We start from the raw sequence: 69,302 nt of genomic DNA, 5'->3' as shown, positions 1-69,302 counted from the left end.
GGGAGCATCCTCACCTCTCACAGTGCTTCCTCAGCCTCTCTTCTATTTTTAATATTTTTATTTATTTTATTTATTTGATATTTAAATTTAAAATTTTATTTATTTTATATTAAGCAGCTGAGTCTTTGTACAGACCACACGTGCTACCAAGTTTCCAGTCCTGAGCTCTCCAAAACAACCCTCTGTGTCAGCAGCCATGACTCCCTCCAAGACCCCAACCTGCAGCCCAAGGGGTAGGGTGGGAAGGGACATGGATGGAGGGAAAGATGGGGGCAAGGATGCTGAGAGTGTGTGTGTGTAGGGCTGGGATGTCTGTGAGAGGAGGGTCTGCATGTATGTGGGGAGGGGGGTGGGGGTGCCGTACAGAGGAAGGGGACATAGCACTAGAACCTCCCCAAAGGCATGGGGGATGAGCACGTGGGGCTCAGGGGCTCTGACTGCGTCATGTGCCAGCAGGAAAAGCAGTGGTTGGAGTGGAAGAGGAGGAGCAGTATTCTGTGAAACAAGATCAGGTCCCCAAGGTGCCCAGAGGGTCCAATGCCCTGGGATGGCAGACCAGAAGGGCTGCTTTGCCCCGTCCCTGTGCCTTGCAGGGTTGTGGCCTCTCCAAAAGGAGTCTGCCCAGTTTGGCAGACAGGTGGCAAAGAAGAGCCTGGGGAGGGCAGGAGGGTGTTCCAGGGCTGTGGAATTGTTCTGGTCCATCTGGGCACATTGAAGCTGCTGGTTCTCATGGGAATGGGACAGTGGGGGACACACTGGATTTTGAGGAGCCCCGGGCATGGAAGGAGGCTGTCATGCTGCAAAACCCATCACGGGGGCATTCTGTCGATCCCATGCAGGTCAGGTCTCCTGACCTGACCCAAATATGACCTCTCCTGATCCCAACCCACCTGTTCCGGCTTTGATGATAATTATGCCCTGCAGACTGTTCAGTCTCTCTGCCACACCTTGTAGGCGGGGGCAAAGTCAGCTGCTCCCTCCATTCGTGTCTTGTGGCTGTACCACAGTGGCTGGTGCTGACTCCCTCCTGAGTCCCCCTTTCCTGGAGCTCCTATAGAAAGGAGAGGGGGCTGCACCCTCCCTGCTGGCCAAGCCCTCCTACCCCCAACCCCTACCATCACCCTGTTCGTGCCCTGGGCTCTGCAGACCTTGAATAACCTGTTTCCCCTCCTCCTCTTGCCTCATGACAAAGCACCTGGCATGCGGTTCGGGAGGGTAACCGCAGCGGGATGAGCTCATCGCCACGCCGGGGGCAGTGTGGGACAGTCACAGGGCCATGGGAGCTGCAGCCCATGGCCCTTTCCCCATCCAGCTTTCCCTGTGGCACACCCCTTGTTGTGCCTGTTTCCTCAGGATAAATGGGATTTGCTCACTGTTTGGGGACAAGGGGGGGGGGAGGGGGACCAAGCTAAAGACTGCTGTAGACTCTGCACTGAGATTCCCAGTATGCTGTTGTAGGCCCAAGAGGAAGAACTGATCTCCCCAGAGCCCTGTGCACCAGGAGTTCTGCCCTGTGCCAAGTCACCCCTTGCTGTGCTGCACCCTCAGCCCTCTTCCCCTCCCTCAGTTGGCAGAAGTTTGCTTTGAACCCTGGCCAACATGTCTGCCTCATGGAGACCTCACTGCTGCTTTCATCCCACTGGGCTCCATCACCCTACCCCTGTGTTCTGAGACTCATGTCCTCCACACCCCACAGCCTCAGGGATGCTTGGTGGCTTTTGCCTGGACAAACTGAGATAGATACCAGTCACTTGGCTGGTGTGTGTGACCCACTGGTTGGCTTGCCAGGGCCCACCTACCTCTGCATCTGGGTACTCTCACCCCTGCCTGGAGGAGAGAGGCACAGCCGAGACCTCAGCTTGGTTTGTGAGAGGGTTAAGATGTCTGCAGCACCTTTGCAAGACCTCAGGCAGTTTGGCTTGTTTGGAAGTGGCTGGGCAAGATGCTGCCACTTGTCACTCGGGGCTGGAGTGGCCCAGCCAGATGTGGGAGGGTGTTTGTGACTCAGTTAATGCTGAGGTGCTGTGAGTGCTGGAGGTCTCTAACCCCAGGTGAGCCTGTCCCTGCAGCTCTGAGGCCATCAGTCTGTGGGGACTGAAACTAGGAAAATATACAGTGTGGGGTCACATAGCCCTTGGACACTGCCCAGCTGTGCCCCAAACGGGCCCTCACAGCCCCTGCTGGGGACACACTTCGGAGGATGGGTGCCAGAGCAACAGGGTGCTGACTAGCAGGTATAAGCCTGTCTTCTCCATCTCCTGATAAAATGACAGGGATGGGAAAGAGTCCACCCATGGTCTGCTTGCACCTTCACCAGGGAAGGCTGGGGGTCAGCTCCTGACACCTAGGGGTTCTGCTGCCACAAAACAGGGAGCACTTACCCTGTATCATCAGGTGCCTTTCCCTGTTGCCTCCAGTTGGGCTAGATCAGGGCATGACACACTACTGTGATTCCTTGGTCCCATCATCACCCCTCAGGGATTTCTGCCCATCCCAAAGCCCTTCTCAATCCAGGGAGCTGGAAGCAAAGAGACAGGCTGCTGTGTGTATGGACCTCTCCTCCTGAGGATGAGGAGACACCTGGGCATCTTCTGTGGGTGATGGAGGTGGGACATGTGTGTGGCTTGGGCCCCCACCATGTTTGGTGCAGCCTGCCTGAGGGAGTGTGTATACCCATGGGTGAGGAGTTGTGTGGGGACTTGTGTGAGTAACTGGATGTGAGTAATGCTGTTTGTAACTGCTGATAAACCTGGGTATTGCAGTGTGCACCTCTGTGTGTGTCTGTGTGCACACCTGCAGCTCCCACGCTGTGTGTGTACCTGTGTGCGTGCAGTGCACTGTGAGTGTCTGTGTGTGACTTTGTAACCCTCACATTCTGCCTGGATCAGCTGTGTCTCTGTCTTTGGGATGTTTCCAGTGTCACACGCTCTGGATGTGCCTGTGTCTTGGTTTAGGGCAAATCTGGGAGGAAACCTCTGAATGGGGTTTCTGTAGTAAGCAGATTTAAGTAGTTTCTTTTTTAACTGGTTCGGGAAAATATTTTCTTGGAGAGAAGTAGAAAAAACACCTGTTTATTTAACACGCAAAGCACTTGTCAGCACAAAAATGAAAAATACAAAATTGCAAAACTTCTCGCTGCTCTGAAGAGATGACAAATTTAGAAGAGTCTCTTTTGTGGGATATAGCCTGGCTTACTAAGTCTGTTCTCAGTTTTTCTGATGCTGGGAAATGCTGTGGTCCAGGCCAGGCCTGGTGGGTTACAGGTGTGAGCCCCCGGTGCTTTTCTGGGTTTTTAGTTTAGAGCAGGTTTGAATAATTTAAGAAAGAGAGGGAAAAAAATGACAGTCCAGGAAGCTTCTTTGCCTCAGCTCACCAGAAGAACTAACTAAAAGCAAAGGAGAGCTTTCTCCTGCTGTCCACTGCACACAACACAGTCTGTGTGAAGCATGTGGGGGAGCAAGTGCAGTCTCTGATAACAAACTCTACAGCTCTTCTCTCTCCGTTTACTCCTGGAACCAGTCTTAAAGCTGCAGAACTCAATATTCAACACTAACAGGACAGACAATTTGGGATACAAGCATCATAAAGTTACTCCAAGACAGCCTGTAACTGTGTGACTGCAGTGTCTGACCCTCCGTGACTCCCTGCATGTGTGGTGCAGCTGGGTGTGCGTGTGGGTGACAGGACATGGTGCAGGATCACAGAGGCACAGAATCACGGGAAGGCCTGGGTTGGAAGGGGCCTTGAGGTCATCCCATTCCACCCCTCTGCCAGGGGCAGGGACACCTTCCACTCTCCCAGGCTGCTCCAAGCCCCATCCAGCCTGGCCTTGGACACTTCCAGGGATCCAGGGGCAGCCACAGCTGCTCTGGGCAGCCTGTGCCAGGGCCTCACCACCCTCACAGGGAAGAATTGCTTCCTGATATCTAATCTAAGTCTCTCCTTTTTCAGTTTAAAACTCTTCCCCACTTATCTTGTCATTATTTTGCTGTGTAAAAACTGCTCACCCTCTTTTTTAAAGCCTCTTTTAGGCACTGGAAGGGGCTCTAAGGTCTCCCTGGAGCTTTCTCTTTTCCAGGATGAACAACCCCAGCTCCCTTTCTCAGGATATCCTCACCAAGCATTGCATCATCTCCTGGTTTCCCTGTGTGGTAGGGCAGAGCTGTCCCTGCACGGTGGGGCTGGGGCTAGGGGCACCACTCCTCCTGCTCCTGCAGCAGGTGAATCCTGGCAGGACCCTGGCAGGTTGGGACAGGCAGCGGGTGCCAGCCACTGCCCCCACCCTTGCTCTACCTGTCAGACAGGTGGAGCTGGCCACCTGCCACCGCCTGCCACCGTCACTTCTGGGAAGGGAGGATGCGGGAGGGATGGGTCTGCACAAAGGCTGAGGACCTGCCCACGGGTAAAGTGACCCTTGGGACCTGCTCCCTGGGATGGCTTAGGGAGGGCTCCCAGTACCAGAGGCCCTAGGAAGCTTCAGGGCTTCCCTACATGTGCCCAGGGAGAGGGGACAATCAGCTCCTCCATGTGCCTTTCTTCTCTCCTGCAGTGCTCAAAGAACCCTTGAGGCACATGCCAGGGCACCCTCCCTTTTAGTCCTGTTCTTGGAGAAGGGTTTCAGGCACATGAATTCCAGCAGCCTGTTAGGGTGGAGGAAATGAAGGGCTTCTCCTCAAGTAAACCCCAAGGGACTCAGGGTCCATCTGCTCCTTCTGGATCCTACACAGAGCATCCTGGCTACTGCCAGAAGCAGACCTGGGGCCACTTTCTGTGCATCCTGGTGGACCTGCTATCTGCTCTGGCCTTGCTCCTGACAAGGCCAGCACCTCAGATGCCACCAGCTGGAGCCCAGAGCCAGGTCTTGCTGTGCTCAGCTGGGTACACTGGGAATATGCAAGGAAGAAAACTGGAATAAGCACCACCACATTCGGGAGCCTGCACAAACCTTCCAATGGCATAAGCGACACTGTGCCCACTGTGGCAGAGCCAAGGGTCTCATCCTCCTGGTGCTGGAATAATGCAGATCCCATGGCGAAAACACAATTGTCTCATTTGTCAGGACCTGGCCCCAATGTCCTTGGTTTTTGCACCCACCACTGTGGCCCAAGAACTGGGCTTCTTCTCGGTTCACCCTGGTGCACACCCCCAAACATACCTTATGTAATGGCACTGGTGTTTGTGGCTCCCACAGAATGCTCTGAAACTCAGCTTGTTTTAGAAAGGCCTGGAGCCATGAGATCTTGTAGACCCACCCTTTGCCCAAGAGCAGGCTCAGGCCTGGACTTGCTCACCTGCAGTCCTGAAGGCAAAGGCTGGAGGAGTGCCAGCTCTCCAGGGAGCCTGAGGATCCCACAGGAGCTGCCACCTGGCAGCCACACAATGGCAGCCCCTTGGCCAGCTGGATGTGCCCCAGCTGAGGCTGGCATCCGTGGCCTGGCCACTGTGGCCACAGTCACTTTGCCCTGGGCTGTGTTTTAGCAGCAGAGACCCCACCATCCAAGAGGTGAGTTCCCTGGATGAGGAAAGCCCAGGCAGGGGGTTCTGCCCTCAGCCAGATCAATGTGAAGTGATATTTTTCCAAGGTTTTGTGTTGGGATGACCAGGACTAGATCCTCAGATCTTCATCTCCCTGGCTCACGCCGTCCTTTAGAGATGGAGGGGCTCTGACACCTCAGCCCCAAGCACAGCTTTGCCCTGGGGCTCTGGCAGAGAGCAGGGCTGACGCAAGAGACACGCAAACCTGTCTTGTGCTCAGCAGGTGTGGCTGCAGCTCTCAGGGCACCACCAGCCCTGTCCTGCCCAGCGGGCACACTGGCAGATGGAAACCTCTGGTGTTTGTGGACAGTCACAGAAAAGGGGAAGAGAATATGGAATTGTTCAGCCTGGAGAAGAGAAGGCTCTAGGGAGACCTCAGCGCCCCTTCCAGTGCCTAAAGGGGATCCGAGAGAGGGGAGGGATTTTGGACAAGGGCCTGAATTGCCAGCACAAGGGGGAATAGCTTCCCACTGGCAGAGGGCAGGGATAGATGGGACATTGGGAAGAAATTCTTCCCTGTGAGAGTGCTGAGGCCCTGGCACAGGATGCCCAGAGCAGCTGTGGCTGTCCCATCCCAGTAAATGTTCAATGCCAGATTGGATGGGGGCTTGGAGCAACCTGGGATAGTGGAAGGTGTCCCTACCTATGGCAGGGGGTGGAACAAGATGGTCTCTAAGTTCCATTCTAACCCAACAGTTCTGTGATTCAGGGGCAGGCAGGCAGGGAAATAGAGCAAACACCACAGCATAACATAATGCATGGCACAGCAGGCTGGATATTGTATTATACCTGTCTCCTACCTCTGCTCGCTGACCCTTGGAATCCTGCCAGGAAGACACACAGGAGGGTTGTTGTGAGAAATATAATTATGATTCGTGTTATATATAAGGATGAGATTGTACCATGAAAATAAGAGCTAATACAAAGATAAATTCTGAGAAACTACCAAAGAGGAAACAACTGGACAAAATACGCTGAACAATAGGTGGAAAACTAAGCAAACCAGTAACTATATGAAACTGCTTATGTAAGCAAATAGCATGAAAACCAAAAGACCAACAAAAAAATTAATAAAGAAGATTTCTGAAGACATGGCCTTCCTCCCAATGAGAAAAAACTAAGAGACCACCAAAAAAGGAGTCCATGCATGGGCAGCTTGTGCAAACGAAAAAAAATAGGCACCACAATGGGAAATGGGGAGGGGGGCTACTGAAAACTACTGAGAAATGCTTATGCACATATATAAATATTTGCAGAACTAACACATTGGTGTGCGTGTTGATAGAGCGAAAAGATTCCCTGCACCCAGCTAGCTGCCTTGTTCGCATTTTTGCCGAACATATTTTAATAAATAACTGCAATTTTGATTAGAGATTGGAGTAAGATTTTCATTTCTGACATTGTGATGCTCCTATCCATGGCCATGGTGGTGCTGACCTCCCTGGCCTGCCACAGGGTGACACACTGATTGTGTGGTTGTTCCCATTTGCTCCCTGCATGCCTTTGTAACATCTCTGGCCATCGCAGACTTCATGGTACCCAGTGCTGCCAGTCAGGAACCCCTAGAATCCTTTGTGGAGCACCCAGAGACATTTCCCTTTCCATTCAGGCTCGATGGACACAATGAAATGCTCAGCAAGGGGTTCCATATGTCTCTGGCTTCATTCTGCATCATTGCAGTGCAGCAGGTTGGTAGCTCCTACATTCCAGTTCTCACTCCTGCCTTACATCTCCTCCCAGGCATTCCAGACACCACTGCTCCTCATCTTCCTTCCTCCCTTCTCCCCCCAGCACAGCATTCTGCTCTCCTTTCTCCCTGACTGCATGTGCTCCTGTGCTGGGATTCTGTAGTGGGGAAGGGATGGAGCTGGGACAGCCTCGCTCACACACCTGGAGCAGGGCAGGTGAGGCCAGGTGCAGTGCCCTGGCCACACTGGCTTTCAACATCCTGGTTTTTGAAGAGTAACTCTTGCTACTTAGTGCCTTGCTGAACTGGGGCCAAAATGTACCCAAAATGGTTTGATGAGCTCAAACATCTTAATTTACTGTGTATATTCTCCGTGAAAACTTACAGATGAGCATGTGGCCACGACTGGGTGGGAAGGTAAGCAGCAAGTGGAGGAGATCAGGGCTCCTGGTGACCTCACTGTGAAATGAATCTGCACAGACTGGAGGAAAGAAAATACCAGCTGGGAGCTGCAGCCTGTGAGTTCACACAGCCCTGTCCCCCATCACACAGCTATAGCATCTGCAGCTCTCCCCATCCCCACGGGCTCTCATCACCAAGACCCAAGGTGCTCCAGAACACAGGGTTTTAGGGAGTGCACATCATGATGGCTTGGAAAAGGGATCCTGGGCTTGTTTGCATGTGGCCTGCTCAGGAGGAAGCGGAGAGAAGTGCTAGTAGTGCCTGATTGCCTATGGGAAGGGAGGAGCTCTCAGGAGGCTTTGGTCAGTTGAAGTGAGATGTCCATGTGATGGAAGCTGCAGCAGCCTGTGGCAGCCTTTTTGGCATCTGCCAGCCCACCAGGGATGCCATGAGCTCAGCTGGGCTCTTCAGTTTGCACTTTCCCATTCCTGGGCTACCCAGCTCATGCTCTCTGCCCAGCAACTCCATTTCAAGTTGGTGGAGTGCCAGGCTCCCTATCATGTTTTGTGGATAACAAAGGGCAGAGCTGGTCAGGAAACAAAAATGCAATGAACATTTCTTTTTCTTCCACAATGAAAAAGGTCTGTGATTCTTGGTGGCAGTGAAGGAGAGAGGGGAATGAAGGAAGCTGGGGGACATCCGCCCAGGAAGACCCTTTTCAGAATGCTAGAAACCGAGGGCTGAATGTGTATCCCATCCTGGGCAGTCTGAGATCTGGTATTTTCTGTAGGAGGGGAAGCATCTGAGCAGGAGCAGGAGCAAGAGCTGGGGAGGATGCACAGATGCAGCTTTGTGCCAGAATAAAGCTTTGGGCTGGAATCAGGTCATGTAATCAGAGTCCTAGAACAGTTTGTATTGGAAAGGATTTTAAAGACCATCCAGTTCCACGCCCCTGCCATGACCACGAACACCTTCCGTTAGACCAGGTTGGTCCAAGCCTCATCCAGCTTGGCCTTGGACACTTCCAGGGATGGGGCAGCCACATTTTTGGGCAAACTGTTCATGAAGTGTGTCCCTGAGGAGCAGGGATCAGCCACCCTGGTCAGCAGGAGCTGCAGTGCAAGCAGAGCTCTGGTTCCAGAGAAGCATCAAGCACACCATGGGGCCATAAGGCTGGGACAGGCCCTCCCATGGGTGCTGGGGCAGCTTCTGCTTTACTCTCAGGCTGCAGGGAAAATGCCTGGTGCTGAATCACCAAGTGGGAAACTAGGAGCCAACCATTTGGGAGCTTGGACCTCCAGTCCCATCTTGCATGTACAAGCAAAGGATGTCCTGGTACAGTCCCTAGGAACTCTGGCTGGAAGCAAGGGATGGATGGGATGCACAAGTTGAAATGCAGTGCTGGGCACAGGGAGAGGGGAAGATGGGCATGAGCAGGCAGAGGCATGTAGCGTGTCCCAGGGTGGTACCCTGCTTCCCCAGGCTGGTACCTGCTCTGGGGCTGCATCCCGATGTCACTGGCTCCCTGCTGCCTCTGGTTCTAGGCATCTGCACCAGCTTCCCCATTCCCCCAGTGGGAACAGCCATTCTCTTTTAACCAAACAGCCCAGGGTTGCCAAAGGAGCTCCTGGCATCAGGCAGCTGCCCTGGCCAAGTAGGCACCCCTGGCAGCTGCTGCTGGAAGTGATTATCACAGAAACTGTCAGGCTTCGAGGCAGGGGGCAGGATGTTCTGGTACCTGCCCCCAGGTAACTGCCCTCGGGTAACTGCTGCTACCCCGGGGGGCAGGGGTGCAGCCCAGGGGTCCTGCCCAGCCCTGGGCATGCCAACAAGGCTGGGTTGGAGCCTGCCATGGCAGCACCCTGCTGCAAACCCCTGGCAGCTCCTGTGTGATGTGAGTCCCCTGGGCAACAGCTCTGCCCTCCACATCTAATCTGAGCAACAGCCCTCCCTTCTGCAATCCCACTTTCAGAAGTGCAGATGTGTAACAGCCCCATCCCTCACAGCACACACCCCCCCCCCAAACATTCTCCTTCCTGCCCCCAGCACAGCCCCTAATGCTCCATCCAACCCCTCAGCAGTGGTTCCACCTGCTCCACACCCTTTTCTCCCAATGCAATGCAGTGCAGCAATTCCCCTCCATAGTCCCCAAAGCTGCATGGTTCCCACAGTGCCTTCCCTGCTCTGCCATCCCTGAGCTCTGCCTTTGGCTGCAAAGGCAGAAGGGTAAGGAAGGGTGAAAGCCAGCAGGGACTGCAGGGGGAACCAGAAGGATGGTCCCTGCCTCCCACTGGCTGTCCCTATCCCCACTGCATTCCCATCTACTCTGATCTGCTCAAGGATAGCCACAGTCTGGCTTGGCTGGAAAATCAGGTCATGCTGTTGTGCTCAGGGCAGTTCATGGTCTGGCATGTGGGTTATTGGACACCTTCTTGCTGGTCCAGATAAAACCTCTCCCCTCACCCAATTTCTTTTCTCCCACTCTGCACATTTCAGCCCCAGCAACCTGCTTTTGGCCACAGCTCCGAGGGAAGCAGTGGCCAGGGCAAACTGTTCTCTTCCCTAATGGGGACCAGGGCTGAGCAATGGCCCCTGTGTCCCTTGGGAAGCCTTGAGGAAGACAAAGCACACCATAATGCTGAGACTTGAAGGGTGCCCAGGATATTTCCATGAGAACTGTGTGCCAGAAGCATGTTCAGCTTGGGACCACCTGATGGGAGAAATCTCCCAACAGACCCCAGGGTAAAAGTGTGAGGGGAGGCTGTCTTGGAGGAAAGTCCTCTTTTTCTTCAGTTCTTGTCATGGCTTGCCACAGCCATAAAATCCAGGCATCTCCAAAGAGAATAAAAAAATAAACAAATCATCTGTTTCTCCTGCCAGTGAGCTGGGAGGCTCTGCTGGGGTGGCTCAGTATGGGCTCAGAGGTCGCTGTAGGGGTTACCCCAAGTGTGTGCTGGTTGTGCACATATGTTGGCGTATATGTGTGCATTTCTCTAGCCTTGTTCTTTCTCCAGTCCTTCCTTCATCCCACTGACCCACAGAGATTTCATGAGAGGCTGCAGGATCTGGTCTCCCCCCACACCCCTGTCTTTTCTTCCTCCTCTCTCACAAGGTACCCACACACCTGAGGGACCTCAAGGGATGAGGGGGAAAGGCTTCACTAAGAGAGGGTATGGTTAGATTATATTTTAGGAGGGCATTCTTCCCTGTGAGGGTGGCGAGGTGCTGGCACAGGGTGCCCAGAGAAGCCGTGGCTGCTCCATCCCTGGAAGTGTCCAAGGCCAGGTTGGATGGGGGCTTGTAGCAACCTGGGATCATGGAAGGTATCCCTGCCCCTGGCAGAAGGAGTGGATCACGGTGGTCTATGAATTCCCTTCCAAACCATCTTCAGACTTTATGATCCACAGACCCTACCTCTGCCCCAAGTCTCCTGCCTGTTGTGCGACCCACTCAGGTAAGGCAGGGGGTGGCAGCAATGGGCACTGAGGACACTGGGGGCACAGGAGGCGAGGCAGACAGGTTCCCTGCTGCTGTTGGAGCTAGTTAAACATTGTCCCAGGCCAGTTAGGTAACACAAACTGCAGCGGGAAAGAAATGAAACTGCTTGAGCAAACAAGGCGCACTTGGCAGGCCACCAGCCTGCGTGACAAAGTGCTCCCCTCTCACTGCCAGCATGCTGGGGTTATCTATTTACGGAGAATAAACACCTCGCCCACAACCCCAAACTTGAGGGCCAGCAGCCAGGAGCACAGCCAGCTCCTACTAGACCCAGCCTGGGCTTGAGCTTGCCCCACTCCCCATGTCTGCTCACCCTGATGGCCACCATGCACTGGCCTGGCCCCTTCCCATGTGGGCCACTGTCCCTCCTGCTACCCTTCCAGCTCTCTGTAGGAGCTCAGGGATAAACCTGGAGCACCCTCCACTCACTGAAGCCAGCAGACACCAGCCAGGAAAACCTGTTCCCTGGGGAGGGTTACGCAAGGAACCTGACGGAGGTCTGGCTGCAGCCCAGACCATGAACTGGCTCCAGGTTCACACCCAGGGACTGGGACCTCTTCTTGCACCACAGGGCAGCCCTGATCTCCTCATTCCAGTGTGTATCTGGGAGCATTACAACTTCAGCCCAGGATACTGGAAGGCAATGAAAAGAGGGCTTCCATATGAGACCAGGCATCCCAGGTGGACCAGCAGGGCAACTCCATATATAAACAGCAGTCAAACCCACAAAAAGGAAGATGGGTCTGGCCCATGGGCACCTTCTGCCCCTGCAAAGCAGGTGGGTCATGTCCTTGATATTGCTGCAGCGTCTCTCGGAGAATGCTCAAGGCACCAACTTCACACTCAAGGTGTGGCCAGGCAGACTAGGAGCAATTCCAACTGCTTCAGCCAGCAGAGCTCGTGGACAGCCCAGATATCTGTTTGAGACCTTGCTTTGAAGGGTTTACTGCTCTTCTTTGCAATGTGTTCCACTCCTGCAAGTGCTGGATGGGGGATGTTGAACAGTACCATGTCTCTGATAGGGGAACATGGGCAGATAGGACAGGGAGAATGGTTTTAAATTAATAGAGGAGAGATTTAGATTAGATATCAGGAAAAAAATTCTTCCCTATGGGTGTGATGAGACCCTGGCACAGGTTGCTCAGAGAAGCTGAGGCTGGTCCATTCCTGGAAATGTTCAAGGCCAGGTTGGACAGGGCTTGCAGCAACCTAGGATAGTGGAAAGTGTCCCTGCTCATGGCAGGGGTGTGGAATGAGATGAGCTTTATGTCCCCTACCAACCCAAACTGTTCTAGGATTCTGTGATTCTATGACAATGCCTGGATCCCCCTGCCAAAAAAATGCATCTCAGGCTTTGCAAAGCAACTTTACTGTCTAGGCAGCTCCCCTAACCCTCCTGCTGGTGGTCTGGCTTCTTTCCTTAGTCCCTCCAGGCAGTGGCTGAAGCCATTCAGAAGGATGAGGCATAGCTTTTGCCTGGAAATCCCAAACCTCCCAAGCTCAGAGGACAGGTCCCAGGGCTCTTCTCTTTGCGGGTGAGCAGGAACTGAACGATGCCGAGTGCCCTGTGTCCCCCATTCAGCAGGTCCTGGGCACCAGCAGAAGGTCAGGGTGGTACTAAGATCCTCTGGTGCCCAGCAGTGTCCAGAGACACTCATTGTGAAATGCAATGTGTGCCAGTTGGGAGCCACTGCTGCTGGCCACAGTCATGGAAAAACATATCTGAGAGTATCCTTGGCCTCCAACACCCCGAATTCCTTCTTGCCACCCCAAGACAGATCCTGTGGATCGAAGAGATCATCTCAGCACCCCTGAGCAACCTCCCAGCCTCCTCACGGCCAGGCTGGATGGGGGAGGCAAGAAGGGGAATGTGATGTGTTTGGGTTGCTCACAGTGCCAGATCAGGGCAGTCCCCCCATCCTGGGATGTGGTGCTTGTGCCACCCAGGTCTTGAAAGAGGCCAGAAAACAGCCAGGCTGTTGATGAGCAAGCATTAATCACATTGCAGTGCCTGTGCTGCTTCTTGGTATCCCTTCATGTGTCCCTGGCCAGAGAGAGGCTAAAGGTCCTCCCGCAGGCTGTGAGTGGATATTAATGTGGAGGGTTTTGAGAGATGCCACTCCCCAGATCACCCAGGACTTTGCTTCCTATGAGCCTGCAGCTGCTGAACTCTGGCTTGGAGCCAGTGCTCCAGGAAAGGCGAGTGCCAGGGCTAGAATTCCAGAGGGTTCTCAGAAGGGCCAAGGTTTGGGAGTGGGTGTAAGATGCCCCTCCATGGGTGGCTTTGAGCCAGTCCCACCTCACCCTGAGGAAGACCCTGTGACTTCCAGGATGACCAGGCAGGTCCAGGCCACAGCAGGCAGGACATGGTGGCACAGGTTCATGCCAGGGGACATCCCAAGTAACAAGAGCCAGGTCCTCACCATGTGTTTAAGAAAAACAAGATAAATAACAAGTAGGTACAAAACCCCAACAAACCAACAATTTATTCATCTTACATTCCCACTTGAAACGGAGGAAACCACAGGCACCTGGTGGGTGCCTGGCTGAGCTGGCATCCTCTTCTGTGGCCGACACAGCACCAGTCTGTGCCCTGTGACATCACTTCAGTCCAGCTGAGCATCACCACCTGCCACCACACACCTGTGTGCCCCACAATGCACACTCTCACACAGGAACATCTTATTAATGAAAAAATATATCTGTACATCCACTCTGTGCTTTTTTTTTTTTTTTTTTTTTTTTTTTTTTTTTTGGTTCTTACATAAATTAGAAGCTACTTTTGGGGAAAAGGCCTGTCTCTAGACACAGCCCAGGTTGGAAATGCAGCATGGTCCTGCTGTCCCACATCCTCCTCTCACTGAGGACTTTCTGGGGCTGGGTAAAGCTCCACAACGTTCCCATCTTCTCTCAGCAGGTGCCACACTGAGAAGCTGCTACACAAAAGGGGTCTCACCCAACCCACATGCAGTGACCAGGACAGGGGCACCTTTGGCACAGTGCAAGCAGTGGGAGGGAAGACCCCACAGCTGGGACAGGTTCTGTTCAGTCACAGGTGACACAGATGTGCTGCTCCTCTACCCAGGCAGGAGGTGGGTGACAGCAGGAGACCTGCTGGGCTCTCACAGCAGGGCTTGAACTTCTCTTCCCCTTTGCATCTGTTGAGGCTTTGAAACAGCCACAGTCCCCACAGGTCCAACTGGAGGTACAAATCCAGCAAGGGAAGTCACAGTTTGCAATAACCTACTGGAGCCAAAACACTGGCTCTGAACACCCCAGTGCTGGCAGTCACCCGCACACACGTGCATGCCCATGCGAGGGTCGCAATTCCACACGCTGCATGGGGCAGCAGCTTCCAGAAACAGCTGCAGGCAAAGTTTCCTGTCAAGGAGCCCGGCTCAGGACTGGCCCTGAGGGGCTTATCAGACCCTGGCTCATCCAGGACTCTACAGCTCCTTGTTCCTGTTGAGCACCTCCTCTTCCTTCCAGCCGCTGGAGTTCTTCCCAAACTTGTACACCAGGCGTCGGCCGTCGACCCTCTCCAAGATCTCTCGTTTGTAGTAATATCTGTGGGAAACAGAGGTGGAATCAGGGCTATGGATGTAGCCCCATGCACTGAGGAGCTGCTGGAGGGCTCAGGTTGAGCTCCCATGGGGCTGAGCCAGCTGTTCCCCCCAGGGAAGGGTAAGGCACTCACCGCATGGCTCTGCTCAGCTTCTCATAGGTCATGCTGCTGTTTTTCTTTTTCTGGCCCCAGAGCTGAGCCACTGCTTCTGAGCGAAGGAACTTGAAGACTCCCTCCCGTCTGTCCTCCCACTTCATTAGCCCCTCGTTCAGCTCCGGGTGGATCAGGATGTCCCGGATGAACTCCCACAGGTGGGTACCTCTTGGGGCTGAAAGAGGAGATGGAGCTGTAAAGAAGGGAAGCTCCTGCAAGTCCTTGGATCACCCTAAGCCCCTCTGCCAAGGCCCTTCCTCCCGTCATTCCCCATGAAGCCAAGACGTACAGTGCTTGCTCTTCCGGTTCTCCAGGCAATCTCTGCTCTCCTTGCTGAGCTTTCGGGGCCGTCCCCGTTTCCGCTTGCCGTGTTTGCTGTCCCCTTTTTTGCTGCCTGAAAAATGGTCTGTGCACACAGAAAGGGGCACATGTCAGGCTGGGCAGCACATGCTGGGCTGCAGCCCCCTCCCTGTCCACCCTCTTTCCAGGTATCAGGGAAACATCCCCTGAGAGCAAGGTCCCCCCCATTCCCTCCATCCTCATTCCACCCTCATCCCTGACACTATGCTTAGGGCAGCATGCTGCTCCTTCCCCAAACCCTGCTGCTTCCTTGCATTTCTGGTGTTCCCAGTATCACCAGCAGCTGGGATCAATACCAAACACTGATTTCTGTGCCCAGGATCCCTGGCTGCAGTCTTCACCCATCTGCCACCACCCACCTCTTCCCACCAGGATCACCACTGCCCAGCTATCCCAGCCCTGCCCATCACCCTGCTCAGTGGAAAGAAACAGAAGCACAGCACTCAGGAAAAGAGACCTTTCCCTCCTTCTCAGTGTGAGGATGGGTGTTGAGGTGTTGTCCCTAAATCATTCCCACGTAGGAAGTGCAGAACTGCCTGAGAGCCAGCCCACCCCTCCCAGCTCCTGTGTGGAAGCAAACAGCTCACCATCAGGGAAGAGCTTTGATTCTGCAGGGTCGAGGTCGAGGTCACTTCCACCGGAGTCCTGAGAGTTGGGGCTATGGGACATCACAGGCCCTGACAGGCAAAGGATCAGGGTTCAGACTGCTGAGCATCTGGAGGTTTTCCCTCTGGTTCCCACCGCTTCCCCTACCACCAGACTGCTGCAAGACCCAAACCCACCCTTGTCAAAACACTGACCTGAGACATCAGAGCTGCCTGGGGACAGGGCACCCGGCAAGCAGGTGAAGTCTGTGAAAGGGTTTGTGGGCTTTAAGTCCTCCAGGGAATCCTTGGCACAGGGATTTCCCAGCTCTGGAAGGGACAGAGAAGGGAAGAAGGGCCTTGCTGCCATCAGTATGTGATCCCTGGGGAAAGGGCTTGGCCAGGGGCCCTCTCTTACCCAGGTGGCTGGAGTTCAGAAAGGTCTGGGAAGTCGTATCCTCTTTTTCCAGCAAATCAATGATCCAGTTCAGCTCATCAGAGGCTACGGAGGTGAAGGACTGAGATTAGCAATGTCTGTTCCATATGAAGGGGAATAGTACATACTGGGAGCTGAGCCCAGCCATGCTTGTACTCTGGTCTGTGCCCCCACACCCTCCCATACAGCCTCTACAGTGCCCAGGAAGCAGGGGATCCTGGGCTAGTGGAGGGCTCTCAAACTCTTTCTTCAAGTTGCCAGGCCTGCAGATGAAGGAGACCTTGGTACACTCACTGATCTCATGCAGGCGGTCGTAGAGCTCATCCCCCAGGGGCCCGAAGATGAGGCGCATCTGGTCCCTGCTGTAGTGGCACAGCGTGTGCCCATCCATGTTGCAGCAGGAGAAGTCGATGGAGCTGGCGTCGTACTTGTTCTTCTCCACATGGTAACTGATCCACTCCAGCACCTGCACCTTGGTCCAGAAGTATGGGAGCTCACTGAACCACTCTGGCTTGTCTGCAAGGGATGGAGAGCAGGGCTCACAGCAGGGTGGCCATGTCAGCACCGTGTGCCTCATGTGGGCTGCCAGTGGCCACCAGACACCTGGTCTGGTCCTGTGGTGATCTTTCAGGATCACAGCAGGCCCTTCACTTGAAGAGCTACAGGATTAAGTGTCCTTGGTGCCCTGCTCTGTAGACAGCAGTGAGCCCACGCTCCCCCAGCGCTGGTCTCAGTGCCATTTGTCCTGTTTGTGCTGCCATCCACCCTGCTCTGCTGCTGTGTTTTTCATCCTCCCTGAGCACCCCAGGTGTCCCCCATCACCAGAACTGTACTTCCAATCTGCTCCTGTGAGCCTTAGCAGCATCTCCCCTATGCTGTGCTGTGGGAGGTGGACAACGATTCCCCCATCTCCTGGATAAATCAGACGTGCTCCCAGCAGACAGACCTCGTGCCACACAGGCTGGCACACCCTTTCGGCCTTTCCCTGGGAAAACTGAGGCATGGTGGAAGCTGCTGATCTGTCCCACTAGGACAAGGACCTTGCAGTGCTCTTCCCAGACAGTGGCACTGCCTCACAACTGCCCCATGTGCTGGCTCCCCAGTGCCACCAGTGCCACTCTCCTGGTCCTACCTGTGCTCTGTGCTGGCGGCTGGCTGGTGGGGAGGCTGAGCCCCAGGTTGTTGTCATCCCCAAGGTGTCCCAGCATGTCCAAGGTTGGCTGAACTTCATCTGGCTGGTACATGGCGCTGATGTAGTTAGAGAAGATGTTGCTGATCTCACAAGATCCTGCCATCAACTCTGTGCCAAGAGATGACAGTGAGCCCCCGTGGAGGCAGAGGGACCCAGGCCTGCCACACCTGCAGCACCCCAGGCTGGGTGAGGTCAGGCTGTCCCTCCCTCCTCCCATCGTCACCTCTCAGGTCACTTCTGCAGAAATATGCACCCAGCACCTGCTGGTTGGGGCTGGGGCCTGACTCACCACCTCCTCAGGGGCCAGCAGAGAGGGAGGCTGAGCCGGAGTGAACTGGGGACGTGGCGTCACTCTGCTTGTCCCCAGCAGCCTGGCCTCACCCTGCTGGCAGCCAGCAAGAGGGTGGCTGGCAGAGAACAGTGACTCACAGCCCCTCCGTGGGCAAGGGGTTTCGGGCACTGGGCCACTCCTGACCCCATGGCACGGCCATCCCGCTGCCCACTGCTGTGCCAGCAGCTCCAGTCCTCTCAACCAGTCGCAATAATCACATCCCAGTCACTGCAGCCAGGAGGGGACCGAGCCCCTGCCCGGCCATCACAAAAAGCCAAACTGTCCTGTCCGCTTTACAAACCCTGGGGGCTGGAGGGGAGCTGCTGTCCCGATGGTCCCCAAAGGGCCTCAGCTGCAGTGGGAGAGCAAACGTGGAGCGAGGAAAGGCCAAAGCATCCCCCGGTGAGAGCGAAGGTGCACGGGGAGGAGAGCAAAGCAGCTGTCCTGGGTGAGGGACGTCAACAGGCCTCGGCAAGAAAAGCTTTGGTACCTTCTGTGGTGGCAACTCCAGGAGCCGCGAGTAATCCAGAGAGGAGCAGGGGGACACGGAGCCCGGCCTGGCCACTAGCCACTGTTCATGGGCCCCGGGAGGCTGGTGCCGATGGGCAAGCCCTGCCCGTGCCTCTGCTTTTATAGCTTGGGCGGCGTAACAATCTGGCAGCCCGAGGGGAATTCCAGCCCCAAACGTTCATGCTCCCAGATCCAGGTGATTTGCATAATATGAACCACCGGGTCCCAGCCCTGCGCTGCCTTGCCGGGAAATCTGGGTTGGCCAGTTTAATCATTGTCAGAGCCCGTGCCCCATCGGTGCCCAGAGTTTCACCCACACTGCCTGTTTTCTTGCCAGGCTCATGTTTGTTTGCTCACAGCAGCGGGTTCACTCAGCTCCTGCAGCCAAAAACATCCCTGGGGTCGGGGTGGGCCCTGGGGCTTATAGATCACCACCCGGGGTTTGCCTGTGGCCATTGAGCAGGACATTGCCCGGGGCATCCACCTGGCCAGGTGGGCAGCCCGCCCTGGCAGTCGGCAGGTGCTTGTGGGGGTGCCCTGGCCCTGCCTGCAGCACAGGCTTGGATGGCACAGGCACGGATTTCCCAGAGCAGGAAGAGGGTCTCAGTGACCAAGCAGGACAGATGCTGGGGACAGGGCACGTGCTGGGAGCAGGACTCAGGTGGGGGCAGGTGGTCTTTGTGGGGGTAGAGCAAAGACCAGGCAAGTGCCTGAGAAGTGCTGCTCTCTCTGTCAGAAGGGGCTGATTTTTGCCTGGGGGAGATCTGGGACAGGCACAGAGCTGTGACAGCCCCTACCCTGCCATGTCACACACGCCTGGCACCGGCTGGCATGCACGCTCACCAGGGACATGTGCCAAGGGACAAGGCAGGGTTGTGGGATGCATTTGGGGAAGTACCTTTGATGGCTCTTGCCCCTCTGGCCTTGAGCAGGGGTACCTGGGGCCCTTCTGAGTTATATTCCTGCTGGATTTAGCCCTGTGCTGGCAAGGGAGCCCCAGGCCAGTCCCACCCAAAGCTGGGGCAACCTTTGTCTGGTTCTGGTTCTTTGCTGAGCTAGCCACGTCCATGCCACCTGTAGACTGAGGTAATCCTGGATATCTGGGAGCAGAGCACTCCCTGGCATCACACAGATGCCTCCTTGCCACTGCAGGGTCCTTATCACCTCAAACCTGGCAGCAAACCATCTCCTGTGACACTGTGGTGACAGACTGTTGCCAACATGGATACTCCAGCTTGACACATGGAGCAGCAAGGGCAGGGTGGCTTGTGTCCTGTCCCCCGTGTCACATCCCTCAGGCCCCAGGGCAGGCAGGGCCAGTGTGCCAGCCAGGAGGCACCGGGTCCCACGAGCTGATCACCCACCCCAGCTTCATTCCTCCACAGCACAGTCACAAGTGCTGGGTGCTGCCAGGCCCTTCTGTTTCCTGGACACAGCATCCCACAGGGACATCTCCATGCCAGGGAGCAGCCCCATCCACCACTGCCACAGGGCCACCAGGGAAAGAGCCTGACTATGCATCCAAGCAGGGATTGAGCCCAGGGCTCCCTGTGCCTGGGGACCTGGCTGCCCAGTTGGTGTGGTGGAAAGCTGCCCCTGGGGAAGGTTTTTCCACCCACCACTACACTGCAGGTGTCCCTGGAGCAGGGCGGGACATGCCCACATTGCTCCATCCCCTGGGCCACCATCCAAGGGGTGACGTGACGAGGTGGTCACGTGGCCTTTGGTAGTCTCCTGACCTAGCCATGTGCAGGCCACCCACCCACAGCTCTGCCCAGGATAGGGAATCCAGTGGGTGCCTGGCAGGGCTGTCTGGCATAGACCACCCTGAGCACCCCCTTTCCTGCAGACTGACCTCAGGGAGGCACCACAGCCAGCCCATGCACCCAGGCTATGCCACCATGGGAGAGGGTCTCCCAGCAGGTGACACCCTCAGCCTCCAATGTGTGCTTGGCATAACAGGAGCCCTCCAGGTCATCAGCCTCCCCCTTCCTTCTCCTTGGGTTTGGGAATCAGGCCAGTGGATCTGAACTATCCTCCCCAACCCCCTGAAGGTACCCTCCAGCTTTCCTGCCTGCAGGAATGCCCTTCCTGCACCTTTGTCCACTGATGTGCCACAACCTGGGCCCTATAATGGGCCCTGGGGAGATCACCATGGGCAACACTCCCCAGAGATGCTGAAACACTGTGCTGGGAGCTTGAGAGGGCATAAAACTTTCCTCAGGTGTCCCCATGGCGTCCCTAAAGCCATGGGGCACAGCAAGGTGCAGAATGGTGCCCATGGGACCCTCCCCTGCCCAGAAGCAGCCACAGCCCTTCTGGGCACAGAGCATCTCCTCCTTGAGCCTGAGGATGAGTGGCACAAGGCTGCCAGCATCTCATCGCCAGAGCTGGTAGCTCCCAGGGCTTTGTCCCTGCTGTCCCCTTGCTGCTAGCCCAGTGCACCTTTAGGCATGTGGGGTGCATGGCACAAGGTGCTGCCAGTCCAGGCTTGGCATCTCGCTGCAGCAAGGAAGACGTGGCCATGAGTGTGGTGTGACATGGTGACATGATGGCCGGCAAGAAAAAGTGTCTGCGGTGCCATGAATGGCAGAGGCACGAGGTGGGAGCAGGGTGCTGTGATGTCACCTGCCCTGCCAGGGGGCCTTGGGCTCATGACACCCCCACGTTTGTAACTCAAGGCTGCCACTCACCCTGGCAGCACCATGGTGGCTCAGGCCAAGGTGACAGCCACGTCACAGGTGAGGGTGATGCAGGTATGTGGCTGGGACACCTCTGGGCACTGACAGCCCCTCAGAGACACCTCAGGACCAGCACTGCAGGCGTGTTTGAAACCCGGGCTGCAGCCCCAGGTCCTCAGGGCAGGGGGCAGGGACCGAGTCCATCAGTGTGGGGTCAGCGTGGGCACAGCCCGGGGCTGGCAGCTCCTGCTCGCTGCTCTGTCTGACCAGTTCAGCCAGTGCCGCCTGGAGAAGAGAAAATGGAAGCTGCAGGAGCTGAGCCCGGCCCTGAGGGGTTGCAGGTGCGGTCGCTGTCCCCCTCCCCACTCTGGAGCTGTGGTCACCTCGGGAGGCTCAGCAGGCACCGCACACCGACACCGTGTCACGCATCCCCGCACCGCAGCCCGCACTGGCAAAGTCCCTGCCGGTCTAACCTCCAAAAGCATCTCGCCCAAAATCTCCCACCAGCAGCATCCTGCACTGCCCCAACATCCCCCATCCCGCAGGGCACTGCCGGGCAGCCCAGCACTTCCCTTCGACCCCAGCATCCTGCATCCCCCCCCCCAGCATCTCCCACCACCGCCAGCAGGACCCTGCACCCCCCGCGCCTTCCCCTCGGCCCCGCAGGACCCTGCACCCCCTGTTCCCCCCCCGCAGCTGCGGTCGCGCAGCCAGCGCTGCCCCCTGCCGGCGGGCCCGCGCCACTGCCCCTTCCCTTCCCTTCCCTTCCCTTCCCTTCCCTTCCCTTCCCTTCCCTTCCCTTCCCTTCCCTTCCCTTCCCTTCCCTTCCCTTCCCTTCCCTTCCCTTCCCTTCCCTTCCCTTCCCTTCCCTTCCCTTCCCTTCCCTTCCCTTCCCTTCCCTTCCTTTCCTTTCCCTTCCCTTCCCTTCCCTTCCCTTCCCTTCCCTTCCCTTCCCTTCCCTTCCCTTCCCTTCCCTTCCCTTCCCTTCCCTTCCCTTCCCTTCCCTTCCCTTCCCTCCCCTCCCCTCCCCTCCCCTCCCCTTCCCTTCCCTCGCTGGGGGAATGGATGCGATGCTGCAGGCTCAGGGATGCTCTGACTCCCTGCAGGGGTTGGCACTGCCTGGTGAGATCCCTCCTCCTCCTCTTCCTTACCAGGAGAGGGACAGCCCAGCCGGGCTGAGCCCCTCAGCACCTGAATCTTCTCCCACTCAGATGAGTTCTGCCCCATCTGCCTGAGGACCTGCTGCCTACAGGGGTCCAGGGCAATTTAGAGTCATGGAAATGCTAGGTGGGAAAAGCCCTCTAAGATCAAGTCCAACCATAACCCCAGCACTGCCATGTTCACCCCTAACCCATGTCCCCAAGTGCCACATCCAGTCTTTTGAACACTTCCAGGGATGGTGACTCCACCACTGCCCTGGGCAGTCTGTGCCGAGGCCTGAGCACCTTTTTGATGGAGAAATTTCTCCCAATATCCAAACCTGAACATCCTGAACCTCCCCTGGAACAACTTAAGACTGTTTCCTCTTGTCCAATCTTCTTCCACCCAACAGGAGTTCCAATCACGAAATGGTTTGGGGTGGAAGGGCCCTTTAAGGGCCACCAGGTCTAATCCGCTGTCATGGGGAGGGACATTTTCCACTCCATCGGGCAGGGCCAGCAGGGCTGCAGCCACAGTCAATCCCCCAGCCCCTGGGTCAGGCACATGGGAACAGGAGGGGATGGGAGGCTCCTGGCTGTGCCTTCCCCTCCTCAAAGGCACCTCTGTGCTCCATCCCTTCATGTCAAGAACATTTTATTTGCAAAGACAAAAAGGCAAGAAACAAACACGGCCATTGAAAAACGTACAGCAGGAGACCACAATAACTTACACTATTTACAGGAACACACCAAGGTATAAAAGACACACACACCTCGTGCTCTGACAAACCCAGACTAGGGCCAGGCTGCACAACCCCCACAGAACACCACCAGCCTTCACAGCAGCTGGCCTCTGGAAAAAGCTCCGAGTGTGAAAAGGCATCTGCTATTGTGCTCCTTGTGCAGAGAGGTGTGATGGAGCAGGTGACACAGTGCTGCAGCTGCCCCAGCCTTGTATGGGGCTGGACTTGGGGATCCCAGGCCAGGAGGAGCAATTGGTAGGAAGCAGGGCAGAGTGTGATGGGTGAGAGGACAAGCTCTGGGGCAGGAGGAAGGTGCAGGGCTGTACTTTTCTGGGAGTAGGGTCTGTGCTGGCCTCTGTCCCAGTTACAGCTGGAGCACCATGCAGCACCTGAACAGGCTGGGGGTCCTTGTCCCTTCCTAGAAGGGTGAGGGGGGTTCAGGACATGCAGCCTGCAGTGAAGCTCCAGGGAGCCTGCAGAAAGCAAGCTGGAGCCCTGTGCTTGGCAGGGATTGTACCTGGACTCTCTTTAGTGTGGGGCAGGGGAAGGACTGGTGTGGGGCACTGGGAGAGCACCATGGGAAGCAGGCACTGGTTTTGCAGCACCAAGGCAGGAGGCAGCAACTGAGACCCCAAAGCAGCTGTGCTTCGAGGTGATGAGGAGGAACAACGCCCCTGGGGGGGACAGGATGGGAGCCCAGAGCTGTCATTTCTCACAGCTGGCCAGCCCATCCTGTATCATCAGAGCTGTAGGTGACAGGGAGGGGACACTGCTCACGAGGGCTCACAGTGATTTGGGGATCCAGTGCTTTTAGGCTCCTCTTGTCCACCTGTTGTGCAAAGCTCAGCTCTGGGGCAGCCCTGTGCCCTCTGCAGAGGTTGGAGCTGGCCCCTGTGTGCTGGGGGTGAGGAGATCCCTAGAGCAAGAGTTAGACCCTAGGGAAAAAAAAGCATAACCCAGCAACTTGAGAAAGGACTGCAGGTCCCTTGTGACACCCTTGTCACAAATCAAGGCGCCCAAGGGCAAAGAAAAATGAGGCACAAAGGCAGCTCCAAATTGTCCCTGCCCTGGAGGGGCTCTCAGAGGGGTTCTGAGACCTCCAGAGGGGACTTGAATTGTGCAGCCAGTCCCGAGCTCCAGGGAGCAGCCAGCACAGTGCAAAGGGATGGAACAGCTCACCCAGGGCACTGGCAGGCAAAGACCCCTCATCCCAGTCCTCCTCCTCCTCCTCAGCTGTCTCAGGCTATGGTCCCACCTGAGCTCTGAAGGGCCAGAGCCCAAGGGGCCACCCCCCTAGACCCACCTGCATGTGGGACCTTGTGCTTTCCTGTTTTGGAAGACCTGCACCCCAAACTGCTTGTGTGGCTCAGAGCTCCCTAAGCCCCGGTGCCAGCTGGCCCAGGTCAGCTCCCAGCCTCAAGCAGGGGTGAGCTGGGGGCTCCAGGGCTACCCTTGTGCTTGTTCAGTGCCTGGGACTGAATCTAGACATAACTACGTTTTTTGGGAGTGAAAAATCAAACATCACACACCAGAATCAGCTTCTCACAGACCATCTCCAGCTTGAGCAGAGGTTTTTGCAGCACCCGGTCTTTGCTGCCCTGCAGCTGCAGCAGGCTCTGAAAAGTGATGGCTAGAACCAGCCCATTCCAGCAATGTGCTTTGTACAGACATTTTCCAGTCAAAACCTCATCGTATCCACAAAGAATCTCTCTGAGAGCAGAGGAAGAAACAGGGGCTGAGCTGAGCCCTTTCAGAGTCCCCTTTCCACCCTTCCACAGGACAAGATGGGAGCCACATCCAGGCTGCCAAGCAACCAAACGACCAGTGGCAACACCACAGGTCCGCAGACCAGTAATTCCTCTAGAAATGGGAGCAAAATCTCGGTGTTGCAGCTGGACTGGGGGATCCCACGGCAAAAAGTCCAGGGACTCCAGCCCTGCTGCCCTGCCCAGGAAGGGGCAGGGAGGGGAACACAGGGGCTGGCTCAGACATGCAGCACCGTGGGAGTGAGGCCACTTGTCCCCAGGATGAATTCAAGTATCAAAACAATAACAATAATTAAGAGAAAAGGAAAAGAAGTATTACACCACAAACTCCCCATCCCCAATATGAAACCCAATGACAGCACCCAGCTTGCACCGTGAGGTAGCTAAACCAGATCAACACCCAGGAAATGCTCTTTTGCATGAGAAACATCAACCCACACAGGTACTGAGACCTATACACACACACAGAGCTATGGGATCACAGTCACCCCTGTCCTGGTTCCAGCCAGGACAGAGTTAATTTTTGCAGTAGCCAGGAGGAGATTTGGCCAGAGCCCAGAGGTTCTTCTGTGCCACCTCACATCATCACTGGGGCAGGGGGAAGGGAGACTCTTCCAGGGAGAAGGGATTCCAGGGCACTGTGCACTGTGGTGAGCATTTCACATGTGATTTGCTCTCTTTTTGTACACTTTTGTCATTAGTATTGTTGCTTTTAATTTTTCTTATTTCATTGCTGTTGCCAGTCAATTGTTCCTATCTCAACCTGTGATTTTTTTACCTTTTGTGCCTTCAATTCTCTCCATTCCACCACAGGGAAGGAAAGAGGTGGGGGGTGTGGCAATGCATGGTTGTAGTAGGAACACTAAATTGGGGAATACCATTCCTAAAGCACAACAGCTTTTTTTAGCATCCAAGGCAGGGCTTGAACTGTTGAGATAAGAACAGATCTGCCCAGAGTGGGCTGGAAACAAATTTGATCTAAACATTTTCTGTTTAAGAAAATTAAGTACTGAGCCACTGGTTAAAATGTAGGTCTGCTCAGGTGGGTACCTAGCCCTGTACATATTCCTTTATGTTCCCATCACAGAGCTCTTTCTCAGAGCAGAGAGAGGATCAGGACTGCTCTGTTAGTTTAGGACTTAATAACATCAAGGGCTGTGAGGGCCATCTGGGATATGTCTTGAGTGTTCTCTTCCACCCTTACCTCGGGCACTACCTTTGGGAGTCCATTAACAATCATAACCAAAGCGTGGGAAGAACCGGGGAGGATGATTTTCACCCACTTTTCCTCTATGAGGCCTGTTAAAACAGCTTTTAAAGTTCTGAGTTCCCTTTTGGATGTTAAAGAAATCATATTTTTGCCAGGTCTCCTTAGTGCAGTCCACATAATCTTTGGAGTCAAGAGAGAGTTCTAGGGAGGTTATTCAGAGATCTACCCTGATGGGGAATAGTCATGACTGGCATAGAACATGGGAGAAAATGGCTACTTTTGGAAGAAATTCTTCCCTCCAGTGGTTTGGAAGCATCCCCCTGAACAAATACAAGATGCTGTAAAAGTGACAGAGCATTTGCAAGGAGAATGCTGTGACAGTTCCAGCAAGGAGCAGCTCATTGCAGTGTGCTGGGCCCTGGATAGCATTTATCAATTACACTGCTTTTCTCTAGACAGCACCTTCAGGGGGAGGAGGAAAGCAGAGCAACACACACCATGGCCACTCAAACTGCAGATGAAGCACAACAACAACCTGTGCTGGCAGCACTCACCCCTGTACAGAAGAAGAAATCCAAGACCAAATCAGTTTGCACAGAGAGAGATAAAGAGGAAGCGGAGCCCTCACAACAGGAGGAAGAGTCAGGGCTAGAGATAATCACCCAAACCCCATCCCCAGGGGAGCTGAGATGTGAAGAGATTTCAGCTGCCAGTCAGGTTGAGCCCCTGGTGACCCAGCTGCTCCAAGGCTGGGAGACTGCAGCCCATACTGTGGAACTGATGGAAGTGAAGCCAAGCACTGGGATCCCTGTCCTGGGATGTGGGCATTGACAAAGGGACTGGGGAGAAGACACAAACTCTCAGCCTCTGAAGGTAACTCCTCTCAAGCATGAAGGAAAGGTATTCCCTCAAGGATGATGGAGTAGTGCAGCCAAGCAGATGGAAAACCATGGAGAAGGTAAGCAGTACCTGAGGGAGCTGGCTGTTACAGGGAGCCCTAGGGATTCAAATAACCAGCAGTCCCCTGTAGGTGCAGATGAGGTCCATATGGCAGAAGGCTGTACAGAGCACAGGCTCATTGGCACTGATGTCAATAGGAGAAGAAAGTGTTAAAGGTGACTCCCCAACTCTGATGATAACCATCTTTTTTCCTTCCTACCAACCTGTGTCTCTATTGTGTAAAAAGATTGTCTAAGACTAGACCAGCCCATGGACTGTGGACTGGGGAAATGTCCCATATCACACCAGTATGGACCAGAGTCTCTGCTGTTGGGAACAACTGCTCCTCTCTTGAGAGAGGGGACACACCACAAGGCAACCTATGGTTCTACCTGCATGACCACAGAGAGGACAAGAGGAGTGGGATGGAAAACCCACCTCTGCCCCAGCAGCATGAGTGTGTGAGCTGAGAGGAAAAACAGCAACTGCAGGAAATTCTTCAAGGATAAATGCCACTGCAGTTTCCAGTGGGCACGTGCTCAGACAGAATAGAATATCACTTCTGATCCTCCTGAACGCACCTTCAGTTCACATCTGCAAGAAGTGAGCAAGCAGTGAGTACCATGACAAGAACTAAGGGGCCCTGCCTCCAGCCAGGTGGGGAGAGCAGCAGTGGGCTCTGTTGGACTGTGTGGGTGCAAGGCTGGCACAGCAGATCCACACGAGTGTAAAGCTTTACACACAATGTACCCTGATGCCATTGAGATAGGCAGGGGCACAATCCATTTCTTCTCTTCTGGAGCAGTCTACTCTGGTCAGTAGAACATGCAGTCAGGTCATGGGCTCCAGGGTGAGCATTCTGCATGTGAATCATTCTCTCTTTTAGATACTTTTGTTATTAATACTGTTGCCGTTTTGCCGTTTGTTTTTTATCTCACATTACTCTTATCTCAACCTAGGATCTTCATCTTTTGTGCCTCCAATTCCCCTTTGCTCCCTGCTGGGGATGGGGGTGTGAGTGGTGCACAGTTTTAGTGGGAGCACTAAACTGGAGAATGCTATTTTTAAATCAAGACACCTCTCACTTCAACCCCCCCTGCCTCAGGACACCAATGCCCCAGCTTCAGCTCCCTCCCTCCATGGGCTGTGAGAGCCTTGAAGCCCCTCAACACGCTGCTGGACACAGCAGCAAGAGATGCTCAGCATCATCCAGGACTGGTCACTCAGCCCTGGAATACTAAACAGGCACTTAGAGCCTGCACACAGGAAAGTATTGGTGGCAAAAGGCAAGGCAGGTCTGACCCCAGGTGCCCCAGAGCCCCCTTCAGCCATGGCAGCAGGGAGCAGAGAAGGCTCCAGGGCAGGCACTGGAGATCTCAGAGCAGACAGAGATTCACACACACCAGGCTACAGCCAAACACTCTACCAGAGACACCCCACACACACCACAGAGCCCCTCCAGCCAGGCAAAGGATAAACCAGCTGAGGAATGAGTGCAGAAACTCTCTCCAATACAGGCTTGGGGCGGGGGGAGACACCTCCTCCTGATCCCTGTGTCTGTGTGCTACTGCCTGGTGAGGTCTCTGCATTTTCTGTGCACCTCAGTTCCACAGGTCATACAGGATGGATGGGCACCTCTCCTCAACATCAGTCCTGGCTGTGCAGGGCTCAGCCACATCCACAAGGGACCAGTGGCTGTCCTGGGCAGGGTTACACACACACACACACACACACACACACACACACGTACGTACCATTTACCCTCCAACAAGGCAAGCCAGCAGGATGGAATTTTCCCCAGAAAAAGGCAACCCCCCTCCCCCACTAAAACAATAGAGATATTCCCATCTTTCATAATGCAGAGGAATCCTCTCACTCCAGCCAGAACACTTAGAACAAGATCTGGTGGCAGATGACCAAAGTATCACTGTGGTTGGAGAGAGCAGGAGGGAAATGGTCTGTGCTTTATGGGGCAGGTCCTGGAGCCCCTGGCCTCCAAGATCCCAGTTCAGTGCTGGTGGGATCACACAGAGAAATCCTTAAATTTGAGTTCTTTCTTCTGTGACAAAGGGGAAAGGAGAGTGTGTGAGGCAAGAACACCCATCCAGGGGTCTCCTCAGCCATCCCACAAGAGCCCTGGGTGGCCCAGGGCAGGAAAGAGGGGGATGGTCCAGTGGGCCATAGGAGAGACAGAGGGAAGCTCCAGTGTGAGACCAGGGCCTTACCAGCCCTCCTGGAACAGGAGGGACAGAGGAAAGAGCCTGCAGAATGTGCATCCTTGGGAAAACACTCCTGGGTGGAGCCCCCAGACCCTCAAGGAGATGAGATTGTGCAAGATCATCCACTGCAGGATTGTCCTTGGAGCACAGGGGGAATCAGGGGACTTGTGCAGATCAGTGTGTGCAACCCCCTCCCCCTCTGCTCCTGCCACAGTGGACTCTGGCTGCTCCATGCCTTGCTGGGTTCTCTCCATCCTTGGATCCATGCAGGCCCAGCCTAAGCAAGCTCCAGTCCAGGCAGAGGTCTGAGGACAGAACCTAAGGGAAGGACAGACAGAGCCACAGCAGTCGGGTGACAAACCCAGCCTTGGCTTTTTTCCCCTGTAACCTCCATTCTTGTTTCATTTCTCCATCTCAAGGGGATTAACTCACTGCAGGAACCCAGCACAAACCCCTGAGGGGGGGCCACGATGTCCAGAGCAGGGCTGAGCAGCACTTCCCACTGCAGAGCAGGCTGGGCACGTGGGGAAGAGCTCAGAGACACGGGGCAGTTGAGGTTTGGAGAATGTCCAAGGGAACTGCAGCAGGTCTGTCTGCAAGTTTCCTGGTGGAGATCTTCCCTGGCTTGCTGTGCCTCACGAGATGGGACATGGCAAAGGAGCTTAGAGGTGCAGCCCTCTCACCAATGGGGACAGGTCCACAGAGGATAGGAAAGGCTAGGAATACCAGGAAATCATTCAGTAGTCCCCACAGCAGAGGTGTCTCACAAGTAATGGCACCAGAGAAGCACCCTCTGTGTTGTGGTCCTGGCCAGCAGACACCAAATGTCCTCGTGGAGTGGAGGAAGACTCCTGCAGGAACCAGCCCAGGAGCAGCACAGCACAGCAGAGGCCACATTAGCCCACAGTGGCAGCAGGGAACTGGGTGTCTCTGAGAAGGAGTCAGGGATCTCTGACCCCCAGAAGTCCTTACAGCAGGGTGGGTGAGAAGAGAGATGAAACATTTCCTGTTCACTGGAGAACCATCCAGAAACCTCAGCAGGAGGGTAGGTGGAGCTGCTGGTGCCCCACAGAGCTGCTTCCTCACAGGAGCTGACAGTGCTCAAAGTACCAGATGCAGCATTGTCCACCCTGTTGGGTCAGGCACAAAGAAATCCCTGTCCTGGGCTGAGCTCCTGGAGATGACTGAGTCCTGACAGCAGGGGGAGGCACCCTGACCTTCACCCTGCCCCCATGCCTTCCAGTCTTTCTGCAGTTCCTAGTTTGACCCCGCAGGCAACCTCCTCCCACTCCAGAGCTTCACTGTCAAGTCGCTGAGGAACAAAGGTGAGAGGGACAGCATGACACAGGGGTCGGGGCAGGAGCCCCACAGACACTGCCCCAGAGGAAATCTCCATCCCCCCCAGGACAGCATGCAGCCCCCCAAACTTCCAGGCCCTTTTCCCTTGGCAGGAGTGTGATCGATGCACTTTGGGGAGAAGGCAAGCCCAATGGGGCTCAGCCTCCAGCTCACCCCACTGGCAGCAGTTGGCAACAAAGGGAAATGGTGACTCCAGGGCTGACCCCACACCAGGACTCCTACCCGCCTTGAATGAGCTCCAGCTAGGTCCCAGCAGTGATATCCAGGGAGCTGCTTTGCTCCTGGGGCATGGGCTGATTTGGGGGTGGCTGCTGACTCCCAACCCACTATCCATGCAAAGGCACGGGCAGGCCGTGGCTTCCCACAGGATTGCCAAAGTAGATGTGGGCACTTGGCGAGGAAAAAAAACCAAAAAGCAAGTGAAACCAGGGCAGGGGTATGACTGGGAAAAGGGGGTGAGTCCATTCTAACAAAGACTTATCAAGTGGGAAAAAACGCAGAATAGTTTCATACCGTGAAGAAGCAGCTCAGACCAGAGAAAAAGGGGGGAGGTGAAGAGAGGGGAGCAAAAGCAACAGTGAGAGGGACAGAGGGAGGGAGAGATGGAGAGAAAAGGGAAGGAGAGACAGAAGAAGAGCATATGAGCAAGAGAGTCAAAGAGCAGGAGGGTCAAGGCAGACTAGTAGCACGGCCCTTTATGGCAAGGACGCGTCGTGGAAGGCAAGGGGTGAGCCCAGGCACGTAATTCCATAACTTTACCCGGCAGTCGCTGTGGCACAGATGGGAGGTGGGGAGAAGGAGAGGCAGAGAGAGACAGAGAAAAAGGAAGGGAGAAAAGGGACAGGGTCGAAAAGAGGATATCAGAGTCTTGCTGCTGAAGAGCTCCCCGAGAGCAGCAGACAGTGCCCAGCCCCGAGGGAGAGGGGTCCCTGCACGGGGAGTAACCCAGGGATGGCCAGGGACAGCTCTTGGCACTGCAGTGGGCAGGCCCTGCCATGGGCAGGCTACAGCGGGCAAAAGGAGATAAAGGAGTAGAGGGACTAAAAAGCTGTGAATTCCTCCCCGCTCCCTGTTCACCCAGCACACACCCCCCAGGCCCAGGGGTGACGGCTCAATCCCAGGGTCTCCCCCTTCCCAGGGGCCATGGGGGCAGAACACCCGAGGCTCACCTGGAGGCAGTGAAGATGTGCTTGGAGTTGGTGCAGATGGCATTGATGGGGCTGTCGTGCCCCTTGATCTCCCCCACTGGGGTGAAGGTGTCCACGTTCCACACTTTGATGACGCCTCCTCGGCAGGCGCTCAGCACCATGGGGCGCCCGGGGATGAAGGCCAGGGCACAGACCCAGTCTTTGTGGGCATTGGGGATTTGCTGTAGGCACAGGCACAAAGCAGAGGTCATGGCCAGCCTCATCTGCAGCACCACAGGCAGCCTCATGCACCCATCCTGGCAGCTGGGTCCTCACCGACACCCTGGGACTGACTGGGACTGCAGAACTGGTGATGCCCAGTAAGAAGCCAAGGGTAAGAGCTCCAAAGTCATGGCTTGGTTTCTCCCTTGGGCAGGAGACAACAACCCAGAATTCAGGGTGGAACACAAGCCCCCACGCTGCATCTGATGCCACAACCTGACTGAAGGAGAACTGGTGATCCCAAGCACCCTGCTGGACAAATTAATGGGACACGGCACACCCTCACCCACACATGGCCCAGGACTGGGAGTGTTCTCCATGGTGAGCTCCTCACTGGCACTAGGTTCCTGTACAACCCCCCAGGCCCCAGCAGCAACCCCCCTCTACCCTGTGTCACTGCAGGACCTGTGCTCTGCTCCCCTCCACACCTGGAGTAGTTCCTGCTGCTCCAGATCCCACTTCTTGATGCCGTTGTCCCTGGAGCCGCTGAAAAGGACATCTCCCTGGATGGCCAGGCACTCAATGCCATCGTAGTGAGGTGGCTCGAAGTTGTGAGTGGGGCCAATGTTGCCCACCATACCCTCTGTGATCTCAAACACCTGGGGAAGAGCAGCAGGTAACAGATGGCACTGGAGACAGAGCTGGCTGTCTCCTGGAGAGTTTGGCCACCACCCTCTGCGTTCTAGGCTCAGGGCACCTAGAGTGATGCTGGAAACAGCACTGAGCATAGGCTACTGGAGGCTTTTTTGGGGCTGAGGGTCCTACCACAAGCAGAGATCTGCCACCAGGGACAGCTCCACTCTGCTGCATTTTACTCATGGTGAGCCTTCACACCCCTCAGGAGCCAAGCTGACAGCTGAGTGGGATCCTGTCTCACCATCTCACCAGCTCTCCCTTCCCTGGTGACAGCTCTAATTCAACCTGCTAAAACTTGTAGGGACGGGACAGGCTCCTGCTGCACTGGGGCTGTGACCAAGCAGGCACAAGGCATCTTTATCAGGAGGGATTATTGAGCAGAACAGGGTGAGTTACTCATCTGGGTCAGCCCTCACAGGCAAATCCCAGCCTGAGAGTCTGATGCATGAGAGAAATGCAACTTCTCCAAAAGTGCACTGTGGACCAAGCAAAAGGCAAGATTTGGGAAGAAGAAACAAGTGAAAGCCTCACATGCAGAGGCGGAAACAGAATCTGGGCTCAGCTTTCAGGAGGAGAGAAGAGTGAGGGGCCAACATCTGTGTTTCCCTACAGGACTCGGAGTGCTGCTGCCCAAGGAGGAGAGTACCTTGACATAGTGATCTTTGGAGCCTGTGACCACCAGGTCGTGGTTGCTCGCTGTCTGGTTCACTGTGAGACACATCACAGGCCCGATGTGGCCACTCAGCTTTCCCACGGGCTGCAGCCTAGGTGCAAGGGCACAGGTCAGCCCCTCCTGTGAGCTGGAGCTCATCCAAAGAGCCCCCTCACACAGAGCCTCCCCCAGCCCTGGAGTGCCCCAGTAGGGACTGTTCCCTTTGGGGGAGAGTGGGAAGAGAGACCCCATTCCCTGTGATTCTCGGGGAGGAAGGCAGCCTCAGAGTGTGCCAAAATCTGGATGCACAGCCCAGGCTGCAGCACAGGGTTGGCAGTCCAGTGCCCTCTGGGCAGGTAGGAGAATAAGGGAAAAACAGGGCTCTGCTGCTCATCCCACTTGTCTTTTCCCTTTTGCTAAGCCCTGCCCGGAGCACAGACAAACTCCCACCCCATGTAGCTCCAATACTGCTCATCACCCTTCGGGGCCCCATAGGAAAGGGTCCTAAAAATCCTTATTCCAGGCAACTTCCATAGTAAAAGAGGCTTTCATGTTCCCCACGGGGATCACTTCAGGCTGCCCTGAGCAGCTGGTGCCCATCTGGCACCCCCAGGATGCCCTGCCCAGGCCAGCAGCCCCTCACCTGCTCAGCTCCCAGACACGGACAGAGTTGCCAGCAGCAGCATAGAGCGTGGTGCCCGTGGGGTTGAGTGCAATCTGGTTGATCTGGTGCTCCCCCTGCACGCTGGTGACAGTGCGGGTGCTGGTCCCAGCACAGGCATCCCCAGAGATCACCTGTCCAGATGACCTAAAGGAAGGAGAGTTCAAACGGGGAGGTGAGACCAGAGCCACTGAGGAGCCACAGGGAGCTGTTAGCTCCAGGCTGGCACAGCTGGTCCCGCCCTGAGGAAGTATCCCTGCCTTTCTGACCACAGTGGGACCAAAAAGAGCTTTGTCCCACAGGCCAGTGCCCACCCTGCAAAGGTAGCCAAGGATGCAGGGTCTGTACATGACTCAGAGCATCCTGCCCTGGTTTCCAGCTGAGGGGCCCCTCTGCACTCCCATGCCTCTCTGCTTCCCAAGGAAGAGCTGGTGAGTGCTGGCATCCAGCACAGGGAAGCAGAGGTCTTGGCCTCTCTACCGAGAGAGAAGCACCTTCAGGCCAAGGCAGATGAGCTGAGGCTGGAAGGAGAAAGGAGATCTGTGCCAGAGCAAGTGGGTAACTCTGACCTGCCATATTGTCCTAACCTTTGAGGCCTTCTCCAAACTGGCAGCCACAGCTACAGTCTGTTCCACACTCCTTTCTAGTCCTCAAACACCTCACAGAGCCCCAAGTTTCCCACTGAAGAGCCTGTGATTTACTGAGCCACTGTGCTATTTGGGGCTATGACCCCTATTGGAGCTGCCAGCTCTCCCGGCCACCCCAGAACAGCTGCAAAATCTCTTCAAAGCTCCTGACCCTTAACAAGGGCAAGTGCTGGATTCTGCACCTGGGACACAGCAACCCTGGCTGTGTGTATACAGCAGGGAACAGAGGCTGGAGAGCAGCTGTGGGAGGGGACCTGGGGATCCCGGCCAATGGAATGTTGAATATGAGTGAGCAGTGCCCTGGCAGCCAGGAGGGACATCCATGTCTTGGGACACACCAGGCACAGCACTGCTATCTGGTCAAAGGAGGGGATTGTCCTGCCCTGCTCTGCACTGGGGTAGCCTCACCTCAAGCCCTCAGGGCAGTTTTGGGCATCACAATATAAAAAAGACACTAAGCCATTGGAGAGCATCCTAAGGAGGGCTATGAGAATGATGAAGGTTCTGGAGGGGAAACCTCATGAGGGGCAGCAGAGGGACAGGTACTGATCTGTTCTCTCTCATGACAAGTGACAGGACTCATGGGGATGGCTGGAGCTGAGTTGGGGGATAATCAGGATGGATATCAGGAAAAGGTTCTTCCCCTAATGGGTGGCTGGGCACTGAACAGGCTCTCCAAGGAACGGGCACAGCTCCAAGCCTGAGTTCAGGAAGTGTTTGAACAATGCTTCCAGGCACAGGGCAGGATTGTTGGTGTGTCCTGCACAAGGCTACGAGGTGAACTTGATGATCCTGATGGGCCCCTTCCAACTCAGCATATTCTATGATTTCATGACCCCGAGTCTTTGCTGCAGGAGCTCCCCATGAGTTCCCTCAACCCAAACTCTTTCTGTTCCCTAAGGAAGCAACACTGCAAACTGGCACTAAAGAAGCTGGTATCTGGCCATGTCCCCAGCTCCTGTAAGCTCTGGAAATGGCTTCTGCAAAGCCAGAGATGCCCAGAGTGCCCCAGGTGTCCCAGAGCTGCACGTACGTGAGGGTGCGGATGCAGCGGGCAGAGTCGCGGATGTCCCACACTTTGATGTATGATGTGGACACGGTGAACACCAGCCCCGTGTGGCTGCAGTACTTGATGGAAACCACATTGTTTGGGTGACCCTTGAGAGAAGCGATTTCCTGGCCTGTCACCAGGTTCCACATTTTGCAGCTCCGGTCTGTGGGAGGAAGAACATGCCCAAGAGTGCTGGGGGTGTCTCCTCCAAGGGCATGGTGGCCTGGGGACAATATGCCCCTCTAAGCATCTCCTCCCACCCACAGGGCCAGAGGGAAGGAGCCAGCCAGCCCCAGCACAGGGACAGGACAGGGCTCAGCACTGAAGACAGGGACCACCCCTCTAATGCCCAACATTTCCCATGTTCCCAATGCCCACCTGCTCCCACAGCATCTGCATCCTCCCTTCCCCCTCTGCCCATCACCCACCTTTGGACCCAGTGAAGAGCAGCTCATCAGTGGCATCCAGGCAGAGCACAGGCTTGGTGTGTCCCTCTGCCACCGAGACACACTGCAGTGGGGCTGTCCGGGCATTCTTGGTGCCACCCACTGGGTTAATGATGCCCCTTCACAGGAGAGAGAGAACAGGTACAGTGCAGGGGTGGAGAGGCACTGTGCCCACAGTCCCAGGGCATGGAAGAACATGAGCTGTCTCACACCAAGCATCTTCCATGGCCCAACAGTGAGACAGGCTCCTCCACCTGAACGTGGCATGTCCAAGCTGAGGTCTCTGGAGACCCCAGGGATCCCCCCATGGTCAGCCTCTGCCTACCTCTGCCCCAGCAATAACACAGGGAAAGGCCCAGTGACCTCTGCTCTCCCTCCAAACCCCTCATGCCTCACCAGCACAGACCCAGGACAGTTCAGGAGACTCAGCTCATTGGCCCTGAGTTCCATCTTGGGGCAAACTGTGCCCTCTCCAGCCTGAAGCTGAAGCTCTGCTGGGATAATGTTTCAGAGTGCCAGTATCAGCACCCCTTCCCTTGGAGTCTGTCACCCTTTGGCCGGGGACATTTGGAGACAGGGCCTCGCTCCTCTACACAGACCACAAGGGTGACAGAGGGCAGCACCAGCACTCCATGTCCCTGTAGCAATGACTGTTCCTGCACCCACTGCTGGCTCTGGGCAGGAGTGCACCTACCCCTGCCAAACCTCCTTCCAAGGGACACTACTGTCTGTTCTGGGGGACACATCATCTGCCAATCCCCTCCACTTCAGACATGCTCAGGGTGCTGAAGACCACCAGGCTGACCCCTCCATGTGTGACCCCTGGCAGGACCCGATGTGCCTGGTCATCAAGCACAGCCACAAGACCCAAGCTGTGCTGTTCTTCTTACAGGCAGAGAAACTGATGCATGGGGCTAGAGAAGGGCAAGGTTTGCATTAGTCATGAGGACAAGCACAGGTTCATTAATTTGGGTTTGGAGCTCACATGCACGTGCTCTTCCTCAGCTCTGCACATACCAATGCCAAGCCAACAGCCTACCCCTCACCCCCAGTGCCTCCACCAGTCTCAAAGCAGCACTGAATCCAAGGGGAAATCCCTGCACTGCAGGGTGAGGCATCTTCCATGGACTTGGAGTGGCTGCCTGACTAAACTGCCCAGGGTGACCCAGCTCAGACTGGTCTGGTGTCACTTGCCCAGCGATGGGGGCCTGCAGGAGGTCAGGGTACAAGCACAGTGAGGGGACACCTGGGTGCTGGATGGCTGATCACAGAATCATGGAATGGTTTGGGTTGGAAGGGACTTTAGACACCATCTCACTCCTTTCCCTGCCATGAGCAAGGACACCTCTTCCACTAGCCCAGGTTGCTCCAAGCTCCGTCCAACCTGGCCTTGGACACTTCCAGGGATCCAGGGACAGCCACAGCTGCTCTAGGCAACCTGTGCCAAGGCCTTCACCATCCCCCTAGGGAAGAATTTCTTCCTAACATCTAGTCCAGTTCTCTCCCCTTTCAGTATTAAACTGTTCTTCCTTGTCCTGTCACTATTTGCCCATGTGAAAAAGTGCTCTCCCTCTTTGTTATAAGCCCCTTTAGGCACTGGAAGGCTGCAGTGTTCCTAAAGGATGGGGGAAATGTGGCTCTTGTTTTGGGAAACCTCTATAGTCAGGTGGATGCAGGGGGAGAAGCCCAGGAGAACCTTAACTTCAAGTCTGAGCTCTGCACCACAATCTGACTTGCCTTCTTTAGGGAAGAGACTGACCTTTTCCAAGTCACCACCAGGGAAGCACAACCAGGCAGGAGGTAAACCTGAGATAACTGCCTGGAAGAAGCTTGCACAAAGAATGTACTGCAAGCAACTCTTCCCTACCATCTCACCATCCTGCTGGACAGCTGGGGAAGAGGTGGGGTGTGGTGGCCTCATGCTGGCAAGAAACCATCAGAGATGGAGGAGAACATGCTGCCAACCCAAACCAGCCAGCACCCATTAGTGAGCCCAGCACCATATACCAAGAGCTAGTCCAAGCAGGAACAATTTGAACTTGCAGCTGAGGGACAGCATCAGGCACCAGAGGTGGCATGCCAGGAGGGGACAAACACACAGGCCAGGAGGGGGGTAGAGCAGCAAGCTGCAGGCAGACCATGTGGGGACAGGGAGAGCAGGCATCTGACAGAGAGAAGGAGGAGCAGAGAAAGGGATAATAAATAGAAAGTTGTCTATACCTCAGCACCTCCGAGACAGAGGAATCGCTGTCATCAGACCTAGGGGCAGAAAATTAGCAGGATTATGGGAGAGAAAACCCAGACTAGAGAAGGCAGCAGGAGTCAGAGGTGGAAGATTGTTATTGCATCCAAGCCATTGTAGGACAGAGAGAAGGAGTGGAGGGAGGGAGAAGGAGAAGCACACATGAAGAACCAGGGGAGAGGAGAAGCACACATGAAGAACCAGGGGAGAGCAAAAGAGCAGGAGGGCATGTGAGAATCAGACAGCAGGTCTCCATCAGGGAACACCAGCGCTGCTAGCAGCACCCAAGCCCAGAGCAGCACCTGACCTGCTGCCAGGAGAGAGAGGCTGGAGCAGCATTTGTGGGGGGATGCCAGTCCGTCAGCTTCCCCTGAGCCCTCATCCCCTCACCCCATCCTGCTCCCTCACCTTTCCAGGGGTCCAAGTCTGGCACCACAGTGTCTCCAGGCAGAGGCTAGGACTGTGAGCTCGGAGGGGGGACAGTGGGCAGGAGCACAACACTGACATGGCCCTGCTCCGTCACAGGGAGAAGCAGGGAGGTGAAGTGGTAACAGGACACTGGCTGGAGCCAATCGAAGCCCTGGTGTTCCTATATACCCCCATAGGACTCACACGTGCCATGTGCTTTCATGGTCTGGGTGTCCCTCACTCAGACACTCTCACACCAGCAGGACTTACTTGTCCAAGGCAGATCCCTGGCTCTGGGTGCTCGTGAGACGGGAGAAGACGTTGCGGTCATTGCGCGGACGGGTGGGTGGGGACGAGGGTGGTGTGAAGCCAATGTCTGCAGGCCTGAGCCAGAAGGATCAGAGGGACACGTTGGGAACAGCTCACCTGGCACCTGACTGGCACACCAGGGCCCAGAAAGAATCCTTCCACACTGCTCTGGGCCACACAGCCTCCCCTGCCCCTGTCCCCATTTCTCCCAAACTCACCTGGCAGGTTGCCCACGGTCATAGGATTTCCGCCTTGTCAGGGGTGAAGTGTCCGAGCCCCGGGACTGCCTGGGACTGAAGTGAACAAAGCAGAGTGGGCGCCTGCCCCTGCACTAGGATCCCACCCCAATGAACACCCGCGTCCTCCCACAGAAGAGCGAGCAAGAGACTGCGCTGGAGTCACAACCTCGAGGCAGCTCATGAATGCAGAGGCTTTTGGCAACCCAAGAAACCTTCAAAAAGGTTGATAACCCAGAGCAGGGAGTTAGGGACCCTCACACTCCCCTTCTTTCCCTGCACCTGAAGTAAACTCCTCTCCGTCTGCAAAGGGTACCAACCTACTCCTACACACTCTCCAAGCCCCACTGAGGAAATCGACCACTGCATGCTGTAGCCAAGCATGGATAGATGCAGGATTGGGTTTCCCTTCACCCCTCTGCACCTCCACAGGCCAAGCACAGCTTCCCCCAGACCCACACCTCCATGAGCCTCCCAGGGCCTAGACAGGACCAGCCCATGCTCACAAGGTGCTTCCTCGCGTGGGCAGGCTGATGGTGCGTGACACCTTCTCCTTGTAGTAGGGGTCTCGGATGGAGAAGCCAATCCCGTCCTCTTTGATCTCCATGAGGGATGCCAAGGACTTGGTGATGTTCTTGGTGGAGACGTCCAGCGTGGGTCCCAGACACTCGGCAGACACTGCCTTCATCTGCCCCGAAAGCTTGGGCTCTCCCTAGAGCAGAGAACCTAGAGCTTGGGTTCTCCAGAGAAGGCTCTGCGGTGGGCAGCACTGGGGGCAGTGGGAGCAGCCAGTGCTGTGGGTTGGAAGAGTTTGTGCTCTCTGGCCACAAACCAGCTCTCCCACATCCCACTGGGATGCCCATCACAGCCAGCTCTCCACACAAACATGACAGCCTGTACAGAACCATGGCTGCTTCCCTGCATCTCTGCCCTACACGGGGACATCCTCAGTGCCACTCAGATTTGGAAGGTACTGGCTGGTGTAGTGGGTGTTTCCTGAGTCTCTGGTGCTTCAGGACAGGACCACTGTACCAGGAGGCCTTGGTTCTGGCCATCCAGAGAGCAGCCATACTGCCTTATGCCAAGCCTGGTCTCCCAAGGTTCAGACCACTGTGTAGAGGCCTGAAGCATCACTGAACATCCCTCCATCCCTCCTGCCAGTCTCTGTGACCAGGCCAAAAAAGGCCAACTAACCTTGAACTTGAAGTCATCCTGGCTTGCTGAGCCCTTCATGGTGAAAGACTGGGAGATGCTGCAAGGAGAAAGGAGCAAAGATGGATCTTCAGCGCCAAAGTCTCCTTAGAAAGGTGGTGCCACTAGTGCACCAGATTCCTTGTGTCACCCTCTGCTCCCCAGCACCCTTTCTCCAAGGAATGACCAAGCCTTCACTCCTTACTCATGTCCAAGAGACATCCTGCTCCCCCTACCAAGGGCTGGGAACCACAGAAAAGCTCAGGTGGGGCTTTGTTCATCCACGTCCCTCTACGAGGTCCCATGAATGGCATCAAGCATCGTGCCCCGGCCACCACCACCACCTCAGGCAGCACCAGGCTGGGTGCTCACCTCCCATCTGAGGCCAGGCTGAACTCTGACACTTCCTCATCCGTGCTGGTGTAGCCATTCTCTGTGAGAGGGAGACAATGCATCAGCAGAGGGGACCCCACTGCCACCAGCCCCATCCAGCCCTGCAGTGGAGGGGGCAGCCCAGGAAGGCGTTGTGGGTGACCCAGTCCTTGTCCCTGTTATCCATGGCCAGGGCACATGCTCCCACCCACCGTGGCCCGTGGGGCAGGGTCCAAGCCAGAGCACCTCTAGGTGCTTTCTGGATGGCCAGCACGGCTGGGCTCCCACATCACAGGGAGCACACATGGCCTGAAGATGCACCTGCCTCAGGCCCCACCTTGCTGGACGTTGTGGATCAGTGCCTGCAGCTCAGGGTGTGACTCAGCCTTCTCCCGAAGGGCGTCCAGGAGGGCGTGGTTCTGCGAGGAGCTGGCCACATCTGATTGCCTCAGTCGCCCCTCCAGCAGCCGGATCTGGGCCTCCTTCTGGGCCACCTGCAGTCCCTGGGGAACAAATGCTGCCACTAAGGCAGGTGCCACAGGTCCTTGGCACCAGGTCCTCACCCTGGCAGCCAGAACGAGCCCCTGTCACACACCCCAGCCCAGCCCCACCTTGTCGATGGAAGCTTTCAGGAAGTTGTCCAGCAGCAGCCGGGCTTCGGCCAGGGAGCAGGAGCTGATCACCACCGAGGTGTCCGTGGAGTCCAGCTCCTCCTGAAACACGGAGAGACAAGTGCTGGATGCAGCAGGGTAGCTTAGCTGCTGGATGTGGGATGGGTGGAAGGGCCTCCAAGGCAAGCACAGCACTTCTATCACCCTGCAAGCATTGCCCAGTCCAACCCTCACCCTCCCCAACCTGCCCAGTGGCTACTGGGGAGATCCGGCCATAGAACTGTCCAGCACTGAAGGGCTCATGCACTGCTACAGAAATTCTGGTTCCAACACAAAACTCAACAGCCACCAGCCTCACCCAAACCCACAGCCCAAAGCCTAGTGTGATTAACAGCAGCCCTTCTACCCTGCTAATCAAGGTGACAGCTGGGGACAAGCCAGGGACAGCACACAGACTCCAATTCAGACTGCAGGCATTGAGGGGAGTTGGGAGCTGCCCAGTGGCAAGCCCAGTATCACAACTGGACACAAAACCTCAACAGTTTCTGCTAGGAAAACCCAGTCCTCATGGGATGTTTCCAGCACACTACGCAACCATGGGGACAAGTCACCACCAGCCCCATGTGCAAATGGGGGCCACAGCTTCCCTACAGTTCCAGGGCAGGAAACACCAGCAGCCTCTCCATGGACATGCAAGAGCTCCCCTCTGTAATTAATCACCTAATGAGAAGTGATTGTGTGGGTGAAGCCTCACCAAGAGTGACAGCTCAGAGGACTGTGGGTCCTCTGACCAGAGCCCAGGCCCAGCTGGCTGTGCCCAAGGATGCTCCTTCCACAGAGGGATGCTCTCACATTCTCCCTGCCAGCCAGACCCAGTCCTACTGCTCACCTTGGTCTCCTCAATCTGCATGATGGTGGCCTGGCAGTCTGAAATGCTGTCATTGATATAGTCAATGTTGGCCCCCAGCACCTCAATCTCCTCGTTCAGCTCTTGCAGACCCTTCTGCTCCTTGGGGCTCTCTTCCTGCAGCTTTGCTCGCTTGCTCAGCAATGCCTCCTGCAGCAGTGACAGCTCCTCACGTTTCTGGGGGAAAAAGGAAGGGGTATTAACACTCTCCACATGGCCATCTCCCTGTCCTGCACCCACCACCCAGCCCTCTCTGTCCCCAGAGCCACAGCCACCTTGATGAGCCTCTCCATGTCTGCCTCTAGGTTGACGATGGTCATTCTCTGCATGACAATGTCAAAGATGCGCCGCTCCAGTGACTGCCACTTGAGGCGGGCAGCTTTGCTGAAGGTCTGGCTCGTCCCCTTCTTGGGGAACTTCTTCCTACAGCCAGAGGGAAGAAGAGGCATATGGGCAGATGGCCACACTGTGCTGGAGAACTAGCCTTGCCCCAGGAAGATGTTTGGGATGTTGCTGGCTGGAAACAGAGGGCGCATCTGTGTTGTTTCCACATTGCCCAACTTTTCAATTTCCTCCTAGCAAAGTGGAACAAGAGATGAGTCCAGCAGGCATTCAAACCTCATGGAAGGCCAGCTTTGGGCTCAAGCCCAGGTGACAGTCACACTCTGTCAGCACAGCTTATCACAGGGTCACTGATTCAATATGGGTCAAGTGGATACTAAGAAGCCACCCTTCAACCTCTGCCACCAGCCAAAAGCCAGGCATGGGGGTCCCTGGGATGTCCCACCTCTAGCACCCAGCCCCTGCCCTGACCTGGCAGGCCGAGCCCCATTAATGGAGGACGAGGGGTCTCCCAGAAAGTTGTTGATTTTCCTGTTCCACTGGCGCACAATGCTGGATACAGAGCGAGCGCCAGACTCGGGCTCGGAGGAGGTGGTGCTGGCAGAGACCTCTGCGCCCGAGTCCAGCATGGCCGGCTTCTGGCTCATCCTGCCTGCCACCCGGTCTGACATGGGCTTGGCCAGACGGCGCAGTGCTGACACCTGCCCAGAGGAAGGGCAGAAGAGAGGGTGTCAGCTGGGCAGCCCCACCCAGCCTAAACCCATCGGCATCACCCCCAGGTGCCCAGAGGTCTGAGAGCAGGAGCTTCATAGACCCAAAGCCCGGGGACATTTGTGCCTCATGGAGTTCCCTCTCCTCCCTCATAGCCCACCCCTGCCACCAGGCCCTGCTGCTCAGGATGGGGAACTCTGCTGCTGCCTACAACCACTTCCCACCCAGTTCCTGAGCCATAAACCCCCACCCTTCCTTTTGGGAACCCCATTCCCAAAGCCAGCCCTGTCTGAAGGATGGGATCTCTCTGAGCCAAGCACTAAGGTCAGATCTCCATAGGAGCTGGAGGCTATGTGGAGGAAACCCCCTTTCCTCACCTCCTGGGTTTTCCTCCGCAGCACTATTTCCTGCTGTCGCTTCTGAGATTCCAGAGCCCTGATCTGGAACTACATGAGTGAGAAAGAAAAAGACACCCCTGAGGACCAGCCCAGACAGCCCAGTGGTGGTTGCAGTCCCAGTGCTCCTTTTGGCACAATCTCACTCCTGATTCTAACAACGAGCAGGTTCCCAGCCTTGAGCTGGATCTGGTTGCATGTTCTCCCCTCCCACAGCATCCTCCTCAACTACAGCAGGAGCTGTGGGAAGCCTTTGGGAGTCATTCATCCAGCTGTGCTCTGCTAGGACTGTGTGGGCTCCAGCGAGGCTTCACCAACTCGAGATACCTGTGAGCACCTGCAGTACCAGAGCAGGACAAACAGCAGCTCCCAGCCACTGGCAGCACGTCGCATGCCAGGCTCTCACCTCCTGCCGGCGCTGCTCCTTCTTGAGCTGTGCAATCTCCCGGTTCCTCTTGGTCTCCACCAGCCGCCGCCGCTGCTGCTCCTCCCGCATCTGCTTCATCAGCGCCACCTGCAAGGAGGGACCCTCGTGTGCCACTGCCCAGGGCACCCACCCCCCAGCACACAGATGCCCTGCACTCGCCACCAGAGTGGAAAACATTGCTTCAGTGCCAGGATTCCTCCCTGCCCTGGCACATCCAGGTACCTTCGCCTTCTTCATCTCAGCCACTTCTGCCTGCAGCTTGCGCAGCTCCCGCTCGTAGCGGGACTGGTTCTTGAGCAGGCGAGCGTGCTCCTTCTGGGCTGCCTGCAGCTTCTGCAGGTCCCGGTTCATCTCCTTCAGCCGCTTCTCATAGTCTGCTTTGATCTTGTTTGCTTTCTCCTCTGTGTAGCACTCCATGGTGCCTGGCGGGTGGGGAGAGAGCTCGAAATGGCCATGCACCCTGGGATCCTCCTGCACCCACACACCCTGCCTGGAGGCACCGTGTCCCTCCCCATCCCATCAGAGCCCTCTCACCCCACCGTGAACTGGGGTCTGTCTGGAAATACCTGCTGGAAGAGTCCAGCACAGAGTGGATACAGTGGCTGGCCAGAGCAGAGCTGCAGACTGAGATCCACAGCCACATATATGGGTAACCCTGCCCTATTTAAGTGTGGAGATCAGCCACACCACTGGATCTTTTGCCCCTCAGTTCCCCAGGAGTCCCCACAGCTTCATGAAGTGGTGCTCAAGGCTGGAAGAGGCTTTGCCTCGCCATCCTTCTCCAGCACCAGCAGGGTCCAGAGCTGTGCAGCTGACTGATGCTGCTCCCACGGCAAGACAAGCAGAGTCTTGGGGGTACCAGGGATTGAAGTAGAGGCAGGGGGAATGACAAAGCTCAACCAGAGAAAGAGGTAGATGCTTTGACTTAGAGTTAGCTGGGCTTGAGCTGGAACTGGGGTCTGAGCCTGTGAGAATGGGATCCCATGGGTCAGGCAGTTCTCACTGAGGTTTTGCAGGACCCGGTCCCGCTCCAGCTGCGTGTCCCGAATCTTGTTCTGCAGTAGGATCAGCTTCTCCTCATACTGGTGCTTAAGGGTCTGCAAACGCCGCTGGCTGTTCTCCAGCTCATCAATCAGCTTCTGCTTGATCTCAATCTCACAGGTCAGATCTGCCAGGTCGGCCTGGAAATTCACAGCTGGAAGCAGAGGAGAAAGTCAGGCTAGGAGCCATGGGGAGCATCACTTCCACGGCCCCACTGAGTCACAGCACGTGGAGAGGGCAGAGGATGCACACTGATGGGGAGCAGCAGCACCCCAAAGAGCACTGCAGCAACCCTGGGGCTCTTCAAAGTCCCACAGAGCAGACATGGTTGGGGTGTTCTGATGAACTCTGCGTCCCCAAGAGCAGAGCTCATTGGCAGAGTTACCAGCAAGTGCCCCTCCATGCCCATGGCTGAACACAGATTTCCACTTTACCCTTTTCCTCTGCATCCGAGTCTGAATCCACCAGGCTCTCTTCACTGCCCGAGTCCTCATCTTCGTCCTCACGCCCATCCTCTTCCTCACAGCCACTCTCATCCTGTTCTTCCTCCTCCTAAGAGATGAGTGCCTAATCTCAGCCAGCTGGAGACAGAAGGTCTGTCCTTTTCCCCACAGCTTCTCCCTCCTCCAAACCTGAGTTCACCCTACAGCAATGGGCCACAGACCCCCAAGTGGGACTCAGCCTCTCACACAGGATGGCCAGGGTCTGCAGTACCATTTCTGGACCCCCAGCACATCCTGTTGAGAAGAACAGCAATTTGACCCATCCATTCTTGCATCCATCCCTTCCCAGCTCAGCAGCTCAACCCCTCTTCATCTATGCTGATTGAAACCAAGCCCCCAAAAATGTGGGCTCCTCATTCTACAGCCAGGCTGACTAGGGAGATTCCAGCATGGAGTCCTCAGCAAAATGACCCTTCCAGACTGCTTCAGGGCCAGGCTGAGCTTGGTCCGTCCACGAGTAGCAATTCCAGTGCTCCACACCCAGACTCACCTCTTCCACCTCGTTCTCATCCGTCTCTTCCCCATTGTCCTGCTGCAGTTTCTGCCGCTTCTTAAACGCCTCCTTCTCTGGGCTGGGGGGAGCAGAGAGGGGCTGGTGAGTCCCAGCATGAGAGGGGCCACAAACAGGTCCTGCTGGGCACACCCTCCCTCCTGCTTTGGGGGAAAACAGCCTCTGGAATGACACGATGGGTGAACAGAACAGGGCAGGGCTGGGAGGGGAAGCCGGGGGGGAGCAGGATACCAAAACCCACAGCACAGAGGGCACACAGCTCCCCTGCCCAGCTCCCTTCACCTCTTCCTCTGCTGCCGTCGCTCTTTCTTCTTGAGGCGCTCCAGGTCCTGCTTGGCCCGCCGGAGCACGTCAGAGGCCTCAGTGTCCATGGGAGCTGCAGGGCTGCACAGAGCAGCCAGGCCAGTGCCTGGTGAGGAGCCCACGGAGAAGGGGGGCCGGGCAGAGGCGCGCGAGAGGCTGCGCCGCAGGGACTCGTTCATGGACTCGCTCTCCAGGAGCTTCGTCCTAGGGAGTGGAAACACAGCACAGTCCAACAGGAGCCATCTCACTGGCCCAACAGGGTTTAGAATCACAGAATAGTTTGGGCTGGAAGAGACCTTAAACCTCATCTCATTCCACATTCCTGCCATGGGCAGGGACACCTTCCACTAGACCAGGTTGCTCCAAGTTCCATACACATGCAGATATGGGATAACCACAGCTGCTTTGGGCAAATTATGCCACTGCCTCACCACAATCACAGGGAAGAATTTCTTCCTTACTTCTAATCTAAATGTCTCCACTTTCAGTTTAAAGCCATTGTCCCTTGTCCTATCACTACTGTCCAGATGTTTTTGTAAAAAAAAAAAAATAAAAAATAAAAAAAATCCAGCACTCTCCCTCTTTATTGTAAGCCTCATTTAGGCAGTGGAAGGGGCTCTAAGGTCTCCCCAGAGTCTTCTACAGACTGAGCACGATACGCTCGGATGGCGTGAGCCAGGGACAGAGTCACTACTAAACCATTCCCACTAATGATGGGTCAGAAAGCCACAATGCTGCCAGAGAGGGTACCAGGGTCCAGTAAAAGACTGGGATGGACCCACCTTTGGGAGGCAGCCGTCCCTGGCAGGTCCCAGGCACTTCAAACAGAACCTCCCCCTCCATCAATGCCCACACCAAGGACTACAATCACCAAAGAACTGCCTGGCACCAAGGCTGGACCTCCTTCAAGCCTGTGCAGCAGCAGTGCCACCAGCTGGCATTCCACAAGGCGTACAGTTCACCCCAACAACGCTGGAAGCACTGAGCTGTGTGAGCCATCCAGCCTCAGGCCCTGGCCCTGAGACCCCAGTGATTCCCCAGCTGTGTGCCCACTCACCTCAGCTCCTCAATTTCCCGGATGTAGTTCTGGATGAGGGTGCCAATGGCTTCATTACCATCACCTGCAGCACAGAGGCACAGGTGGAGGAGAGGCAGACACTGGCTGTAGCACAGCCCCCATCCCAGATGCTGCCTGGGCTGGCCCACCATGCCACGTAGCAGCCCAGCCTCACCTGCTTTGGCCAGCATCAGGTTGGCCTCCTGGCTCATGAGGTAGGTGACCCTGCTGTTGATGGCATCGATGGCCTCCTGCATGGCCTTCACCCTCATGCGCAGGGCGCTGTTCTCCTTCTGCAGCATGGTGTTTTCACGGAACAGGTCACTGTAGCCCTCTGCACCATCCTCCCCGATCACCCGCTTGCCCTGTGGGCACACGAGGGAACCCCCTGAGTGCAGGGCAAGCTGGGACACAGAGATCCACCACTGCACTCCCGGGGGCAACTTGAGAGCTGGGACAAAGCCGGGGACCAGGAAAGCTGAACGTGCAGAGGGCAAGTGATGCTTCAGGGCTTTTTCCCTGCCTTACCACCCCTAAAACCTGGCCAAAGTCCTGCCTTGACAGGCAGGAGCTGAAACCCTGTTTCTTAAGCCTCCTGACTCCTCCTAGCAGTTACCCCTATCCACAGGGGTAGGGGACAGGAGGGTCTGTCCCACTAACCCTGCCCCAATTCAAATGCAAGGAAGGGACTTTCTGCATCTGTCTCTGCCTCCTCACCTGAGGGTCACTCCATCAGCTGGGTTTGCCTTTAGGTGGAGTTCATTTTCCTCACAGCAGCTTTTGTGGGGCTGTGTTTGGGATCTGTGCTGAAAAAAGCACTGATCCCACAGGGATGATTCAGCTCCTGCTGAGCAGGGCTTGCACAGCACCAAGCACCACCAGCATTGGGCCAAGAGTGCATAAGGAGCTGGGGGGGACAGCTGGCCACAATCACCACAGGGATATCCCAAACCACATGATGTCATGCTCAGCATATAAAGCTGGGGGAAGGAAGAAGGAACAGGGGATGTCTGGAGTGTTGTCCCAAGTCACTGTTACACCTGAGGGAGTCCTGCTGGGCTGGGGATAGCTGAACACCTCCCTGTGATGGGACGTGGGAAATGAGTTCCTTGGTTTGCTTTACTCCTTAAACAGTACCTAAACCAAAGAGTTTTCTCACTGTTACTCTTCCAATTCTCTTCCCCATCCCACTGGGGGGCAGTGAACAACTGGCTGCACGTGGTTCCCTTGCTGGCCAGGGTCAGAGCAGGACATGGGAGCACTCACTGCCTTGTACTCCATCAGCTCCATCTGCAGCCGGGCGATCTCAGCCCGCAGGGCACTAATCTGCTGGCTTGTCTTGTCCTGGTTCACCACCACCTTGTTCTTGATGTTGCGAGCCCGGTTCGCGTACTTGAGCGTGTTCAGGGTCTCCATGAAATCCCGGTCAGAGGGGCTCACACAGGCAATCATGATGGTTTGGCTTGGGGATGCAAGGGCAGGGTGAAAGACATTCCCTGCACAGCTCAGCAACCCAGCAGATGGAAACCCAGGACTTGGCATAGACCATGTGCCCCAGACACCCATGCTGGATGGAAGCCCTTCCTGGGCCCTTCTGGGTTTTAAAGCAAGGTGTGGATTGGGTTCATCCCTCCCAGAGCACCCACAAGACCCCTCAAGCACGTCACACAGCACTGAGCAAAGCAAGCCCTCCCTCAACACCTCCCTCTTTGGAGAACAGGCAGGGAATTCAATCCCATGCTGGACACCATCACTTGTCAAGTCCCAGATGTATGAGGACTTAGGAAGGTTTTACACCTTTACAGCTGATTCTGCCAAAGCTGCTAATTGCACCTGAGGCTTTGAGGAGCCACTGTCTTTACATCTGCAAAATCATGGCATTCTTGGGAGAAGGCATCTCTTCTTCACTGGGCAGCCACTGGAGTCCTGACATAGCTCCTGCATAGCTCTAGAGTCCCCTCAGCCCCATCTGCAGGGAGATAGCCCCAGCAGCTCTCACCCCAAGCTCAGGGTTCCACCTGAGACCCCCTTACCTGTTGCCCCCAAGGGAATCCTGCAACAGGCGGGTGAGCTTGGAGTCACGGTAGGGCACGTGCACAACTTTCTTGCTCTGATCTCCAAGGGCACTGATGACATTCCCCAAGGCCAGCTATCAATACAAAGGAACCCCCCCAGATTCAGCCCAGGCTGAGGATACAGCTGCCATGTGATCAGCATGTCAGGCCTGGGGCATGCATGGTAGCACAGGTTTGGGTTGCACAGTGGGTAGGCACAAAGGCTTCCCTTAGCCTGGGCTGCACTGAGAAGAAGCATCAAGCCCCAGAGTGGGTTTTGTAGCTCTGATAGCAGATCTCACCCTTTTGGGACCTGCCCCACTGTGCCCAGCTGCACCCCTCCCCAAAACACAAGTGTCCTTTGGCAGCAGAGCTGTGGTCTCACCACTGGCACTGTGCTTCTTGCCATCAGGCACGGGCAGCACAAACCCCAGCCAAGACAGCAGTACCCCAAGAGCCCAGGGTAGCTCCAAGCAAGACCCAGAAGTATCACAGGATTCCCTGGCAGGCCTTGCCTTGCCACTCCCCTGCCCACCAGTGCAGCCCAGTGCTGTACCAGCCCACAGTTGATGGAGATCCCTTCCTTCGCTCTCTCGCCAGTGGCACCCGTCCGCTTCAGCCTCTCTGAGCCAGCCAAGTCCACAAAGTGAAACTTGGCTGTCAAGGTCTCGTACTCAGCAGCGGGTTGGGATCCATCCAGAAGGCTGCTCACCTCCTCATTCACCTGCAACCAGGGACACATGAGGGGTCACCCTCCAGACTGGAGCAGGCAGAGGCTCCCTTGCCTTCACTCAGACATCAGTGAGAGTCTGAATGTTCACCCTCCATATCCAGCCCCTCAGAGATGGGGACAGGATCCCAAGAGCACCTTGTTCTGAACCATCCCACCTGGGATCAGCTCACCCTCAGCTCCCATGAATTCCTAATGCTGCCTATGACTGGAAAGAAGACAGAAAAATCCCTGCTTCTCTTTGGCAGACTTCAAACCCTCTCTCCTTCCCAAGGAAACTTCATGCATCACCTGGGTATGGAACCCAGAACAGTTTGGCCATGAGGCAGGACCACATCTCACCAGCTCTGGGCGGGCACACACTCTCGTTTGGCACAGATGAATGGTGAAGATGGCATGGGACCGGGAGCTCTGCACGTTCATCTGGGTGCTGGCAGTGGTGCGGGAAAGAGCTCCTTGTTTTAGGCACTGGATCAGCTACAACGACACCAGGCAGGGAAGGAAACCTTCAGGCACCCTTCTAGGGAGTCAGGACAGACCCCATGCAGCTCAGCAGATACACTGACCTTTTCCAGAACACCCCCAGGACTGCTTTCCCATCCTGGGAGAGATCTTCCCCACCAAGCTGTGCCCACGTAGCACATCCCTGGCCAGTGGCACCCAGCTGCCACCCCTGCTTTGTGCCTGCCCCTTCCTGCACCCACCTCATCCTGTGAGCTGATGAGGCGTGATGTGACCCCTGTGGTGTAGATGCTCCCACTGGCATCCTCGTGGATTTTGATGTTGGATTTGCGGTGGCGTGCATCGGGGTCGCGGGTGCTGTCAAACAGGTCCAGGATCTCCTCGTTGTAGAGCTGAGTGGGGCAGCAGTGGGTGTGGGGTGAGCAGAGGAAGCACAAGGCTGCTCAAGCCTGGCACTGAGGGACTGGCAGGAGCTGCCCTCTGGCACCCTGCTGCCACTCCCCCATAGCTGTGTGTGCTCACACGTGTCTGCAAGGCTGAGCAGGGCAGCTGGGCTGTGTGCAGGTGTAGGACAGGAGGCACAAGCATGTGCATGCAGAGAGGAGATGATGCACAGAATCATGGAATCCTTCAGACTGCAAACACCCTCTAAGATCACCAGGTCCAACCACTCTCCCAGCACTGCCATATTCACCACTAAACCATGTCCCCAAATGCCACACCCACACAACTTTTGACCACTTCCAGGGATAGTGACTCCACTGCTGCCCTGGGCAGCCTGTGCCAATGCTACACCACAATTTCAGGGAAGAAATTTTTCCTAATAGCCAATCTAAACCTCAACTGGCACAACTTGAGGCTGTTTCCTCTTGTCCTGTTCCTTGTCCCTGGGAGCAGAGCTTGACCCCCATCTGGCTCCACCCTCCTGTCAGGAAGTTGTAGAGAGAAAGAAGGTCCTTCTGAGCCTCCCTCTTCTCCAGGCTAAGCCCCCCAATTCCCTCAGCCACTGGGTGAGGGAATTCCTTCAGCCACATCAGACTGGTGCTCCAGAACTTGCCATGCAAAGCTCTGAGCTGCAGTCTGGGCTGGTTTCTGCTGCCCAAACCTCTCCAGTTCCTGGTGCACACAAGCAGCTCCACTGAGCAAACACCCAGGAGCTACACATCCCCCTGATCTTCCTGGCTCACCTGGCCACACGAGCCAGTCAAACCCCACTCTCATCACAGCTCAAGGTCATCTCTGTCAGGTGAAAAGGGGATAAGGGGGATCAGGGGGTGCTGAACAAGAAGGAAAACCCTGCTGCCCCAGAGCTGACTCCATCCATATCTTAACTCTGTAGAGAGTCCCCTCTCAGCCTGGGGTGGAGGGACACCCCTGCCCATCTGTCCCCCTGCTACCACCATTCAATGTCACCTCTTGCACCCAAAGTGCTCTGCCCTGGGTCACCCAAGGACTGCAGGTTCCTGGCCAGCAGAAGGGATCAGCCTAATCCATCCCTGGCTGCCCCAGGTGCCACCAGGCTCCTCAAAGGTTTAAACCTGCTCCCATAAACAAAGTCACAGGACAGGGATCAGCCAGAACAAGTCCTGTGCCCCTGCCAGGACAGAAGGGCTGGTGACCAGTGCCTGATGTGGCCATGTGCTGCTTTAGCCATGCAGGACTTCAGGACAGGCAGAAAATTGTCCCCATTTTCATCCCAGCACAAAGGATCCCTAAAGAGAAGCCCCACAAACTGAGCACAGTTGGGCAGGCAACCAGGAGCTTGGATAGGTCAAGTAATGGGCATGAGAGGACACAACAGCACCACAGGAGCTAACAAGGGCTCTGCAGATGGAGACATAAATAGGAAGGATTTCTCCAGCAAGGAGGTGAGTTTAGGCCCTCTCCAAGCCATCAACATTTGAAGACACCCAGATGTAATGGCCAACAAAGCCACCCAGAGGCAAGAGCACAGCACAGGCCCCCTCCCTGCCCATCTCCTCTGGGTGAATCCCAGGTCACAACCTCAACCAGATGAAGCTTGCTTGGGAGCTCAGCTTCACTCAGCACCACCCTGTGCTTTCTCACTTGGGCCTTAAAACAGCTCCCACTTGCATCTCTTTGCTCTTTCAGCCCAGGAGCAACCTCCAGGAAAAATGCTGCCAACATATGGGCAGCATGTGGTCCTTGGGCTTCCCAGGACAAACTTCTCCAGGGAATGAGGCAGTTAATAGAAAAGGTTTTTGAATAGGAGAGGTCAGCATAGAGGCAGGAGAGGATGCATTCTCAAGGACAGAGATGCAACAAAGGACATGGAAAATAGCACAGTTCTTCCTCAACCCCCCCAAGAGTGGAACTTTCTTCTCCTGTTTCACTGGGAACTCTGCTCCAAGGCAGCAGGCTATCCTTGACCTCAAACAGGGGTAACAAACAGCCCAGAGCCCCTGCATCCCCAGGGGAACAAACCATAAGACTTTTCCCCAAGCTGAGAGCTCCCTCCCCCCAGCTGGTAGCCATCTTAAGGTCAACAACATGTAGGTGTTTCGAGTCCCCACCACACCAGCACACATCCCCAGCCCCTGCTTGTCACGGTCCAGCTCTGCCAGTAACCAGTGAGGACACAGAGATCTTGAGGAGCCCAAGGCACGGGAGGGGAGCAAGGACAGGGCAGGGCTATGGTGTCCCCCAGCCCTCCCAGCACCCACCTCCAGGAACTGGGCGCTGACTTTGAACTCGGGTGCTGCCACGCCCTGGCTCCGGGCCGCTCGCTTGCGCTCCTCGATGCCGCTGAAGAGGTGGCTGATGGCCCGGGGAATGATGCCCTGCTCCTCCTCCGAGGTGTTCATGTCGAAGCCAGTGCCCATGGTGTAGGTCTTCCCTGCACCAGTCTGTGCAGAGACAGGGAGGGGGAGCTGCCTGGGCCCTCCCAGGCTCAGCTCTGCACAGTGCACCCCACATTTTCCCCCTGCTACCTTAGGCTCCCCAAACACCCTTGCTGAGCCGCTGTGAGCCCCAGCAGCACATCAGCTCCCACACTCCCAGCCCTGCCACCCCCTCTTCCCACCCAAGGCACCCCCCGTTCCCAGCTCTCACCCAACCAGGGACAACCCTGTTCTCTCCAGAGCCAGGATCTCATACACCCTCCACCCTTCTTAAGCTCTGCAGGTGCCCTCTCAGTATCCCAGTGCTGAGTGTAGAGCTGTACCTGCCCATAAGCCAGCACGGTGGCATTGTAGCCTTCGAAGCAGCCCTCGATGAGCTTCCCCATACACGTTGTGTAGATCCGCTCCTGCCATGTGTCCAGGTCAAAGACAAAGTCATAGGTGAAGGCCTTGTCCTTCCCCAGCAGCACCTGGGGCTCGCCAGGTGTCACCGAGGTACAGATGTGACATCCCTCTATCTTCTCCTTGGGCAGCTGTGGACGGATCCTATGGGAAGAGAAGCTGGTTGAGGGCAGCCCAGCCTTGGGGGATACCAGTCTGGTCCTGAGGATGTGAGCACAGCCCATCCCGTGATCCATGTCCTAGAGTGTGTATAGTCCAGCACAACCAGAGGGAAAAGACTGCTCCCCACTGGTGCGGCTTCACCTTGAGTGCTGTGTGCAGTTTTGGGCACCACATTGTACAAAGGACATAAAGGCATTAGTGAGTATCCAGGGTGAAGGGCCTTGAGAAACCGTATGAGAAGCAGTTGAGGTCACTTGGCTTGCTCAGACTGGACAGTCAGACCTTACTGAGGTCTGCAGCTTCCCCACAAGGAGCAGCTCTGATCTCTGCTCCCTGTGAGCAGCAACAGGACCCAATGTAACAGCTGGAGCTGTGTCAGGGTAGGGTTAGGTTAGATATTAGTAAAAGGCTTTTCCCCCAGAGGGTGCTGGGCACTGCTCAGGCTCCCCAGGGAATGGGCACATCCCTGAGGCTGCCAGAGCTCCAGGAGAGTTTGGACAATGCTCTCAGGCACAGAGTGGGATTGCTACTGTCCTGCACAGTACCAGGAGCTGGAGTCAATGAACCTTGTGGGTCCCTTCCAGCTGAGGACATTTTACAGCCCCTGCTGGAAATGTGGCTCATGCAGGCAGGGGACTGGCAGCACCTCTAGCACAGAGCTTACAGGGCAGGGGATGCTTCAGCTCCTGCAGCCAGCCATAACCCTGACCTGTCTGTAGCTGAGAACAGAGGCTGACACATCGCAGAAATACCACCAGACACCTCTAGGAATGAGGTGACAGGCAGGGCTAGGCACAGAGCCAGTGGCAAACACAGCCTGGCCCTAGAACTGTCCCTGGACCACCAGCCTGGGCCAGGCAGCCATCACACCTATGCTGGCTCATTGACCCCGATGCCCCTGGCAGGGCTGGGCACAGACAGGGGCTGTGGATGGCACTGAAGCAGCTCAGCAGGGACTGGGGAAACAGCCCGGACACAGCACAGCCCCACTCGCTCCCAATGCAGACACCAAACCACAGCTACAAAGGCTTGAAATGCAAAATGCAAAACCATGACAAGACAGTCCTCACCGTCTGAACCAAAGCACCACCCAGCCCAAAAGGTGTCCCCAGACTTGAACTCAACCATGGGACGGGGACAGGCGAGGCTGTGCTGGCTCCTGGCTTGGGCAGGGAGCGTGACCCACCCATCACATCCCACCCAGTGCTCTCAATCCCTGCCCGAGGAGTGTGGGAGCAGAGCGGCCGGACCTGCACAGACACCGCCGCTCTGCAGGGCTGCTCAGCTCCGGCTGCGGTGGATGCACCGGCTGCAGGAAGCTGGGAGCTCCCGGGGGACTCATGGAGAAAGGAGTTTGGAGCCAAGCGCCATGCAAATAGCTCTCATTAGCGCTAATGACTGCACAGCTCCTGTCCCCGGGTGCTCCATAAACGCAGCTATTAATTCCTTCCAACCACATCCCTGGCAAGCCACACCGAGACCTGAGCAGTGTGGATTGGGACTCAATCATGGAATCTCCTGAGCTGCAAGGGACCCACAGGGATCATCCAGTCCAACCCCTGGCCCTGCACTGACACCCCAAAAATCCCACCCTGTGCATCCCTGAGAGCAGTGTCCAAACTCTCCTGGAGCTCTGGCAGCCTCGGGGCTGTGCCCACTCCCTGGGGAGCCTGGGCAGTGCCCAGCACCCCCTGGGTGAAGAACCTTTCCCTGATATCCAGCCTGAGCCTCCCCTGACACATCTTCATGCATGAGTCTGCTCCTCACCCAGCCAGGAGCAAAGCCCAGGAGGGCCAAAGCCCAGAGCTGTATTTGGGGGCACAGCCTGGCAGGGTTTATCCCTGGCAGGGCAGGCAGGGCACAAGCACCCCTGCACTCCCCCACCCCTCGCAGCAGACACATGGGAACTGCTCTGTGCCTCTGTGGATATATTTAGCTCAGCAGCCACAATAAAAAGCAGCTTCTGATGTGCTCAGTCCCAGACTTGCTCCTGTCGCCTTCCCAGGGTTCCACCCTCCTCCAGAAAAATTATCCCTGACTTTAATTACTTTTTGGAGCAAGATGATGTGCTTCCCCCATCCCCACCCTAGACATGAACAGCAACTGCAGCTCCAGGGAATGGGCAGAGGAATGAACTGGAACCACAATACGTTTGGGAAATTTTTTCCCTCTCAGGAAAAATAAGAGCAGGTTTTGAGAAAATTATTTCTTTGTCTCTCCACTCCTCAGAGGGGGTTAAATACCTGCAAGGGGGGGTTTGCAATAGCATGAGCAGCAGTGCTAGAGGCGTGTGCACACATGACTTTTCCACAGGGTGTTTAGGAAGTCACTTTGAGCCAGGCCATGCTGGGCTGTTCCAGTGTCCACACACCAACACTGTCTGCCCCACTCCCATTCCCCAAACCTTGCTGCTCAGTCAGCTCCAAGCACACAAGAGACCCATCCCTCACCCTGGGTCTCCCAGCCAGGGGACCTGTGGGGTTGGGGGAAACCCACGTGCCAGTCCCCAGTGTGCTACCCCCTGCCATCCTGCCCCATTTCTCCAGCACAAGAGACAGATGGGAGATGCAGGAATCCCCCAGGAAGCTCCTGCTCTTCAGGCAATTGGCCAAGCATCACCCAGGGATATCCCTGGGAGCTGCTGCCAACTGGTGGACAAATACTACAGACTTGCTATGAGAGTGGGATGAGTGGAGCAAGAGGGCAAGGACAAGCACCAGCTGCCAAAAAAACTCACGTGGGAAAGCACAGAGACATCACACAGCATCATGGAGGTTTTAGGTAGCAACCAGGAGACATCTCAGGGGGTTTCTAGGCCAGTGCAGCAGCTCCTCCTGCTCGCAAGTGTCCAACTGCCCCAGCTCTCCTGCACCAGTGTTGTGCCCCCACCCTCTCAGGAATCCCACCAGGCTGGGACAAGGGCAACATGAGACCACGGCTGGGTTAGGGAGGTGTTCACATGTAGCTCCAAGTCATGCCCAAGCACCATGACACCTCCTCCAAACACAGAATCATGGAATTGTTTAGATTGAAAGCACCCTCTAAGATCACCAGGTCCAACCATTCCCCCAGCTCTGCCATGTTCACCACTAAACCAGGTCCCCATGTGCCACACCCACACATCCTTGAACAGCTCTCAGGGATGGCAACTCCAGCACTGCCCCGGACAGCCTGTGCCTGACTAACGTTTCAAGGAGGAGATTTTCCCTGATATCCAACCTAAACCTCCCCAGGACAATTTGAAGCCGTTTCCTCTTGTCCTGTCACTTCACCTGGAAGCAGAGCTCAACCCCCACCTGGCTCCACTGTCCTGTGAGGGAGTTGTGGAGAGCCAGAAGGCTCCCCCTGAGCCTCCTTTTCTTCAGGCTCAGCCCTTTTCCCAGCTCCCTCAGTTACTCCTGGTGCTACAGACCCTTCTCCAGCCCCATTCCCTTCTCTGGACATGCTCCAGACCCTCAATGTCTTTCTTGTGAATGTTCCTCAGGATTGGAGGTGCCTCAGCAGTGCCCAACTCAGAGGGATGTGCACTGCCCTGATCCTATGGCTGGTACAAGCCAGGTCCCATTGGCCTTCATGGGCACACCTGGGCTCATGGTCAGCCACCACTGACCAGAATCCCCCAGGTCCTTTCCTGCCAGCAGCTTTCCAGCCAAACATGAAACTTGCCCACAGCACCAGCCCAGGCTCTGTCCTTGGCCCATTTCCAACCCTGGCTGGTAATGCTGCAGGAGGTCACAGTGCTTGCCATCCTCTGCCTGAGCTCCCCATGTTCTCCAACACAGATGAGCAACTTTGGTAGCCACAAAGTCACCATCTGAGTGTGTTCTGGAACTCCTTGTCCCTACCACTACCAAAAAAGATCCTGGCCACACACTGCTGTTCATAGGTCCAGAAGAACTAGGTGTGATGCTGTCAAACCTGTGAATGATGGAGATGCTCCCTCACCTGCCAACCTGTCTTGGGCTGCAATACAGGATGTGACCAGTACTATGTATTCTATCACCATCTGTTAAATAACAGGTGGAGCAGTGTTCTTTATCTTTTCCACAGCCCATCCTCCCTCCAGGAGATATCTCCTGTTAAAGGGCCATTGAGTCCCACTGCATGACTGATAAAATTCCATCATCCCATTGGGAGATGTTCCACCCAGGGGCAGGAGCCAAGCATTTCCTACCTAGATAAAATCTGAGATTTGGAACATCAGAGCAGCCTTTTCCCACTGGATTCCAGAGGAAAACCAGAACCTTCTACATCATCACTGGACCTTCAGAAGAAAACTACACCCCTCTACAGGAGCACTGCTCCACCAGAACCACACCTGTCACTGCAGGAGGACTGCAGCCACCATTTAATGGGACTGCTGCCAACACCCTGACTGACTGATGGGGTCTCGGCTTGGATTCTGACTCTCTCAGTGTTTTGGTCTTTTGTCTTACTGTATTTTTATTTTAATTTTCCTAGTAAAGAACTGCTATTCCTATTCCCATATCTTTACCTGAGAGCTCCTTAATTTCAAAATTATACTAATTTGGAGGGAGGGGGGTTACATTTTCCATTTCAAAGAGAGGCTCCTGCCTTTCTGAGCAGACACCTGTCTTTCAAATCAAGTCAGAGCCAACCTGCTCCACACCTGGTCATGAGCTACCAGCCCTGAGGACAGCTTGTGCCAACCAATGGGACCTACAGCAGAGTCAAACACATTGGGGTGTCCTGGTCTGCAGGACTGGGACACCCACCAAGAGCCTTGCTCCCTTCCTGAGAGGGTCCATGACACAGGCTCCTCTTATGTGACAGTTAGGAACCCACCTATCAAATGATAGCCAAAATTAACCAACAGCTCACCAGCAGGGTGCTGCCTTCCACCCTCCAGCTTGGCAGGAGTGACCTAAGCTTTCCCTGACAGCCTGTGCCCAGCCAGCCCCACACTGCCACTGGTGACCACCTCTGCCCAAAGCTGGTATGGGGAGAACAAAGCCTGTCCTGAGGCCAGCAGCTTGCTCAGTGCTCATCTCCCTCCCACCCATACAAACACACCAGCCTCAGCACAGGCAGCATCCCAGGAAGCAGAAAGCCAGCAGGAAAGGAGAAAGCCAGCAGGACCATGGCCACACCAACACCACCCCTCCGCTCCCTGCAAAGGGACGGTGACAAGGAATGGAGAGCCAGGACAGTGCTGCATAGCCCCAGCCAAATGCTCCTGCCAAGAAAACCTTCCCAGGCAGCCAGTACACCAGGCAGGAGGTGGAGGATGAACACACAGAGCAGCAGGCAGGGGTGCAGAACATCCCTCCCAAACCGGCAGCTCCTGCTGGGGCGATGACGGGTGGCACAGCAGGAGCCTGATCCAGCATCAGCATCCAAAGCATCAGCACGAGCCAGGCATGCCAGGAGAGCTGCAGCCACACAGGGACACACACAAAGGGGACCTCAGCTGGACCGTCTCCACTGCTCCCCTTGCCATCCCTGCCAGGCTGGCATGCTCTGAAAGCACTGTCTCCATGGCTGAGCTGCCAGGGGCACCGAGCATCTGGGAAGAGGGAGGGGAGCGGGTCCTGGCACCCGAGGGGCAGGAGCTGAGGCACAGGAGCTGAGGCAGGCACAAAGGGTGAGCTGTTCTGCACTGCTGCCCCATGCCAGGCTTGGGGCAGAGGAGGAGGGGCTGGGAGCCAGGTGCCAGGTGGGCACTGTGAGGCAGCTCCACAGGCAGGGTCAGCCTGGGGATCCCTGATCCTAGCAGGCACAGAGGGATCTCCCCATCCCAGCATCTCAAACCCTACAAGAGGGAAGGGGATGGATGGGGTCGACTGGGCCCAGCCAGAATGCCCAGGTCAGGGTTGTACACCTCACTGACACCACCAGTGCTCTGAAGGGAGGCTGTTTCCTTACACAGCCTGGCTGACATGGACTGCAGGGTTCATGTTCTCCTCACCCAACTGTCTCAGCTTCCTGTCTCCCAGCCCAGCACCACGGCAGCCCCAAAGGGCTCAGAGAATCCTTTGACCCCCAGCACTTTGCCACAGCCATGGCAGCACACTCCCACAGCCCTCCAGCACAGAGCCAGAGCCATGACAGTCCCACCCCACCAAACTGCCTGTGGGCACACACCAGGCCACACCATCCTGCTGAGACACAGCTGTCCTGTGCAGGGGCAGAGGGACCCAGATCCATCACCCAGGAACACCAATGTCACACAGGGACTGTTCCACCTCGCAGGGAGCCTGAGCACACACACCTTCCAACATTCCCCAGCGCTGTCACAGGGCTGTAGGGCAGCTGTTCACAGACTGGGGGGGTCACAAAGAACTCCTGTTCCTCCATGACCTCTCTGCAAGCTGCCTGCAGACCCTACAGAGAGCTGTTCCGCTTTCCTCCCAAGGAGGCTGCCCAGCCAGGAAGGGCTGCTGGCCCAGGGAACAGAGCCAGAGAGCTGGAAAGTGATGGGTAGAAGAGCTCCATGGGATTTTCCCTCTCTGTGCCAGGCCCCAGAGGCTCATAGCTGCTACCTCTTGTCCACCTCATCTGCAGAGGGGCACAGCTGCCCACTGCAATGCTGCTGAGGCACTGCCCCTCACCCAACCTCACTCACCTACCCTGGGCTGGCAGAGCTGGAGCTGCCAGACCCCACCAGGGGCACAGCCCAGCTCCGTGAGCCTGTCAGGACAGGTGGGCTGGGCAAGCCCAGACAGCACCTGGCTCTCCTCCCCACACTGCCTGCACTCCTTCTGCTCCTGTCTCTGTTCCCACGTCCCCTGTGCTCACCCCATTTCCCCTCCCCACACGACCCTGCATTCACCCCACTCCCATCCCCATATCCCCTATGCTTGCCCTGCTCCCATCCCCGCTGCTGCCAGGGCCCATCTCTGCTCCCTGGGCCAGCAGGCCCCTCCATCAGAGCTGCAGGAGCAGCTGCCCAGCAGCCCAGGCCTGCACACAGCCCCATGCCAGCCTCGCTGTCCTCTCTGCTCCCTGCCTGCTTCACTCTGCTCTGCCCCAAGCCTGCTGTCCATGCTTTGCTGCTGCCCCGTAATCCCACCGAGCAGCCCAGGTCAGCCAGGAAGATCAGCTCTCACAACCTCCAATGCTCTCCCAGGACACCTCATGGGCCAAGGACAGCTCCAGGCATCACAATCCCAGCAGGTGAGGTGGTGTGTAGGGCACTCAGCTTGGCCAAGCAACTCCACAGGGTAAGATCAGAACAAAGGGCTCCAGGTTTTCCCACATCTCCAGGCCAACACCTCAAGCATGGTTGGGGCTGCCCACCCTCCCCAGTGGCTCCCCAGGCCCAGATCCCATAAGATAATCTTCCCCCTTGCCTGGGAAGGGATCTCCCAGCCCCACTCTCCCTGAGTATGGGGACCTGGGAGAAGGCTGGCTGCCAAGGGCTGCCTCTGCACACAGGTTGTATTGGACACAAATCAAGACAAAGTTCAGCATTTAATTACCACAGCAGGGAAGTGGCTCAGCAATCAGAGAAAATTGAATCAGGCTCCCTGGAGACTGCCAGGTCTGGTCAGCAAACAGTCCAATTAAGAGATATAGCCAGACACCTCCTAGCAGTAGCAAGCACAACACAGAGCCCCCCATGCCACTGTGCCCCAGTCAAACCCTGCCAAGGGTGTCACAGCCAGCACAACTGGATCAGCACTGGGGCAAGACAGAGCTGCTGGGAAGCCTGGGGGCACCCCACAGAGCTGGGTCCTCACAGCCCAAAGGGGGGACATACCTCTACATCCGTCCCCCAAGGAAAGCCACCCAAACACCACCCAGCCTGCTCCTTTGCAGGGCAAGCCCCGCTGCCTTGCACCCCAGAGTCCCCTGGGCTCCCCCTAATCCCCCCACTCCAGACTTTCCCAGGCTTAGGGAAACCTTTAAATCAGGCCGTGGCAGGCACCATGTGCTGCTCATTAGCTCTGGCAGGAGCACGAGGCTGTGAGCTGCACCATCTGCTCCGTGCTGAGACCAGGGATGAGGGACATGCTGCCTGCACAGCCAGCACCAGGGACATCCAGCCTCAGCAGGGCCCAGGGGATGCAAGAGCCAATCCAGTTTGGGGTCTCCCTGGACTCCACCTTCACCCCCATCAGTGACTGCCTTCAGCTCTGCCTGGGATCTGCCCAAGGGGAACATCACGAGGATGTTTGCAAACAACAGACCCAGGACTGTCACCTGTAAAGGGGTGCAGTGTCACCAAACCCCAGGTGGGGTGGGAAACACATGTGACAGCACACACAGTGTGCCACACGACATAGCAGGGCCCCAGTTCCCCTCCAGCCATGCAGGAACAGCCCCAAAAACACTGGCTCAGCAGCAGTAATGGCAATTAATAGGAGTTAAAGGAAACCATCATTCACCAATAGACCTTGGGCCTGCCAGGCCATCAGCCTGATCCTGCAAAGCACAGGAATCCCACAGGTCTGATGGAGACAGGTGGCCACACTTCCCCACCCAACTCTGCACCCCATGAGCCAATGAGGCTCCCATTTCCTCCCAACTCAAGTGAATCACATCCACAAGATTTCTCCCTTTCCCAGGTGTCCCTGCAAGGTCCCCATGTCCCAATTCCACCCCAGCACCACGATGGTGCGCCCATACTGGAGATAAGGCTTCCCTAGAACCAGCATACTGGCAGCCTTTCAGTGCACTCCAAATACCACTGGGGAAAAAACAACCTGACCTTGGCAGAAGATTCTGCAGCCCCAGAGCCCACCAGGAACACCAGAGCAAACATGCCCCCAAGACATAGGAGCAGGTGGCACAAAAGAGGTACCTCTCCAGCCCCTCCCCAGAATACAAATAAATGCCAAGCCCTTGGCCAGCAGGATGGGGGATATTATGAAGTATCCAGGAGCAAACCCAGTCCCTCACCTGGGCAAGGAACAGGGAACGTTTGGACCTAATGTCTCCCTCTGATAGGTGCAGTATGAAATAACGGATGAGCAGAAACCACAGCACCATGGACCAAGACAGCCTCCCTCTCTCCCAACTGGAGGGGCTGGGTTGTGCTTTCCAGCCATGCAGCTCGGGGCCAGGGAATTCAGTGCTTGAAGAATAGGGGAAGAGGAGGAGCAGGAGTTCAGCTCCCTGCCAGCAGCAGCCAGCATCCCAGACCATAGCAGGGATGGAGACATCTCACTCTGCCAAAGTCAGGCATGGGCAGCGGGCAGGGAGGTGCCCACAGTTCTTCACAGCCCCACAGGGCAGCTGGACCACAGGACAGCAGAGCTTGGCACCACGCTCCACTACAGCAAGCTGTGACAAGAAATCTTCCCAGCCGTGTCAGGCTCCAAGGAGCTGCAGAGCAGGGAAAGGGATTGCACTGGAATGCCCAGGTCCTCGGGCTCAGCTCTGAACTCCGCCCTGGAAATGGGGGAATGACTGTGTGGCATCCCTATGGAGAGAGCAGTGGCAGGGGGGACACAAGCACATACCAGGGCAGCACTGGCCTGGCTCCTGCTCTGTCCAGAGAGGAAAGGAGTGATGGGCAGGTACCAATCATTGTCGCTTCCACCAAGCCAAAGCAAAACCCATCAGCGACTGCCCAAGGTGCAGAGGCAGCCCCTGCAGACTTATCTCCTGCAGCACATCCCAGAGGCAGCTGCCCTCACAATCCACCACATCCCAAATCTGCCGGCTGTTTAACCAGTGGCATGGAGTGTTTTGACAGCCTCCAGCAGGAAATAGCCCTGTGGGACCACCGCGGCCAGCCCCCCACCCCTAGCCAGGGCCGGCTCTGTGATTCACACTGGGCTCACAGAGGATATCGCCTTCCCTCCCCTGGGGCCAGGAGCCATGTTTCTGACAGCTTTGTTTGGGGCTTCATCTGCAATTTTTCTCCTGCCTCCAATTTCACTGCTGAGGCAGCAGCTGGCTCCGTCATCTGACTGATCCTTGGGAGGCCCTGATGTCCCAAGCTCCTGAGGCTCCACGGCACTCAGCTAAATCCCCTGCCCATGGGTGATGTGTGCAGGCACCAAAACTCTCCTCGAGCTGCTTTGCTGTGGGCGCTGGCACATCCGCCGGGACCGCGGGGTGCAGCCCTGCTCCCCCTCCATCCCCTCTCGAACATTTCCGCCGTAAAAGCCAATTGAGAGGCGCCTGCACCCTCACACCTGGGCTCAGCACTGCCCCAGAGCCCAGCCTGGTGCCCAGCGTGGTACCCAGCTCTCCCTCCAGGTTGGGCACACACCATGTCCTTGCCCTCTGAACACGCAGCCTTTGAGTCACAGCAGGCTGCAAAGCCCCGGAGTGAAAGCAGAGCAGCAGCATCTGGGTGGGTTCAGCCCAGCAGCACAACAGCCACAGGACGGGGCTAGGGCCCTCTGCCATGGTTCAGGAGGTGCAAAGGGCGGAAAGAAAGGGGCCAGGTTGCACACAGCCGTGGTTTGTCAGCCCAGCACCCCGAGGATACAGCAGCCTCCTGAGATCTTTCCTTCCGGGGATCAGGGCTGGCCCCTGGCCCTGCAGACAGCAGATAGAGCACCCCAGGGCTGTGTCCTACACCAGGATGGGCTGCTCCCCTCCCCCTCCAGAAGACAGTCACATCCCATGCCTTGGGGTGGAATTGATTGCCTTATCTCTCCCTGCACCGCCTGTACCAGCTGAGCAAAGCCAGGCCAACACCAGCCAAAGCTGGCAGGAGACAGCGTCCCCCCAGGACCACACCAAAGGGCCTCCAAGCCACATCAGCAGCAGGGGACAGTACCAGGGCTGTACTGTCCCCTCCCTCTCCCGCTGGAGCCCTTGGGCAGCACGGACAGTGGCACAAATTGGGTCCACACCACTTGTTCAGTAGGACCCAAATCCATCCCAGAACTGCTGATGTGAAAGGGCTACAACTTCACTTCCTCAGTGACTGACCCCAGCTAGCTCCAGACACTTTGGATTCACAGAAAGCCTCCCAGCAGGCAGAGAGCCCCAGGCACATGGCAGCAGGGATGCCAGGACCCTGGCAGGACTGGAACCAGCTGATCCCACCACCAGGCCTTTGCCAGCTCAGTCACTTGGCTGAAGCACTCCCAAAGGTGATGAGGGGAGGGGGGACTCTGAGCAGGAGTTGGGAGTCACTCAGCAGCCAGAAATGGGCTATTGGTGTGGACCACAGAGCATCGCAGCAGGAGCGTCTGCCGGAGCGGCAGGGCACTGGAGGTTGCAGAGTTTAAATAAACTTGAAATACGACTCAACTTCCTTCCCCAATTTCACAAGCTCCGTTTCCTGCATCTCCTCAGCAGGCCAGGCATGCTCAGTGCCAGGGGCAGCTCTGGCACAGGGGATGCCACTCTCTCTCAAAGGAGCCAGCCAGTTTGGAGGTGCCCTCAGGGAGCAGCTCTGCAGCCAGCCAGGCCACTCAGGCCCCCAGCCAAGGAGTTTAATGGCTTCGGGGGTCAATACATGCCATCAGCCCTTCCTGACACTGCAAAACTGCTCCGCTCTGCTTCCTGAAAGCAGCACAGCGAGTGCCACTCCCCGGCTCACTGTGGCTGCAGGAGCTGGCAGCACCTGTCTGCGATCCTGGAGGGGCTGTGGGGAGAGGGGCTGCTGAGCCTCAAGGCACAAACCTCAGATTTCTGTCCCAAGTCTCAAAACAAGGCCGTGCTCCTAACCAGAGGGCAGGATGGGGAGCTGCATTGCAGCCACCCGTTTGAAGGTCACCTCGAAGAAGGAAGCAGCGGCTGCTGTCTGAGGAGGGCTGGCCCCAGGATGGCTCGGCACCGTCGTGGCAGGAGCAGCTTCCTGCCCAGACCGCTACCCAGGCACGGTCTGACTGCAGCACAGCTCAGCCCTGCCGGCTCCTCCCCGCCCCAGGAGACACGAGTCACACTCGGGGCTAAGGGACAAGCAAAGGCAGACCCTGCTGGCAGGGAGGGCGAGGGCCAGGGCAGGATCCAGCCCTGCCCTTGCAGACACTGCAGGTACAAGGTACAGGAACAAATCGGCCCCTGGGCCAGGAGGAGCTGCTGGGCCTGCATTTCCTTCTGCTGACAGCAGCGCTGCCGCAGGTACCGGCCATTTCCCTCCCAACACGTGGAACGCCTCAATAATGTCCCCACACCACAACTGGTGGTTCCGCACCCGGGTTCTTCGGAGCCCAGTGTAAATGGGGCAGACAAGGGTCTCGAGGAGATGGGAGCCTGTGGCAGTGAAACACCACAGCATCCCTCCCGCCTTCTCCTGCCACACCAAGACAATCGGCAGGAACTGGGATGCACAGATCCGGCATCTGTTCAACTGTCCTTACTCCTTCCACCCCAAGGGATCCGTGGGACCACATAGATGGGTCCTGACAGCTATGGCACCTCTTGACATCAGCTGTTTGACCCCAGCAGACAGCAGTGCATTCTACCAACACCACCATTACTTCCCAGTGTCCTTGGCCCTTCCCCAGATCCCACGTCCCTCCCACCAGCAGTCTGTGGACACAGAGACCCCAAAGAAAGACACAGAGACCCCAAAGAAAGAGCACAGCTGGCCCATTCATGTTATTATCAAGGGACAAAAGGAGAGCTTTGATCCGTGTCCTGCTACATCCCAAAACATTCAATCTCTGTTCTCTGATGGCTGACAGAGGTGGGATCTGGGGCAGGTTTACTTCAAGGGTCTTAGAGAATCCTGCAGCCCGGCTGCTCCACCAGCAGGGTGTCACCAGCACTAACAAAGGAAAACCTCCCTCTGTTCCAAGTCCAGGACAGGAGGGGACCCAGCCCCAGCCCCCCGGAGCTGCAGTGGCAGAAAAGGTGGGTGGTCTGCAGGGAGAGCAGTTCAGCCCTTGCACACTCAGCTCAGCATCAGAGCCACCTTCCTGCACGGTACCACGACCTGGTGGCTTTGTTTTGCAGCCTCCTTGCTCCCAGCCCTGCTCCTTTGTCCTCCCGACTCACCTCCAGCACCACATCCCCCCATATGCCCAGCTCCCACCAGCTGTACTGGGTGGGATGTTGGCTCACTCCCTCAAAGGAAGGGGTGCAAGAGGGCTGGACCTCTCCCCCCTCCCTGGTTCCTTGACTGCTCCAGCCCCACTGCAATGCTGCATACATATCCCAGTCACCTCCCTGCTGCGGTCCCCCACCCAAGCACCAGCCGGCCCTGGACGCCGCTGCTGGAAGGGACCTGAGGGATTAGGAGAGCCCAGCAGAAACGACTCCACAGCCGCCATGCCGCAGGGCACCCACCCCATCCCCAGGATGATGTTAAAAGGCATCATCTCGAGAGAAATGCAGGATGGAGACGGGAAGAGTCTAGCCAGGAAGAAATCTCCACCCCCCCATGGTTGGCATTAACTGGGTTCCCGGGTCGGTGTCCTGGCACAGACACTCTGTGTTGGCACAGCCCTCCCTGCCCCTGTGCAGCCACCCCAGCAGGGGCTGCCGTCACTGCTGCAGCTCCCCCATCCTTCACAGCCAAAGCCTGGCCTCGACCCTCGGCCTCTCGAGAGAACGGCAAAAAAATCGCCTCCGGCTGCTCCCAGGGCGAGCAGGATGGAGGGGCAGGGGGAGCTGGGAGGTGTGGCGGTGCACACACACGCGTGCACACGCACACAGCCCTGCACATCCGCGTGCACCCGCACACACAGCCCCACACCCACCCGCTCTCCCTCCATCACTGCCGCTGCACCAGCAGCATCTTTTGTGCTCCCGCTCCGACCAGGCAGGGCGCGGGCAGTGCCCTCCGAGCCCCCGCTGCCACCAGCCCCCGCCTGCCCGAGCCGGCGGGGACACAGGGGACAGACAGAGCGGGGGGAGGCACGGCGTGTCCGGCCGGGCGGGACGGGCTGCGGGACCGGACTCCCCCGGGGTCCGATCCGCTCCCACACCGCGGGTACAGGCATGGGGTGAGCGGGGGCCGGCCGGTCCCTTCCCCCTGTGACGGCGGCTCCGGCCGGGCAGGATTCCGGACCGGGAAGGGTCCGGCGTGGCCGCTCCGTGGGATTCAGACCCCCTCTTTCCGCGGGGACTCCTTCCTCCCGAGGGGCAGGGAGCGGCACAGCCCCCGCCGCCGCGCACCGGCCCGGCATGGCGCTCACAAAGACCAGGGTGACACAGGGGGGTGTCACACGCTCCCGCGGGGCTCGGCGTCGCCCGGCCCACGCCCCCCGAGCTCCCGCAGCCCCCCGAGCCCCGGGCTCCGCCAGCAGCTCCTGCGTGAGGTGCGGGTCTGCAGGCGCATTGTTCCCAGCACAAAGGACACCGAGATACCGCATCGTTTCCCACCACCCAGCGGCGGGGGGCGGGCGGGGAGCCCCCACAATGCCCGGCATCCTGGTGACACTTCGGACGGCCAAACCCACCCGCGCAGCGCCGGGAGCTGCCCAGGCTGGGGCGCCCGCCGGCTCTGCAGGTGGAGGAGCCGGGGGTCCCGGCCTCGCCCTCCGCGGGCCACGGGGGATGGCGGGCGGTGGGGGCGGGTGCAGGGAAGGCGATGCCGGGCTGCGCGGCGCGGGAGCCGGCGGAGAGCCGGGGGAGACATCCCGAAACGGCGGGGAGCGGGGGATGGGGAGGAGAGCGGCGCGGCCGCGGGGGTGCTGCAGAGACCGGCCCGGCGGGGTCTCACTGCCCGGGGCGGGGGGGGGGGTGCTCAGAGCCGAGCAGGCACCCACCAACCCCCGCCTCGCACCCGCAGCTGCGGCGCCCGCCCCGCCTTTCGGCAGCGATCCCGGGCGCACCGAGCTCCGCGCGGCCCCCGGGACGCACAGCCCTCCCCCGCGGGAAGCACCGATCCCCGCACTCACCTCACGGCCACCTTCACGCAGCTGTCCGGGGCCGCCATGGCCCCGCGCCGACACCGCGGCCGCCGCTGCCCCGGAGCATCCGCGGGGCGGGAGGGGCGGGGCCGCGGCGGGGCGGGGCCGGGCCAGGTGCGGGGCGGGGCGGAACCGGGCCACGCCCTCAGGGCCGGACCGCTGGCACGCGGCGGAGGGCGCGGGATGCCGCTAGGAGCGGGGACAGACACACGGACACACAAACAGGGACACACAGACAAACAGACACACGGACAGGGAAACATGGACACACGGGTACACGGATTCAAGGGTACGCGAACACATGGACAGGGACAGGAACACACGGGTACACGGACACACGGACATGCAGACACGGACACACGGACAGGGACGGGGCACACGGACACATGGCCTTGGACACGGGCATGGACTCACGGACACGGGCACATGGACACACGTACAGGGACACACGGACACACAGGGACACGGACAGGGACACAGACACAGTGACACGCAGACAGGGACACAGACACACAGACA

The 69,302-nt window shown here is 56.7% G+C and overlaps 2 protein-coding genes across 2 annotated transcripts; both read right to left on the bottom strand.

Annotated features, from left to right (window-relative positions):
- Positions 1–14,568: 14,568 nt before the first annotated feature.
- Positions 14,569–17,515, bottom strand: ELF3 (E74 like ETS transcription factor 3). The gene is made up of 8 exons (XM_062509620.1): positions 17,353–17,515; positions 16,515–16,736; positions 16,203–16,286; positions 16,001–16,114; positions 15,788–15,877; positions 15,130–15,246; positions 14,820–15,015; positions 14,569–14,689 (listed from the first exon to the last, which is right to left on the bottom strand). Exons 1-8 carry the CDS (start codon positions 17,513–17,515, stop codon positions 14,569–14,571), a joined length of 1,107 nt encoding a protein of 368 aa, XP_062365604.1.
- Positions 17,516–28,597: 11,082 nt separating this feature from the next.
- KIF21B (kinesin family member 21B) lies at positions 28,598–68,842 on the bottom strand. The gene is made up of 35 exons (XM_062509741.1): positions 68,772–68,842; positions 53,808–54,030; positions 53,308–53,490; positions 50,866–51,015; positions 50,504–50,638; positions 49,988–50,155; positions 49,411–49,526; positions 48,644–48,839; positions 47,553–47,742; positions 47,378–47,441; positions 46,300–46,524; positions 45,997–46,078; positions 45,438–45,555; positions 44,966–45,157; positions 44,185–44,384; positions 43,942–44,049; positions 43,518–43,586; positions 42,901–43,130; positions 42,363–42,510; positions 42,070–42,264; positions 41,181–41,282; positions 40,907–41,072; positions 40,570–40,630; positions 40,201–40,258; positions 39,513–39,718; positions 38,989–39,063; positions 38,732–38,845; positions 38,032–38,070; positions 35,794–35,930; positions 35,348–35,528; positions 33,650–33,814; positions 33,001–33,118; positions 32,147–32,317; positions 31,479–31,678; positions 28,598–30,262 (listed from the first exon to the last, which is right to left on the bottom strand). The coding sequence occupies exons 1-35, from the start codon at positions 68,807–68,809 to the stop codon at positions 30,208–30,210; spliced, it is 4,878 nt and encodes a 1,625-aa protein (XP_062365725.1). The 5' UTR covers positions 68,810–68,842; the 3' UTR covers positions 28,598–30,207.
- Between the last annotated feature and the right edge of the window lie 460 nt (positions 68,843–69,302).

The sequence above is a fragment of the Cinclus cinclus genome, chromosome 27, assembly GCF_963662255.1.
Source record: "Cinclus cinclus chromosome 27, bCinCin1.1, whole genome shotgun sequence".
In the NCBI taxonomy this organism is placed as follows: domain Eukaryota; kingdom Metazoa; phylum Chordata; class Aves; order Passeriformes; family Cinclidae; genus Cinclus; species Cinclus cinclus.
Note: the sequence above shows the minus strand (reverse complement) of the source record. Positions and strands in the feature narration are given on the sequence as shown.

Excerpts from the sequence above, each read along its gene's own strand:
- KIF21B (XM_062509741.1), bottom strand. The coding sequence starts at position 68,809 with ATGGCGGCCCCGGACAGCTGCGTGAAGGTGGCCGTGAG. Across the intron at positions 46,525-47,377 it reads CGGGAAATTGAGGAGCTGAG|GACGAAGCTCCTGGAGAGCG; the intron begins GTGAGTGGGCAC and ends TCCACTCCCTAG. Across the intron at positions 39,719-40,200 it reads AGGATGACTTCAAGTTCAAG|GGAGAGCCCAAGCTTTCGGG; the intron begins GTTAGTTGGCCT and ends TCTCTGCTCTAG.
- ELF3 (XM_062509620.1), bottom strand. The coding sequence starts at position 17,515 with ATGGCAGGATCTTGTGAGATCAGCAACATCTTCTCTAACTACATCAGC. Across the intron at positions 16,287-16,514 it reads CGACCGCCTGCATGAGATCA|CCTCTGATGAGCTGAACTGG; the intron begins GTGAGTGTACCA and ends TCACCTCCGTAG. Across the intron at positions 14,690-14,819 it reads AAGCTGAGCAGAGCCATGCG|ATATTACTACAAACGAGAGA; the intron begins GTGAGTGCCTTA and ends TGTTTCCCACAG.